Below are 72089 nucleotides of genomic sequence, written 5' to 3'. Positions count from 1 at the left end.
TCCTATATCTTTTGAGATTCATTGAACTTTCAATGGCATGTTTCAATCTCGAGTGTGCCCTTCAGGTTTTGTGATTGGGATGCCGAGGATCACAAAACAAGGTGTGAAGTAACCATGCAAATTACTCGGTACCCTTAATGTATTACCCCTCAATCGATGTGCTGGTTAACCACACGCGCTCTATCGATACTTATGATAAACATTAAGTTACCCTTTGCCTACCTTGTTAAGTCCAGCTAGTGTGCCGGTTAACCACACGCGCTCCACTAACCGACTTAAGCAAAGTGCAAAGTGTAATTTCATGGGTTAGCACCTTATTCACTTTTTCCTAAAGTAACTAAGATTGGGAATTATAAAAACATTTAGTTACTTTATATTCATCATTAATACTTTTAATGAAGGGAGAATTCTAGTCCTTGTCCTACCCGTTCGGCTAACGACCCTCCACCGATCAAGGAAGCGGTGGGTGAGAGTGGACACCCATTCAGCTGCCATTTTATAGGCAGCAACCTTATACCCCCCTTATAGACCGGCTTCGTGAATGAGGCCTACTAACGGTAAGACGAACTTGCTCTTATACACACACACACACACACACACACACATATATATATATATATATATATATATATATATATATATATATATATATATATATATATATATATATATATATTATTAACTTATAATATTATAAAGTATAAGGGTTATATTTTAACTTTTAAAATTCTAGGGGTTGGAACTAAAGTTTTTAAAGTGACTTTACATGTTCCAAAACTTCAGGGCAAGTTTTGTAACTTTCAAAACTTTTCATCTTTCATAACTTATGAGTTAATGGTTTAATAAAATGAGTGAGTTTTCATTTTATGTAACATGTGTGTTTAATAATGGACTTTAAAAGAATGACTTTTGGTAACCCATAACTTGAGGACAAATTATGGATTCCATTAAAACACATAATGATCAAGAATTAAACTAACAAGCAAGTTACAAATAATTCCTATGATCTTCTAAACTCATAAGTTCATGAACATGCATATCAACAATTTCAAGAATCATAAAATTAACCATATAAAGTTTGAAATTTTGATAATAGCTATTGAAAATGGATTAGCATAACTATTACACCATCTAAAACAAGTTTTATAAGGCCAAAACAGTTTAGGGTAATGTTTCTAGTCCATTTCCAGCAACAAAAGTCGAAAATCTGCACTCTGCCTGGCCAACTTGTCGAGTGCAAGAACTGACTCGCCGAGTTGGTTGAAGATACGCTTGGACTCGTTGAGTACCCCCATGGACTCGGTGAGTCCCTTGTGCAGACAGCAAGAATTTCGACTTTTTCAGCTATTTTGCATCAAGTATCACACAAACAAGCCGAGGCTCTGATACCATTGTTGGGTTTTGAGCATTCTAACACTCCTAAGGTGTACATGTAACCCTAGAAACCTTGGATCTATGTTTTACTATGATACATGCACAATTCATTTTCCAAGGTTCTTAACTTATCTAGCATACCATGGGGAACTTTTAAACATAAATGCTAGAAGAAGAACATACCTTTTGTAGTTTGGATTCCTTGAGAACCTTGTGAGCCTAGCACCTCAAGTGTGATGCCTCAAATGTCTCACACAACACTACAACTCTTGGAATAGACTTGAGAGAAGTTCACTTAACCTTAAAATCGGCTAGCCCTCTCACTTGTACAAGTAGTAGTGCCGATTTTTCTTCTATGGGGTTCTTTATATAGTTGTGGCACAATTAGGGTTACACCATGTAAACCCAAATTGTCATGGCTTTTCATATTCCATGATCCATGGGTTTGTAACCTCCATGGATTATCCATGGAGCACCTTATGGATTTACGCCCAATCCATACAAACCATGGATCATTAGCTCACAATATAAGAATAGATTATTTACACAATCAACCCCATATATTTAATGTGAGAATTTCATATATACCCTTCCTAAAAAGCTAAATATCGTATTTGTCCGGCCTAAACTTCAAATATCGTATTTGCCCTTCTTAATGTTTTTTAATATCAGATATACCCAAATCTATTTTTTTGGTAATTTTTATTGATTTATAATTGTTTTTCATAATATTAAATCATTATAATTAAAATACAATTTGAATGGACAATATTGCCCCTGCTTGCTACAGCCTAACATATCACGTTTTCTCCCCATCACGATCGAGCCTTCCTGCTTGATACTTCCGATCGCTGCCTACAATCACAGCTTCCAATCAGTCGCTGCTTCTGATCGTGCCCCTGCTGTCGCACACACACAAACACACATCAGGTAAGTAATATGCGATTCCATTCCCTTTACTTAATTTCGATTATGTTGTTGTTGTTTGATTGTTATTGCATCACGTTCACGCATCATATGTTTGAAGTTAATCACAATTGAGCCTGCTGCTCCCTGATACTTCCGATCGCTGCTTCCCCGGTGTCACACACACTCACGTGACTAAATTACCCCTTGGAAATAAACTACGCAGGCTCACCATTCACCAAATTTGTGGGATTACTTCGCCTTCTCCCTCTGTTCAACATTGAATTTTGGAGCTATGTTACACCCACACACTGTATAGTATTCATCTGTAGGTACAATATTCAATCATCTGTAATGCGAATTCCTTTTTCAGGTTCCTAGTTTCAATTTTTCAAATTCTTTTTACAATTAACATAGTAATGTTGTATTTAATAGATTAGTTATGTTGGATTTGAGCTACAATCAAGGTAATCCTAGAAAGATTGGGTAATCCTAGTCAATGAACATTTAGATTATACTTCAACCTTCACATGAGAAAACAAAGATTTACTCAAAAGTCAATGAAATCTTTTCTAGAAAGATTGGGTAATCCTTGTCGGCTAATGTATATATGCGTGTTATAACACATGAGAGGAATATAAAGCTACAACTTTTGAAGAAGAACCAGGTTTAGAATATGATGCGTGAACGTGATGCAATAACAGAAAGCTAAGATTGGAACTACAACAGGTTTAGAATATGATAGTCCTTTTGAGTTCTTGTTGAACAATCAAACAACAACAACATAATCGAAATTAAGGAAAAGGAATGGAAACGCATATTACTTACCTGATGTGTGTTTGTGTGTGTGCAACAACAGGGGCACGATCAGAAGCATCGACTGATTGGAAGTTGCGATTGTAGGCAGCGATAGGAAATATCAGGCAGGAAGCCTCGATCGTGATGGGGAGAAAACGTGATCTGTTAGGCTGTAGCAAGCAGGGGCAATATTGTCCATTCAAATTGTATTTTAATTATAATGATTTAATATTATGAAAAACAATTATAAATCAATAAAAATTACCAAAAAAATAGATTTGGGTATATATGATATTAAAAAACATTAGGAAGGACAAATACGATATTTGAAGTTTAGGCCGGGAAAATACGATATTTAGCTCTTTAGGAAGGGTATATACGAAATTCTCCCTTCAATTATTTTGACTAGATTATTAGTGGTTTTCACTCAAACCAAAGTGGTTTTGACTATTACATGGTGTTAATAACAACACCGGTCGTGAATCAATTTGATTGAGAAGGAACTAGAATCAATCAGAGAAGTTAAAAAAAATTAATGCTAGTTGGTCTCAATGAACATGTTGGACTATTAGATTAAAGAATACGGGCCAAAAAAAATTCGATGAACAATAAAGTGAATCATATATTTGGTCTTGATTTTGGATCAAAATAATAAACATACTGGGCTGAATAGAATAAAATGTATTATATCACAAAGCAATCGAATGATTTTGAACAAAACTTCCGGCTTAAAATGAAATAGATTCAATCGGAAATCCTGATAAACATTAACTTCAACATAATTTAAGAATTTGAGAGACTCGTCAAAAAATATCAAATCTTGAATAGAATATGCATAAATGTTGTTAAATCATGAACATTCCATGAACTAAGCTTAAATCTTCATGGTTAGGCTCTGATACTACTTGTTAGGACGTGAAACCGAAATTTGATATGCAGAATATCTAGAAGTGCATAATCGACAAGAACAAATTAACATTTAAGCAAAGTTGTATAAAATATATGGAGTGGAACAAAACTTACAGGAACATATGTTTACTCATCTACAATATTCAAACTAACCAATCTACTCTCTAAACAATGAAACTACACAAAATTGGAGTTCTACTCTATAATGAACATAACTCTACTATTCATAGAGGAGTTACAACTAATAAGTCATAAGGCTTGAATTCACACACATTTAATAAAAATATTGAAATGGGTGAAGCGTACAAGTCATCACCATATGAAGAGGTTTCCATGCCAACACCGTTTTTGTTAAAATAATAAAAAATTAATAAATTACGTAAATGGTTCATGCGGTATGGCATAATAAGCATCTTTGGTCCAACTTTTTTTTTGTTACATGAGTGTCTTTGTGGGTTTAGTATATTACAATGACCATCATTTTGGCTAATGCAGTTAGAAATTTTTTATTAAGTCATTATAAAATGACTTTTCTACATTTGGACGAATTCATAAATACAATGTACTATTCATAAATACAATGTACTACTCGTCAGTAATTGTAATTCATATTAAAAATAGAAACAATTAGTTTTTCTTACTTTGTTTGTAATAACTATTTGATATGTTATGATTATTAAAAAACTATATTAATCATATCATCTCTCTCATCGCTCCCGCTCCTATACAACCGATTCTAATACACCCACTTCGACAACCACCACTAGGGATGAAAGTGGGTCCAAACCCGGACTGGATCGACCCGGATCCATAAAACCTAGAACCGGTTAACGGAATTTCATAGAACCAGAAACCGGAGCGGTATATAGGAACCGGTTCCGGTTCGGTTCCGGGTACGGTACCGGGTAAAGTGGGTCTAGAACCGGAAAACTCGGAAACATCAAAGTGGGTAGGTTATAACCGGATAAAGTGCGTTTAGAACCGAAAAACCCAAAAAAAAAACGAAATTTTTTGGTAATTACTTACTATTTAGTGGGTTGAGCTTTAAAAAATTTCATATTGATATTGCGACTTTGGGAGACTGTAAGTCATTGAATATAAAACCAAAATTGACAAAATTATAGTCTAAAATCATGTACAAACTCTAAACTACATTCTGAAAAAAAAACAGCATGTCAATCCGACTTTAAACAATTGAGATATGCATGTGTTAACGTTTTCACAAAATTCAAAGTATAAAAACACATAGCTGAAAAGTTCAAAATTCTCAACTTTGATATCTCGACTTCGGCGGACTATAAGTCATTGAATTTAAACAAAAAATGAAAAAAAATTATAGTCGATAATCATGTACAAACTCTAAAATACAAGACGGAAAAAAATCGTATGTCAATCTGACTTCAAATGAATTATATATACATGTTTTAAAACTTTGACAGAATACAAAAAACCTGAAACACTAAAATCTTACAGCTTCGATATCTCGACTTTGGGGGACTGTAAGACAATAAATATAAAACTAAAAATGACAAATTTACAATTTAAAATCATGTCCAAACTTTAAACTACATGTTGGAAAAAACCGCATATCAATCCAACTTGAAAGGAAAGAGATATGCATGTTTTAAACGTTTCACAGAAACCGGTTCCGGCGCCTAAAAGTGGTTCTGGTTCCTAACACCAGTTCCGGTTCTTAGACCCGGCCAAAACTGGATTACATGTGACCCGGATAAAGCCAACTTTTAAACCTGGAACCAAAATTGGTTCTATATATTTTGGTTCTAACGGTTTCGGTTCCGGTCCGATTCCGGTTCCAGTCGAGTTTTTCGGTTTTAAATCTCATCCCTAACCACAATCGTCGCCTACTCTGATGGCCACCATTTATCGCCCACTCCAATGACCACCACCGCTACCTACTCTAACGACCGCCATTGTTGCCCAATCCAATGACCACAACTACTTTTCCCTACCCTCTTGTCACCCTTCCTTCCTAAGAAAATTATAAAAGAAAAACTCAGGGACAGATGAAAAATAACCTATTAATTAAAAATGAAAACAAACCACAAATATATTTTTTTTTAATGTATCATAATTGACAAAGCTTTTTTAGATTCATTGTATGTGTATGATTAGAGTGTAAGTTTAGACGATATATCCACCTCAAATTGCGTGTTTGGCATTTATAACTCAAGCATGTGCCATGGACATAATTGAAGTGAATAAGTGTAGATCATATAGCCACCTCAAATTATGTGTTTGGCATCTTACTCAATCACATGTCATTAGTATAATTGAATTGAAATGACAATCTTGGTTACAAATCATATAATAACTATGTCATGGTTGTTGATAGACCCAAAAATTGGTATTTGTTTGTTGTGTATACGAATCATATATGAATTTACATGACACAAACTTTTAAAACACAAGCACTACATAAATTATAAAACATGTATTAGGTATCAAATACAAACACAACACATAAGTAACCCGTGTGACATGTGACACACGGATAGACTTAATCAAGCTACATGGAAACACAAATAACACACATATTTACATGAATAGACACATTTTTAATACTAGAAGCCTTGAAAGAATACTTTGATTCTACCGAGGTTCGATTTGAGAAGGTCAGAAGGTGAAGCAAAGAACTAACCAGTGATTGATGTCGTGAAGCAAAGCGTGACTCTTGAAGTTGAAGCCGATTGATTTGAGGTGCGGATGCAGAATTTTAGGGTTAAATTTTCAATTAGTGAAACTATGAAAGGGACAAAGGGTTTATGTCTTACGTCCGCTTGGGGTAGAAGAAAAAAAAGAGATTTTGCGGTTATAGTCGCTATATTATGCCTTTAATTACCTTATAGTATATATATGAATATATGTGTCACATGTTACACAAATTAAAATCGTATTTTGTATGTATTTAAACATGTAAATTTGTGTATGGCCTGACAAGAAACAAAAAAATAAATAAATAAATAAATCGTGTCGACACGCATAAACACAAATAATGAATTTCCAAAATCCATATAGAAAAAACTCATGTCTTGTTTGTGTTGTGTCGGTCGTGTCATATATCAAGTTTTCAGGTCTAGCTGCTAACAAAATATATAAAATTAGAGAGGTTAAATTCACAAAAACTATTCTCTAACAAGCCACTATCATATTCGTTCACAACTAATGAGATATAAGTTAGGTTCTTCTTACAGTTTAGTTCATGGAAGGGTAAAGAGAGGCTTCAATTAAGTAGATTCCTGGAACTTACATCCGTTTAGAGAATCTATTAACTACCAGATCATGGGTTGGGAGGTGTTCGAAGTATTTAATAGATACAAAGGATCAAGTTTTTATTTTAAAATTTTGGTGGGGGTGGGGGTGGGGGAGGGGGGAGTGTGACCGGAGGGGAAGGGAGAGTATCGGTGGTTATTGGAGTGAACGGTAGTGGAGTTACCAGAGTGGGTGTTTGAGGAGTGGCGTTTAGGTATTGCTATAGATGAGGGAGGCAATATGATTAATACAATTTTTTTAATAATAATAAAATATAAAATAATTTTTATAAAAATGAAGCAAGAGAAAATAATCCGTGTTTACTTTTTAAGGTGAATTAGTCTATGGTACATTGAATTGATGAATTAGTGCAAGGGTAAAAGAGTCTTCTTACAAGAATTAAACAAAAAATTTCTGGCAACATTGGCTATAAATATGGGCATTGCAATATACTAAAATCATAGGTACGAAAGTGAAAAAAGGGTCAAACCAAAGACACAGATAGTGAAAAAAGAAGGGGTCGGGCCAAAGACACATATTATGCCATGTTATAAGGACCATTTATGCAATTTTGTCTAAAATTATTACAAATTTATGGGTTTTTCTATAATTATTCGACATGAAGATTCACTAAAACAAGAACATATGTTCCAATAAATGGTTATTTGATAAGGTTTATTCAAGTTTTTTAGGAATCCTTTTTTGGGTTAAAGCCGTTAGGAAATCCTATAAATTTGTAACATCACTATGACTCTTCATAGTGTGACCCTTTAGTTCACAATTTTTACAAAATCGATTTTGATTTTTTTTTTCGAAACCTTTTTTATCAGACTATTTCCATACAAAAGTTGATGCACTCTCCTTTGATTGAAAAAAGGTGTCACCGTAATGAAAAATTCCACAAACTCATGTTTTCGGTTTTAAATGGACTAAGTTGCCCAAATGGTCTCTGTGGTTTGCTCAAAATTGTCACTTTGGTCCAAACAAGTTTGGACTAACACCACAGGTCTAAAGTTTTCATTTTATTGCGAGTTTGGTCCAATTTGCATTTAACTTTTTTCTAATGATGATTTTACCCTTACTTTTTTCTTTTTGAGTTTTTTTTATTTATTTAAAACCTTTTCTAATTAAAATAAAAATAAAAACGAAATTACTTCTCTCTCTCTCTCTCTCTCTCTCTCTCTCGCTCGCTCTCTCTCGATTTATACCAACCTTCTATGAAATTAATACCACTGCAAGCACAAACAATATGAAGCTTACAACCTCAAAAATCCACAATTTTCTAAACTTTATAACCAAAAGAAGTCCTATAAAACCAATGAAAACTGGTACTTCAAGAACACCGTTCATTTTCTTCACTTTCTTTGCTCGTGCTACAGTTTGAAGCATTATCGTGTCTGTTGAAACTGTCTACTCCATCACCAAATCGATTTGAAGCTTCTGGTTTCAAATGACAGAAAGATCATGATGAAGAAAAAGATGTTTTCGTTGATAACAAAAGGAAGGAATCAGAGCAGGGTTTGTTGTGGATCTTCACAGCAGCGAGGGTTTTTGCAATGGATCTTCATAGGAACGACGGTGAGGGATTTCAGATTGACGGTGAGAGAGATAGATATGAAGCGGAGGCGAAGCCCTAATTGGATCTTCATAGAAGCGACGACAAAACCCTAATCGGAGCTAGGGTTCGTTGTGGGTTTGTTGTGGCTTCGGCGACCTCGATCTTCATATCTAGCCTTTTTCGACTTTTCTAGGACTATTGTTACCATACCGACTAGTTAATCCGATGAAGGCTCTAAAAAGCGACATCTTTCTCTTCAACGATGACGCCTTCGCCAACGCCTTTGACGACGAAGATGAAACCCATAAATTGAGAAGATGAAACCCAGAAATTGGGTTGGAGAAGATGAAACCCATAAATTGATTTCTCCCAAAAAAAATGATTCACAACAAATACTTTGAACACAAAAAATCGATTTTGGAAGACGATAGCCACTGGAGAAAGACATAGGAAGGTTGTTGGTGGGTTTGGGTTGCAGGGAGGAAGAACAAGGGGAAGGGGAGTGTGTTTTTGATTGTATATGTTCTTGAACGATTGTCCAGGGGTGTAGAGAGAGTGAGAGAGAGGAGGGTGGGACCCTTTGTAATTAAATAATAAAAAAATAGTAAAGGAAAAAAGAAAAGGAAAATACAAATAGTGAGGGGAAAATCCATCATTTGAAGAATTTTAAAGTGTTTTGGACCAAACTCGCAATAAAATAAAGTCTTTGGACCTGTGGTGCTAGTCCAAACTTTTTTGGACCAAAGTGGCAATTTTGAGCAAACCACAGGGACCGTTTGTGCAGTTTAGTCTTTTAAATGGTTCCTAAACTATTTTGTGTACATATTAACCCATTAAAAATGAAATTATCTAATAATAAAAGGAATTGATTTTGTTAAGAGGTAAATCCCAAGCATTGCTTTAATGATGTGGCCTATTTTTATGTTCACGTATCCTCCAAGTGTTAAGTTACATCCATATAGGCATTGTTTTGAATATGAGTTATTGAAGATGGAAACATATATCAATGAAAATTTCTCAGAATTGAAGTTCTTCGATCTATTGATCTCTATCACCAACCACTTCATTTTTTGTCGTCGCCCCATTGCCGCTCTTCGATCTTCTAATCTACATCACTGACCCCCTCAAATCCCGATGAGTTTTATTCTCTTTGCATGCTCATCTTATCGGATTCTACCACTGGCTTTTGCTTCTAAATACACTAACAAAGGATTTTAGATTCTCCGATCGGCTTGTAGAAATCTTCCTTATTTTTCTCTTCATCGTTGTTTTTAACAACTTGATATTTGAAAAAAATAACCAATTTGTTATTTCTAAGTTCATTAGGTGCTTCAATTTTCATCGATACATTATTTTACAAACTTTTTTGCAAAAATCTAAAGAATCCAAGGTGATTTTGTTTAGATATATTCGCTATCTTCATATTAATTGTTCTTCTTTCGTATGGGTGAAGGCAGTCAAAGATGATGCTCTTAGAGAAATTATAAGGATTTGATCATTTCTTGGAAAATAGGGTAATACATGGAAATATCTACATCAGCCTAAACTTTGACCTTCTCGTGGTTAAAGTCCACATCACCTCAAACTATCGGATGACCCCTTCACCTTTGACAAAAAGTTTTTTTTATATAAAATTTAAGACTTCAATGGCTTAAAGTGCAGAAAATTTGTTCAGTGGCCATTTAAAACTAGAAAGATTATTTTGTGGGGGATTTTGATGACAATAAACCAAAAAAACAGAATTATCAGTTCTAATATATTAATATGAAATCATATTATTTAATTAGTATTGGTCAAGAATTAGTTTGGAATTAATTTTGTGATCAAAAGAGACTAATTAAATATATGGGGATTGATTATGTAAATCATTCATTCTTATAATGTGGGCTTGTGATCCATAGTTCCTTATGTTGGGCTAAACCCATGTGGTGACCCATGGAGGTTTAAACCCATGGAGCATGTGGAATATGGAAAGTCATGCACATTAGGGTTTGCATGGTGTAACCCTAATCAAGCCACACTATATAAGAACCCCTCTAGCTCATGAAATTGGCACTAGTGGAAACACAAGAGGGCTAGCCAATTTTATTAGTGCAAGTGACCTCCTCTCAAGTTCCTCCATTGTTGGTGGTGTTGTGTGATTCCATTTGAGGTGCAACACTTGGGGCACTAAGTTCTTAAATGTCCAAGGCTTCAAACTACAGCAAAAGGTATGTCATCTAACTTGTTTTATCACCCAAATATCAAAGTTTTGTATGGTAGTTAGGGTAATACCTTGGATAGATCAAGTTTGCATGTATAATAGAGAAAACATAGATCCAAGGTATTTAGGGTTGCATGTACACCTTAGGAGTGTTAGAATGCTCAAAACCCAGCAATTTCTTCCTGATTTTATTATGTTCCCAGACGGAGGGAGTCCTGGTATCATTTTGCAGTTGTTTATGGGTCATGGATGTGGATCCTAGGGGTCGTTGGGCAGCTAGCTAGTTAGTGTCATGGTCCAAGACTCGGCTCCGTAATTTTTTTATGTTCCCAGCTGGGGGCGCCCTGGTATCATTGTGCATTTGTTTTTAGGTCATGGATGTGGATCCTTAGGGGTATCAACCAACTATCTAGCTAGTATCTTGGTCCGAGACACTGCTCCCAAACTTTCATATGTTTTCAGCGGGGGCGCCCTGGTATCAGTGTGCTGCAATTTGTGGGTCATATATGTGGATCCTTGGGGGTATCGACAAGCTAGCTAGCTAGTATCATGGTCTGAGACACTGCATCCTAATTTTCTTATGTTCTCAGCCAGGGAGCGCCCTGGTATCAGTGTGCGACTGTTTGTGGGTCAAGGATTTCAACCTTTAGCGGTATCAGCCATATATCACGCTAGTATCACGGTCCGAGACAATGCTCCCTAATTTTCTTGTGTTCCCATCGGGGGTGGGGGGGATGGTATTAGTGTGCGGCAGGTCAAATTAAAAGATAGTGAAGTTTAAGAATATAAATGTTTTATTTGTTTATTTAACTATTTACTTTTGTAACCGTATGGATATAGATGTTTTATTTTGTTATTTAATTATTTTGATTTATATATGGAAAAAGATAGTGAAGTTGTTAAGAAAAATCTTTTTTTTGGCACAATCTTTTTAAGGTACTCGTGGCAGGTAAAATTAAAAGTTTTCAAAAGTCAAAATATGTCTTTCATTGAAATGGAACTCCTTCAAACATGTTTCTATGGTCAAATATGCATTAAATGAATGACAGAAAACATAAAAGACATGTATACCCTAAAATATGGGGAAAAATAATATAAACACGGTTAATTTTGTATTTTCAATATGTAGGTGATATTTCCTCTTACCCTTTACAATAATCCACTAAAAATATAAATTTGTTTTGACCTTTATACTAGCATTATGATTTCATATCTTCAATTGAAAGGATGGATACAAAAGTCAAATCACATATTTTTATTTGTTGTTGATTAGATAACAAGTATAGTGGAAACATGATGAACCTATTCAAGCCCCCACACCACCTTTCCTAGGACTTTCACTATTGCTCAACATGGGGAAATGGTTGACAGTTGTAAAGCTGAAATTCCTATTGTACGTAGTCGCATGAAACTCAATTTCATTTCGATTATAGTGTTTTTATCATGTTAAATATAAAGTGTAAATCAATATATAACTTAAATATCATGACATCTACAAAATATAAATTAAAATATGAAATAAACTTTAAAAAATTTCAAAGTTGTTATTAGAAAGTTTTACATGATTGCTGAGAGTCAATGAATAAGAACTTTTAAATTATTACTTTAAAAATACTATTACAGTTAAACCATATTACTTAAGTGTCCTCTTAGAAAATAGTATAGAACTAACACACTTATATACATAAAATAATATTTTAATGTGAATTGTATTTATGGTGATTAATTTAATATCCTAAAGACTAATTAAACAACAATATCAACTCAGAAGACTTTGTTAATTAAGTTATAACACTCAATGATAATTTGGTAATAAGAGTCACCACAAACAAAAAAAAATATTGTTTTAGTTAATTAAATGTAGAAATAAATAAACAGAGAAAAAATATGATTGGTTGTGGTCATTTGTGGTGGTGATCACATTTCACCAGAAGATATTGGCGTGGTTTTCAAATTCCACCACATTGTCACATCAACCACATTTGTGGTCAGCGGCGACTTTCATTTATGAAATATTTATATACTAATTTCTAATGATAATCTTAATTTAAAATATTTCATATTAAAGTATAATATGTTAACTATATGATGAGGCATTATGGAACATTTTAGATAATTAAGGATCAATAAGTTAAATTCATAAAAGAATCTATTAAAAAGGTATAACCATTGTAGGGGTCATAGAGGTCAAAATTATGACAAAGCAATTTTCTAAAAAAGGTTGATTGTTGTTTCGTGCAAAATCAAACTTGGACGATATACTGAGGAATGAAAAGAGAAATTTGTCGTTAAGGGATTGTTGCATGTTGTATTGTTGAAATGGGTATGCCAGGGTAATTTAGTCTTTTCAATACCCACCCTGGTAGTTCTAACTTCACGGCCGTCGGTAATTAATGACATGTAATCATTTCAGTTATTAGCCGTATTAACTTTCTTCCACAACGTAAACCCTACAGAAAAACCTTTTGAATTTCTTAATCTTCGTATTGCAATCATCCAAAAAAATGTCGGTTTACGTTCGACGTCTGAAGAGCATTAATCCAGCTTCCAAGAGAATTATGGTTTGAGATTCTAGCACGTGTAGGATCAGCTTCTATATTTGATCTTGCTAAATCCCAACTTCTATATGTTTTATCTACGTTTAATGGTGTAATCGAGATTATATCCATGAATCGTTACCAGAAAAATCCACTTGAAATCATGATTTTTTTATGTAGTTGATCAATGTTTTTTTTTACTTTGTAGTTGCAGGGTTTTTCGAGACGCAATATCCGATGATCTTGTGCATAAATGTGTTTCACTAGAGATTTTGCAATCAACTTGATGGAGAGAAAGTGTAGAGAGTCAATACTTTAACTCATCTGTGCAGAGATGTTTGGCGATTCGAAATCTTAACGTCATATTTTGGGATAGAATGGTATGATCAAACATGTATATATATATATATATATATATATATATATATATATATATATATATATATATAGTATTTTGATAACTTGATTTTTATTTCTCTAAATCTCAATGTATTACTCTCTTAACAGAGACAATATTTCACTTTAGAAGTATTGGGTTTTGGATTCGACTGCTTGGAGTTTGCATCCCAAAGGGGAAATCTAGAGGCCACTTTTGTTGTAGGGATGATTTTCATTGCAACAACATATTCTTATCCCAAGAAAAAGGTTTAGAACTTTTGAATGCAACTCATTAGCCTGACATTCTTTATTATAGAAGAAAAGTTTTTACTTGGTTTGGTAAAAGCTTCATCGATTTTAGATTCCAAGGTTATTTCAGATTTGTTTTTGATTGCCCAAAAATAGGCCATAATGTAGGTCGTTTAATAAATATGGATTACAATCATAATGATCCTGAAATTGAAAGTACCCCATCATGTAGGTGGTGTAGACACTTTATATTGTTTTGTAGAGTTGTAAATGTATGAAATGGGAACTTTTTACCAATTAAATCATATATATGGCTACTGCTTTGTTATAGATATTTCCAGAGTTTCATGGATTGCCACATCATTTTTTCTACATTCCATGCATACAATGAACTTTTTCCTACAATGCATCAAACTCTCTAAAGTTCAATAGAACCTCAAATCCATTAAATGATAAGTAGACTTGCCTCATCTTTCAACTCTCCCAGTGAACTCACCATTATAGATGTTGTGTAAATCTAGAAATGGTGTCTTAATTAATCTATCATTTCCATGTACTCGTAAAACTCATTATTGTAAATTAACGAAAAATGTGTTTGAAAAGATAAAAGGAACATTGAGAGTATGTATGAGGTTCATTAATAAAAGATACTATGGTCTTTTGTTATTTTAGAAAACCATTAAGAGTTTCAAGAATTTAATTAGGATATATATCATATGTAATTGGAAATATTAGAATATAATCTCCTTAATGAACCTCATATACTCTTTAAATATCATACGTAAATGGAATTTATTAGTTTTTGTAAATGGTGTGAGAATTGTAATTAAACTAATTTTAATGATCATTTAATTTACATAATTGAGTTTTGATTTATTTAAATATTTATACTGAATTTACAAAATTCCAAAATGATATTAATTAGATTATATTTTTTTTCTTGGAGTCTTTTATTTTAACTTATTAAAATTTTTATATTGAATTAATTTATATTATATTAAGCAAAACAAAGGAAAATAAAATCATAAATAGCATAATTTAAAAGTTAAAACTCAAACATGACAACATAAAAACAAAAAGTCTATATGTTTCCTACACACTCATCTTAACTCAAGGTCTGGTCATCGATGGTTTTCATGGCCTTCTCAATCCTCTTAACCAATTCCTTCTTCCTCTCGATTTTTTTCATGCAGATAAAACAAAGAAGCATTACATGCTCCAAAAGGTGGAATATGCTCCAACGACTCTCTGTGCTTGTCCAGGTCTTCTTGTTGTTCATTGAAAACTAGTTGCTCGATTTTTAATCCCCATTTCCTTTATTTCCCACGATCATTATGGTGTTTTATCATTCAATTACTTTTGCTACATAGTTTTCCACTATGACTTTTTTTTGCTACTTCATCTTTGATGTGCTTGAAGAAGAGGACATCATGATGAAGAAAAACAAATTATGGATGGACAATGGGTGAATCATTCTCATCGAATCATTTATTTTTGTCGCAAAAGCTTCCATCGTACTGGCGGAAATGAGAAATGAATACACGTGTGTTTTTCAACAAATCATGTTTCCTTAAACTATGGTAATCATTACCTTAATATATACCAAAACATAGTTTTTTTTTCGTTTTTTTGAATTTTTAAGGAGCTATTTTTATCGAATTTTTTTTAATATATCAAAATTCATAATTTTTTATTTTCTGTAAATAGACATCCATATTGATATAGTTTTAAGATAAAATAATTTTTTTATAGTTTCAGCTCTTTTTGTTCACAAGTGAATAAAAATGCATCATCTTTTTATTATTTTAGATTCGTTATTCACTTATGAATAAAAAATATGCTTAATTTTTTTTACAATTTAAGTATCATTCATATATGAATATAACATATAATAAACTCTTTACAGTTTACATCAACTCTCGTCACATGTTATATTCACATATAAATAAAACATGTATTAGTCTTCCTCACAAGTTATATTCATATATCAATAACACATTTATCATAATTTTTTTTACAGTTCATTTGTTATTAATATATGAATAAGTAGTTCAAATTTTCAAAACACTTCGTCTTTTATTAACATACTACTTAGTCATATATGAATAACAAATGAACTATAACAAAAATCTAATAAATGTTTTATTCGTATATGAATATAATATATGAGTACAACTAATACACGTTTTATTCATATATAATATAAGATGGGACGAAAGATGATCTAAAATAATATATTTTAGGTAGAAAAAACTTTATTACGTGTTATATTCATATATGAATGAAATTTAAACTGGAAAAAAAGTTAAACATATGTTTTATTCATAAGTGAATAGCGAATATACTGTAATAAAACTCTGATGCATTTTTATTAACTTAAGAATAAAGGGAGTTGAAACTCGAAAAAAACTTATTTTACCTTAAAACTATATCAATATGAATGTCTGTTTATAGAGAATAAAAAATTATGAATTTTGATATATTTTTAAAATAATTTTTCGATAAAAATAACTTCTTAAAAATAAAAAAATAAAAACAAAAAATTATGTTTTTGCGTATATTAAGGTAATGATTAGCATAGTTTAAGGAAACATGTTTGGTTGGAAAACATACATTTATCCGTTACCCATTTTCGTCGGTTTACCCAAGTGTTTTGCGACAAAATAAATGTGTGGCTGAGAATGATTCCCTCATTCTCAACATTTTTTTCTCAATTGAACCCTCTTCTTTCTCTCTTTCTCTCTTTCTCTCTCTCTCTCTCTATATATATATATATATATATATATATATATATATATATATATATATATATATATATATATATATATATATATATATAATATCAATCTATCCTTTTCATTATGAACTCTCATATTGTTTTATATAACTCTATTTTGGAAGTGTGATCATCACATATCCAGGTAATCAAGAAATCAAACGGTGTGGCTGCCAAACCAAACACTCTAGACAAAGAAGCTCTTCTCAAAGTCATTGAGAACGACATCAAGAATGATCTCGAATTGAAAGCTCATATACGCTCCATGATCGTTGTGACTTGCAATGAATACGAAGTGAATGACGAGATGGTTCAATGCGTCACTACCATCAAATCATCTCTCAAACAAATGCATGCAACATTTTTCTTGATAAGTGATAAAAGAAAGGATGTATGTGTTGATGGAAAAGTTGGTCAAAGTCGTCAACTTGATTGACAAGAGGAATGAAGAGAGGCAGGGGTGACTGGAGAGGTTGAAGTAGGAATAAATGGGGTTTGCTTTGATTTTTTTGGTTTGTTTCTTTGATTTTTGTATGGCTTTAATTTATGTTAGTTAGAGTGTGTTTTGGAATGCATGTTTAATTTGGTACGGAATGACTAATGAGAGGGTTAGGTAGACATTGGGCTAACCAGTAAAATAGATACAACAAGTAAAGTCCATATATAAAAGTCACTTCTAACAAAATATTATGAATTAAAAAAAATAAACAAATTAAGAAAACGTAAAAAAAATCAATAAAAAAGAATTATTTTTTTAAACAGTCAAGCTGGGAATTAAATGTGTAATATGGTTATGTGTTTGTACACCTTTAGTCCCACAATGAATCAAGACATTCTCGTTTGTCTTAATAGCAAAATTGCAATGTACTTTCTTACAACCATTTGTCTTAACCAACATATCAAAAAATTTAGCCATTTGTCATTCCTCTTTATCTCAAAATAGCAATGAACTTACTTACAAAACATTTCAGCGAAAAGATATTTACTTATCTAGACCAAAAATTTGTGTTTTAATATATTGTATTGTAGAACTTTATAAAGCATAAATTGTTGTGTATGAAGGAAAATTGTTTTGTACAAATCACTTTCCATCATAATTCATTATTAGTTTATATTAATACTTATGGAATTGTTTAAATATCATTTAACAGGTAATTAACTGCCATCATCATTGCCCCTAATAAATTAAAGTTGTTCTTTCATTTTCCCCATAAACAAAAGATCATTTTTCAAAAACCTTGTAAAATATCTTCTTCTAATCTTAAAAATAACCACAGTTATTGAAAAAGTTTGTGTTTTAAGATCTTTCATCTTTCTCGTAAACATCAGGTATGGTTTCTCCCCCTCTTTCTTGAAATTACTGTGCATTTACCATGTTTCTTGAAATTACTGTTGCCCTTGTTTCCTCCTAAGCTTTTTGATAAAAACCACATGATTTTGGAACTTTATAATGATACTAGGATGTCTCGTATTTGCAAATACAATACAGTTGAAGATCTTCCTAACCAGATCCTAGTTAATATTATGGAAAAAGTCACATCATCATCTGCAAAAGAGTTATGTATTGTAAGAACTTGGTAATTTTCTATAATATCCCAAAATCACACTAGAACTTTTCTTTTTAAATTAAAGAGAAATCATTGATATCAAGAAAAACCAAGGAATAAAAACCCAAGATCAAGTACAATTATTCAAAAATCAATGTATCATAACATCTCCGAAACATATGACCAAAGGATGTGTACGATCACACCTTTGCTTTCCCCCGATCATCTGAAGGACCTGAAACATAAAACATAAACGGTAAGCCAAAGCTTAGTGAACTTCCACAAAATACCACCACACAAACATATAACAGCATGCATATTGGGTTCACAACCATTAAGCTAGATTACGCTTGATCCTACAACATGAGTCTGGCTTGCCTTACTGGTCCACAACTCATGACTGGATTCCTCTTGAGCCCACAACATAATTTTGGCTTGTCTTTCTGGCCCACAACGGATGTCTGACTTGCTCCTGAGTTTGTTGGCTTCCACACAGAGCAGTATTGCCTCAATCCAACCGCACTATATCGACATATGCAACAGATAAACATATAGCCAACAAATAGATAATCATACAAACCTAACAGGTGACTATTGCATAGCAACATCCTAAATCAGGATACATAATCTACTGGGTCGTCATTGCTGCCTTCGACCCCCAAGTATAGTGAGGAAACTCACCTCACTCTCTGAAAAGATAGTAGGAAAGAACGGTGCTCCGAAATTCAACTCTACAGGTCACCTATATAACAAACAGTGACCTAAACTCAAACTACAGCTCAAAATACCTAAAATACCCTTAGGTCAAACTTGTTCAAAATCTTAGTCAAAGGTCAAAATTCAAAAAGTGAACGATTCAATTTAGACTGAGTACGATCGGCGTACTCAACTATTACGCCCCAAATAGTGCATTCTCTTAGCCAGATTACAAGGTCTTGACCAGGTACGTGAAACGTACCCTCAAGTACGGACAACATACTCGGTTTCCATATCTTCCTTTCTATTAAGTGCTTAATCTATTAATACACCACATTCAAAACACAGATCTAGTTCCAAATAACGTTCTAAGTCATCTCCAAATTTATGACTTTCCAAGGCTAGAAAGGGTCCAATAACTAAAACCTAACATAATACGCAAACCAAAGCCTCATATCTCATGCATAAAGAAAGGAAAGGGACCAAGATCACAATTTTATAATGTTAAACACTCCAAAACGTCCAAGAGGACAACTCATTTGGTCTAGAGTAGTCCATACTCACTTAGACCAAGAATATGAGACTAAAAGCACATAACTTCTAAAATTAGTAAGATCTGGAGATATAATTCTAGATTAATTCTTTGATCAATACTAATTAAATAATATTATTAATATATTAGAACTTATAATATATTAATAATCCTTAAGTGTCCTTTCTCTCATTTAGTCTATCCAAGTGTTGCAATGCCCTGCAACCCAAATGGACCATGCCAACCGGGTCAAGTACATCCCAGAAATAGTTATGAACTTAGACACCTAATCCAACAGTCACCATGACTTCCAGATTCTCCTCGGCACCAGACTTTTGAATGCATAACCTGTCATAGAACATGATAGGTTTCTCCACCTTCAAAAGAAGACTATGAATGAGACCAACAACCAATGATCTTCTTAGCTCCAGATCAGTTTCATGGTCCGAGTGTATCAATCCAACCAATTATGTATGTCGTTCATTGGCACCATACACTAGAAAAACATCACGTGCTCCCTTCAAGTGTCTCAAGATCTACTTGACCACTTCTTAATGAGATTTTCCCTGATTGCCTCGAAAAACCAAAGGAGTACCAATAAGTTTGTACTAATGACAATAGAACGAACACAAGACTTTCTCAATGCAGGAAGAAATTTATAACCATCGTGCTCTTCTATCACTCTAAATATCCATCTTTGTTATCATCTTTTCAGCTCCTAAATCATTAATCACAAACTTATTGTACAGAAGCTTCTTCAAGTTGTCTTTCCTGGCATCAACATCACCATACACTTCTTTCGTGGGTTTGTAACACCCCATTTTTACTATAGCTACAAACTATAATAAAATACAAAATAAAGATATATTATTCTTAAGACAAAATAATCATCATAGACACATAGGAAATGTCGATATGATTTCCGTAGATATATAGAACAGGTAAATCCGATTTCATATGAAGAAGTTGTACTTCTTCGCAGTTTCACGATTGAACCAACACGACACTGCATATTGTAAAAAGTAAAATTTGGATAAATTACTTGTTAGCCTAAGCGATCTAAACGAAAGTCATAGTAGTCATTAAACCGAGATTGTACATATAGAGAACGTCTAAATCTGACTTTAGTAGAAGAAGTTATGATTTTTCTAAGATTCGACATAAAAATCTACAACTCAAAAATTGAATTTTAGATCGGTCGGTTATTAGCCGACACAATCTAAATAAGAATTGAAGATCTCGTTCATAGGAGTTCAACAATATAGATACAGTCGAAAATGGACTCCGGATAAGAAAGTTATGCATTTTATACGGGCTTTAATAGTGTAGGCATGTGTGAAAAAAATAAAGTCAAAATTAGTCGATGGGGTCTAAGGGAAAGTTGTAGATCTCGTCGGAAACTTTTCGTGGATATGAAGAACATCAAAAATCGAGCTCGTGTGAAGAACTTATGTAATTTTAAAATGCTAAAAATCTACATGCATGAATGTCGCACGTAACTTGCGCCCGAAGTCAGCCACGCAAACCCACCCAACTCGTGCCACATGTCAGCAACCCTTCGGAGCCATGACACCCATGTGTGCGGCACGTATGTCCCCAAATCAGTTATAAATACCTTGCAAGAGCTCATTTCTTCTACACACTTCTCCTAATCTCACTCTCAGCTTAAATGTTCGATTTCTGAGTATTTCCTTTGGGATTTCGAAGTTTTTTAACATTAGGGAGGTTTTGGGCATCTAGACTCGGCCAGTAGAAGCCCCCCGATATCAAAGTTCAGCCAATGTAGATCCCAATTTATGCTAGAAACTCTATGTAAGTTAAGCTACGCTTACTAGGCTCTTAAGTGTAACTTATATTTCTATTCATAGTCATTATTATGAATGTGTAAATTAGATTTATCAATAATCCCTTTCATAATACTGATTGATCTACTTACGGGAGAGGTAACTAGAATGGTCATGTTGTCTTGGTTGTTGGATTTCAGAAAGGCCATATGCCAAAATGCTCCTTCATCCCAACTGTCCTGCATGATTGATTCATATTTGATAGTACTATTGGTATTCATTGGGATTAGTGATAGGTCTGTCCTACATTTCCAAATTACCATAGGAGCTAATAAACTATAGTAAAATAGGTTAATCATTGGAGTCTTGCTTGTTAGTTGAAGTGTTCGGTTGACTATTTATCCCCTGAGAAACTGTCCAAGTGAGTTCTTCTCACTATATTGTATACTCTAGTATGTATCCTCTATATGTTAGGATCTAGTTACCCTTTAGTATGTGCTTAAGCAATTGGACTATGATAGTTAGTTGCCTATTATGTGAGTTGTTACTATATGTATGTTGTTATATATATATATATATATATATATATATATATATATATACATATATATATATATATATATATATATATATATATATGTGTAGTAGAGGGTGGACTAGCCATGTGCTGAAGGCTAATAGACTCAAGAGGGCTAGCACTATGCTAAAGGCCAAGAGAAAGCGGACCAGCCACGTGCTGAAATTTATATAAGGCAGACCAGCTATATGCTAAAGTCCAAAGTGCGGACCAGCTAAAAGCTGAAGGACATTATTTGTGTCTATTGTATATGTGTTTTGGTATGGAATATTATGAGAGAATTCACTAAGCTTTGGCTTAGAATGGTTGAATAACTGCTTTTTAGGTTGTTCATCTAACCATGAAAAAGCTCACACATAATTGTATCTGCATCGAAGCATCAATAAAGTTTTATAGACTTCTGCTAAGATACTCTTCTAAATTATAATGAATTGTAATGTTTTGTAAGATATATAAATAAAAATGAAAATTCTGGTTATAAAATAGGGATGTTACAAATTGTAACAGAGCCCTGGTTTGAGCCAACTGGATTAACACTCGTATGATTTCAGACTCAAACTAAGGATCTGAATATTTTAAATAAAAGTTTTATAAAAGAAATGATATAAAAAGTATAAATATGTGATGTGTACAGTCAGGCGAAGCTCAGAAAGGAAAGTGATTCTCAGAATATCCATGTTGTTTTATCTGATCTATTAGAAATGAATGCTGGTGTAAGGCTAAGGATCTTTTCAAGAATTATTAGTTAGAATTGCCTCATAATTGGGATGCCTGTAACCTTAAGAAGTGCTTTTATTTTCTACTTAAAGCCAATACTTATATTGAATAATTCCTAAGTGTATGCTTTAGAGTTATACATAACTAGGATTCCATTGCCTTAGAATGCTTAATTCAACCATACTTCTTGTTCCTCGTTTAGTTGTGGGATTAGGGTAGAATTAATTATTCGACTGATTATCCAGTCCTGGATTATGTACGACTTGCATGCACGAGGCAACTATTGATATTAGGAAGTTCTTACTACAGTACAATAATTATGATAGGAGGAACCCTAGAAGAAATTCTAGGAAAACTTAGTAATCAGGTCCTAGTAACATTAGGTGTGTGAAAAGACCTACCGATAAAATAGAGTAGTATCTTAGGAACCTTGAGACAATTATTGTATCTAGTATGGATACGTGTGGAAAGTAGTATGGGCCCATACTACCGAGGAAGTATGGGATCCAGATAGGAGTCAGGAAGAGTCTTAAAGTTACTAAGGAACTGGAAAGTGTTGAGTGTTATCTCTAGATAACTCAAATAAACCTATATTAAATCATTCCTATTTTCCATCCTCAACATGGTGATGATCAAGAGAGCAAACGGTTGTAGTTCAACAATAGAAGGGTCGGGACCAATCGTAGTGGACATACATGATTGGATAAAGACAACAGTAGCAGCAGTTGTAAGAGAGATGATCCTAGAATTTTGTAGAACTATCAAAACCTAACTAATCACTCTGTTTGACGAAGGGTATGCTACCGTTGCCAGTATAGTTGTTGCTACCGCCACTAATGTTGTTACTGCTACAACCTCATCTAGAGGTACGAAAATGCCTTATAGAGAGTTCAATAACACCAAGCCCCCAGAGTTTGACAGTGTTGTCAGATTAGGTGTCTAAGCCAATAACTAAATTGGTATATACTTAAATTATTAGCAAAGTCCTTTTGGGTTACCCTAAACATGGTAATTGAATATGATGACTTTTAGAGAGAGAGTGATTTATTGATTTATTATATGATTAATAAATAGTAATAAAAGAAATATTACTATATTATGAGAATAAAATATTAATTAAAAATGGTATTATTTAATTAAGAATTAATCAAAAATTAATTAGTAATAATTTTGGGATTAACTGGTTTAATAAAAAGTGCAAGGACTAAACGTGTATTTGTTTAATATTTGAACAAAAGGTATTCCAGAACCTACCAAGGTGGTAAACGGTTTTAAGGACCTAAACTAGGGCTCCAGGGAGTATTCCATATAGATAATACAGATAATTAGAAAACCAGATAATTACATGATTTGAAATAATATTATTTTAATCAAGTAATGCTTATCTAGGCTTTTCCTATCAACTATAAACAGGGTCCTTAGGCTACCCGTTTTTGGCCATCACTTCTACCAAGAGGATAACCAAAAATTTACCTCCCCTTTCCTCTTTCTTTAAGTTTCCTTAGTTGCTAGGGTTTGGGTGTGAACCATCAGAGCCACGAGATTTCTAGTGCTTGCTTCCAATAGCATTTGAAGAAGGATTTTGTTGATAATTTACAAGAATAGTTAAAAGGTATGTAAACCCTAACATATTTATTATTTTCAAAAATATTAGGATTTCCATAGGGTTCTTTTATGTTCATAGATTATAACATTCAATAGTGAAAACATAGATCCAATTAGGTTGCATGTGAACTTAAGAGTTATGCTATTTTCCACCACATGATATTTTGGTATCCTATAAAACCTATCCCTAGTATCAGAGTCGAATGTTTTCAATTGAATATGCATAATAGTTGAATAGATCAAATTAGGGTTTATGGAAATTAAACCCTAAGGCAAGGGATTTCGACTTGGGCTAGGGTTCTTGAAACCCTAGCCTCCTCCCTAACTTTCGAAAATATGGTAGGGATATTAGGTTTTATTTATTTGATAATTATTGTTTTAATTGGTTAAAATAGAATAATTAAAATTAGATAATCCCTATACCCTTAATTTTAGAAAATCTAGTACGGTAAGGATTAGGATGAAATTCAAATTATTTAATTAATAGTTTAATAGTAAATAATTATTTAATTTGCATATGATTTAAATTAATTTAATTAATAGTTAATTAAAGGATGACGATTAAATCATAATTGGTTTATTTTTTAATTAAATTAATTTTTATATTAATTTTGAAAAATTTAAAATTAAACCTAGTATTTTAGAAAAGTTTCAAAAAAACACCTTATACTTATATTATTAAAAGTTTAATATATTATATGTATAAGAAAAGTTAGTCAAATCGCTAGTACCCCTCATTCACGAAACCAATGCCATAAAGAGGGTATAAGGAAGCAGCCTATAAAATGGCCATTAAATGGGTGTCCACTCTCACCCACCGCTCTCCTGTGTTGTGGAGGGTTGTTAGTTGAACGGATTTGATAAGGCGTAATCTCATTAATAAGTATAATGATGTAAAGTAACTAAACTATTTTCTAAAAAAAATCTCACTCTTAGTTACTTTAGGAAAAAATATGAAAAGTATGTTAATCCATGAAATAGCACATTATGCTTTATATGTGGTTAGTGGAGCGTGTGTGTAACGTGCCAAAAATTTAGAGTAAAATTTTCAATTTAATAACACTTAAAACCATAAAATAAGTTGTTCAAAAACAATCAAAGTGATTATATTATTTAAACATCAGAGTAAAACCAGAAATAGCTACTGCGGAATAAAACTCCAAGGGATATTGTGCAGTCACGTCGGGCCCTTCCCTTTCAAACTAGAAGTACCTGAAACCATAACCATTAAACTGTAAGCACAAAGTTTAGTGAGTTCCCCAAAATACCACGTACCATACATCATATATACATATCATACATAACATACACCGGTTCTATTTCACCCCTTAGTCCCTTCTGACTCCTTCGATACCATTCAACCGGTACGAGTCTATTTCACCCCTACATCTAAACATACATTCATACTAGCCTGCTTCACAAACATAGCAAGCACATGCATACATATCAATGAGTGTCACAAAGATGAGTACCATCCTACAACATAATCCAATGAGTCGGCATTGGTGACTTCGAACCACAAATATAGTGAGGAAACTCACCTCAATCCGAAGATAATCGAAACACACACATTCTACTGCTACCGTCTCCTCACATTGAACATATCCAAAATGAATTCTAATCATTAATTAGGGTAGTAACCTGTGATCAATAGTCCAATCCTTTTCTATCATATTAAGAGGGTAAAAGACCATTTTAGTCTTCCCATATTTGAACTAACCATCCATGGCCCAAAACCCAAATGAACCACGCCCCAAAAATGGCCCATAACCACTTCCTGGTGAGTACGGCCCATGTACCACCCTACTACACCTGGCGTACTACGAGATGAAGCCCAAACCACATTCTAAGGTCTTAATTTCTTAAGACAAAACGTCTACCTTCCAGATCTGATTCCAAGGGACATCTTAAGCCATAAAGTTCCTGAATTTATGACTTTGTATGGTTAATATGATAGGTTTTGTGTACTATAACACTCCTATGGTGCACATACAACCCTAATAGCTTTGGATCTAAGTTTTCTCTAGTTATACATGTAACAAAAATTTCCAAACCATGAAGCCTACAACTAGCATACAATTAGACATATGAATCATAAAAGTAAGTTAGAAGATTACCTCCTTGTTGTAGCTTGTAGGAATTGGTCTTTCAAGAGCCTAGCACCTCAAGTGTGATGCCTTAAATGACTTATAACAAACCAAGAATAAGAGGAGGAATTTGAAAGAGAGGTTTGGAGACACAAAAATCGTCTAGGCTTCTTGGAACACATAGTGCACGATTTTTGGCTTTAGAGGAATACATATATAGTGTAGAATTTCAAGAGTCATAAGCAAACCCTAATTCTTACGCTTAGGCTTATGATCCATTTTCATATGGACTAATATTTCATGGACTTTCACATAAGCTTAGTCCATCATGGATCAATAGCCCAAACCATATGTATCACTGATTTACATAATCAGTCCATGTTAATTTAATTAGTCTCTTTTGATCACTAAATTAATTCCAAAATAATTCTTGATCAATACTAATTAAATAATATGATTTCTCAATTAATATATTATACTTATAATATATTAATAAATCATAATTAACCTCTTTTTGAAATATCCATCCTATCAAATGGTTGCAGAGTGTTACAACCCTAATGGACCATGCTGTACCGGGTCAAGTACATACCAATTATAGTTATGGGCTTAGACACATAATCCAACAGTCTCCCACTTGGATAAGTCTAATAACTATAATTGCAAGTATGACTTCAAACTCCGATTGGCAATCGTAGCTCTCAAAAAGTCCATTGTCGAACTCTGATCTTATTAGTAACGCGTCCATAAGATAAGGGATCATATATTCCTCCATTCTAGATATCGTATGAACTGAGACATGGATTATAATCATTCTCTTTGTTCATGTTTTGTTTCCCGATTTCCGATTTATGACAACCAACTAATTGAACAAATCAAATCAGTCCAGGCTTGTCCAAGCGCTTAAGGTTGTCATCACTAAATCATCGAGGTACCCACAAATATCACTTTTATCCACATTGGGTAAAAGGAACAGATAAACTTCGACTCATGTGCTTGCTCTATTTACTCATCAAATCACACACAATGATATGTTTTATAACACCAAGTTACTGGTGCATTTTCACATCATCAATGTGCAACCGACTTGTAAACTACAAGTCACATGTCTTGGTTTCAAGAATATAAGATATTATCGTCTCATGATCACTCGTGATAAAATTCGTGAAGTGATTCAAATGAGCGTGGGTTTAGTCTATTACTCAAATCTTATTACAGAAGTACTCATGAATATTGTAGCAAACTTGTGATATGTCTAAACACCTTTAGACAATCTACAGGCCCATTCATAACAGTCTAGCTTCAATACCTACTTCCAAAGTATGATCGACTGTGGATTGTTTGAATAACCTAGTTATTCGGGAATTCAAAACATGCAAAGTGAAAAACAAGAATAATCAAATCCAATATGGTCTCAAAACTTTTGAATAAAAATAAAACACCTTTTATTTAATCACCATATTGATTACACGTTATTCATTGTATAATGTTTCGATTTATCAACTTAATACTTGAATTTAAACAATAGTTATCCCATGCTCCAAGCATGCACACTATGTTTATCTATGGTCCTTACTATGTGAAATAGATCACTCGAAAACATTTCAATGATGCTCATTTCAAAATTTCAAATCCTTATTGCAAGTGTAAGAGTACCAAATTCTTGTCACTGCTAGAATGTTTCAGATTCAAAACTAGCAAGCAATATAACCTTTTGTAATGTCATGGTGCTCAAGTCACAGAGACTTTGCCAACAATATTACAAAGTATTCATTTGGAGATTGTTACAAAACAATTCCATGGAAGCGAAGTCTCAATTTCAAAGTACATTCCTTTGAACATTATTCTTGCATAAAAGTTTCTAACTTCCACATAGATTCCTAATATCCAACTCCCAATATGGAAACATTTCCATATTTGCCATACGACAACTCATTATTAATATAATCTTGTCTATTAATAATAATGTCAATATGGTCAATTCATTACTATACTTCCAGCTTTAAGCGATCAATCCTTAACAAACCTTAGATTGTCTTTGACAGTTGTTTAACTACTTTAGTCATATTTGGTTCTGATCCTATTTCTCTCTTAATACTCTTGGCATTCGGAAAATTCAGAACACATGAATATTATAGCATATGCAATCGATCCTATACCTAAAGCATATGGGATACGATTCATAATGTCTTACATAAAGACATGATACATGACCATTCTTTTGCTATAATATTTCCATATATAGAATTTCCTTGTGTTGAACTATTCCAACATAACATTCATACATATCCTTGACTAAATTTGATTAAAATCTCAGTCTAAGCTTTTAGATTTAAAATGAAGTATGAGTTCCTCTCCCTTAATTATAGCGAAAAAACTTTTCAAAATTTGCAACTTTGCGAATTGAAACTTTTGTTTTCTATAATTAACATTCCTAACTTGCAATACTTAACGCAATAATTGTGCTCCCACTAGCATAATAATTACATCCTTACCCACATAACATTTATGCTCCCACTAGCTGTGACATTTACCCAGAAATCAACTGAACTTTTAGAAATCAATACTTATTAACTTTCTTACCAAAGTTCAGATTTCTGAGATAAGATGCTTCGATAAGACTTTATCTAGGATTCTCAAACTCATACACCTTTCCTTAGATACCTCACATGTCTGTCTAACCAATTTTAGAACTTACAACAATAAGTATTAAATCTTTAGACCTTTTTCCATTTCTCACAATTCGAACTATGAAGAGGGATGTTGTAATCATAATCGAACTTGAGAATGCAAATATCACAATTTCTAACTATTTAAAATCTACTTAGTGAAAGCGTTTCCTCACAATCATTTTCATGAATTGGGGAGAAACATTATGACACTTAGATTTTATGGTGTATGTGTTCCTATCCATGTGAATTTGTCATAACCATAATCAAAAGACAAGTTTAGTGACAAATCCAAACTCATATGGACTATACTTGTTCAATCTTAATTTCTTGCCACCTGGAAGCACAAGGGTCTACCATGTCTTCCAAGTTGTTGAGCAAATCACCCTTACTAATCAATGAACTTTCACCGATCAAGGTGCTTTGCCTTATGAAAACAATTTAGAACTCACAGAACTCACATGTATAGTCAACTTTAACTGGAATGGGCACAAAAACAAGAATATGTCAACACGATAGGTTACAAACCTCAAGTTGTGTGCGAGTGATAAACAATAGGTTTATTCTTGATTAGTTCTTGAAACTTTTTTCAAGATCTTTAAGACTCCCACTGACCTCTTGACATATAAGATTCTTTATTTAAGAAACATTCCTTGACAAACAAATATTCATGAGTTAATGTGGATTCTTATCAAGAATGACACTTCATATAATCGGTCTTAGTTGGTCTTTGTCTTATCCAAGACATCACAACTACCAACTACAAATGTGTTATAAACCTACTTAAGATATGTCACTCAAGTTACAATCTTGGAGAATAACTCTAAGATTCATTTTTGAACAAAGTATGACTCCCCTTAATTGATTTATCCATTTCAACAATTCCCGATTCCTCTTCTTAGTCATACAAGTGCACTAAGGTGTCCTTAGAGGATCAATTGTGATATGGTTTTCATAATCATTAAGATGATCATAAAACATGATACTAAAGTACTCTACCTTCCTTTTAGATTGGAGAAACTTTAATCTTTCTGCCTAATTTGATTCTTCTTATTCGTTCTGCTATACATTGAAACTTTTTCAATGATTCAGAATTATACTTAATCTTGTAAGCATAACCATATTTACCAAACTTTTAGTAAATCATAACGAATAGTCTTATTGTTCTTTGTGGTGGACCTGACCAGTGCACAATGATGTGTACTAGATTACTTAGTCCTTCACTTGACTCACATATACATGTGAACAAGAAATTAGTCTTAATTAAAAAAGATGAAGGTTCTCATTCATCATATAATACAAGTTGCATGATTCCAAGTTTCTATCCAACTAAAACTTGGGTGATGAGAATCTTTCCTTATTTGGTAAATCTTGACACTACCACAAACGAAAGAATCAAATCCATTTTCTAATATTGCTAACAATAGAAATATACAAACTGTCGGATTAGTTTCTAAGTCCATAACTATAATTGGTATGTACTTGACCCGAGAGTAGCATGATCCATTTGGGTTGCATGGCACCGGAACAATCTGAAGGATGGATAATTGAGAAGAGGTTATTTATGGTTTATTAATATATTATAAGTTCTAATATATTAATATGAAATCATATTATTTAATTAGTATTGATCAAGAATTAATTTGGAATTAATTTTGTGATCAAAAGAGACTAATTAAATATACGGCGATTGATTATGTAAATCATTCATTCTTATAATGTGGCATTGTGATCCATAGTTCCTAATGTTCGGCTAAACCTATGTGGTCACCCATGGATGATCCATGGAGGTTTAAACCCATGGAGCATAAGGAATAGTGAAAGTCACGCACATTAGGGTTTGCATTGTGTAACCCTAATCAAGCCACACTATATAAGAACCCCTCTAGCTCATGAAATTGGCATTAGTGGAAACACAAGAGGGAAAGCCGATTTTATGAGTGCAAGTGACAACTTCTCAAGTTCCTCCATTTGTTGTTGGTGTTGTGTGATTCCATTTGAGGTGCAACACTTGGGGCACTAAGTTCTTAAAGGTCCAATGTTTCAACTACACTAAAAGGTATGTCATCTAACTTGTATTTCATGTTGTTTATACTCCATTGTATGCTAGTTAGTATGATGCTTTGGAATATTGAATGTATGCATGTATAATAGAGAAAACATAGATCCAAAGCATCTAGGGTTGCATGTACACCATAGGAGTGTTAGAATGCTCAAAACCCAACAATGGTATCACTCAGAACCCAACAGTGGTATCTGAGCCAGGTTGTTTTCAATTATACTTGATGCTACTTGTTGTTTAAGCTTGAAAAATCGATTTTCTGTTGTTCTGGACAGTGGACTCGCCGAGCCCACTGGGGGACTCATCGCGTCCAAGCACAATTCTGACCAACTCGTCGAGTTTGTTCTTGAAATCGACGAGTTGATGCTCCAGAATGCAGATTTTCGAGTTTTTTTGCTAGAATTGGACTAAGATCATTACCTTAAGCTATTTTTATAAACCTGTTTTTGATGTGGTAATGATCGTGCTTATCCAATTTATAACATAATTGTCAAAGTTTCATATTTTGTATTAGTTTATATGGTTAAATTACATGAAATTTGATGGATGTGAATTGTCTTGTTCTTATGAGTTTAATTTAGATCATAGACAAAATTGTTTGATTTTTGTAGGTTACAATAGTTGATCTAAATGTTTTGATAAATTCCATAACTTGTCCTCAAGTTATGGAAAATGAAAAGTTTTCTTTTAAAGAGATCATTAAACTTATAGGTTATGAACTTGAAGTGTCTTTTTCCATAAATGTTTTTATGAACTCCATAACTTGTCCTCAAGTTATGGATTTTCAAGAGTCTTTTCATTAAAACATATATTAAACTCATAAGTTATGGATTCCAAATGGTTTTTGATTAGTTCAAAATTTGCCCTCAAGTTTTGGAATTTGTAAATGTAAAAGTCTAACTTTTGAAACATTTAATTCCAAACCCTAGAATTTTAAAGTTTAAAATTCTACCCTTATACTATTATAATATTATAGGTTTAGTATATATATATATATATATATATATATATATATATATATATATATATATATATATATATATTTATATATTTATATACATAAGAACAATGTCAGTCTTACCGATAGTAGGTCTCATTCACGAAGCCGGTCTATAAGGGGTTATAAGGTTACAGCCTATAAAATGATAGTTTAATTGGTGTCCACTCTCACCCACCGCTTCCTTGACTTGTGGAGGGTCGTTAGCCGAACGGGTAGGATAGGACTCTAATTCTCCATTCATTAAAGGTATAATGATAAATATAAAGTAACTAAACGCTTACAAATTCCTAAATCTTGGTTACTTAGGAAAATGTGAATATGGTGCTAACCCATGAAATTGCACTTTGCACCTTGTTAAGTCATTAGTGGAGCGTGTGTGGTTAACCGGCACACTAATCTGGACTGACAGTGCGTGGCAAAGGGTAGCCTGATGTTAATCATAGATCAATGGAATGTGTGTTGTTAACCAGCACATTGATTAGGTGGTTGTAACATTGGCTGTACCAAGCTAATTTGCATGGTTATTCACACTTTGTTTGTGATCCTCGGCATCCCAGTCACAAACTTGAAGGGCCCAATTGAGATTTAAACATGCCATTGAAAGTTTCAATGAATCTCAAAGGATCTACGAATTTTAATTCACTTAAAACCTAAAATTCTTTTTCGTTTTTCATGATGGAAATTGGTAAATCGTTATTTACCAACCTTTAAATATTTTGCAATTGGATTACGACATCCCTCTTCCAAATTGTAAAATATTGTGTTGGGTCCTAGCCTTGATATTTCATTTCGGTGTTATATTAAGGACTTAAATCAACTATCATGAATTTTTCCCATTGTAGATGTTTAGTTCAGACAACTATGGTCTTCCCAAATCTTTTGGAACAAGCTTTCCTCTTGAAGATGATGTCCCACGGTTGGATCGTGGAAGTCATACTTCACTTCCTCCACCTCCTTCAATAATTCTCCCTAACCGAAAAGTTCAAAGACTTGAAAAATTCGAGGTCACTCAAGCCCTACTTACAATGAAACATCAAGATGGAAGGCATGTGTGTACTCACGTCTTGGAGATGAAGTCACATATTGACAGGCTGAGAGTATTGGGTATCGTTGTCTCGAGGAAGTTGGCGGTTTACTGGATTCTTCAAACACTTCTCGAGTCATATAGTGAGTTCATTAATGACTACTATATGACAGACCACGACATGACCGTTATTGATCTTACCTATTTGCTTGTTGTTGCTGAATCAACAATGATTTGGCTCACTGGAAAAACAAATTTGATTGGAAGATCTACTCCCCAAACTTCCATGGACATTGACAATGGAAACAATGGAAGTCCAGAAAAGATTTCTCTTTCCAAGGGAAAGAGAAAGGCTAAGTCTGAGATTGTCCCGTCTACCATTCCCAAAGAGTCTATATGTTTCTATTGCCAAGAGAATGGGCATTGGTTGCGAAGCTGCCCTGACTACCTGAAAGATCTGAGAAAAGGCAGAATCGAAAAGTTTGACTCTGCTTCAGGTAAGTCTACTGTCTAACTCTCTTAAGTTCCTAATTGTTGATTCTTAATACATTATGTGACAAGGTTGCATTTTGATGTTTTGTAGGATCATGCAAAGGGAAGGAAGCTAAAAGGAAGAGTATGATGAATCTAATCGCGAAGATGGATTTCAATCGCATGGTTCGAAGATCGGATTTTTGAGCTGCTGCTTAGGAATTATAATAGATTGCTAGGAAATATGTAATAATATAGTTTTCATTTGTAATTGCATTGTAAGGAAAAGTTTTTTCCGCATTTTATAAATAAATAAAATTTTGTTTTTATTTTTATTATATCTCCTTGCAATGGCTTTTGTGAAAACTGATGTTTGTATGTTTCTATGTTAGCAATATGAATTTGATTCTTTTGTTTGTGGTATTGTCGAGTATTTACCAAATAAGGAAAGATTCTCATCACCCAAGTTTCAATTGGCCAGAAACTTGGAATCATGCAAGTTGTATTGTATGATGAATGAGAATTTTCATCTTTGGTAAAATAGGATTAATTCCTTGTTCACATGAATATGTGAGTCAAGTTAAGGACTAGGGGATCAGGTACACTGCGTGTGCGCTAGTCAAGATCCACAACAAAGATCGATAAGACTGTTCGTCATGATTTACTAAAGTTTAGTAAACATGGTTATGCTTACAAGTTTAAGAATAATTTTGAAACATTGGAAAAGGTTCAATGCATGGCAGAACGAATGAGAAGAATCAAATTAGGCAGAAAGATAAAAGTTTCTCCAATCTAAAAATATGGGAGAGTACTTTAGTATCGTCTTTTATGATCATCTTAAAGTTTTTGGAAAAAACCATATCACAATTGATCCTCTAAAGACATCTTAGTGCATTTGTATGGCTGTGAAGAGGAATCGTCAATTGTAGAAATAGTTTAAATCAAGAAGATGAGTCATACTTTGTTCCCAAAACAAGTCTCAGAGTAATACTCCAAGATTGTAACTCCGAGTGACATGCTCTTAAGAAAGGTTTAAAACACTTATCAAATGTAGAGTAAAAGTTTTCTACTCTTGTACATTTGAAATTGGTAAGTTGTGATGTTTTGGATAAAACAAAGACCAACTAAGGTCATTTGTGTGAAGTGTTTGTCTTAATTAGAATCCGCACTAACTCCTGAATATTGGTTTGTCAAGTAATGTTCCTTGACAAAGTGAATCATATATCTCAAGAGGTCAGTGGGAGTCTTAAAGATCTTGACAAGTTTAAGAACTAATCAAGAATAATCCTATTGTTAAACACTAGCACATGACTTGAGGTTTGTGACCTATCGTGTTGACATATTCTTATTTCTGTGCCTATTCCAGTTAAATTTGACTATGCATGTGAGTTCTGAGAGTTCTCAATTGGTTGCATAACAACCTGGAAGCAATGGTAGGCCCTTGTGCTGCCAGGTGGCAAGAAATTAAGATTGAACAAGTTCAGTCAATATGAGTTTGGATTTGTCACTAATCATGTCTTGTGATTATGGTGATGACAAATTCACATGGATAGGAACACATATACCATAAAATCTAAGTGTCATAAGGTTTCTCTCCGACTCATGAAAATTATTGTGAGGAAACACTTTCACTAAGTAGATTTTAATGAGATAGAAATTGTGAGAATTGCATTCTCAAATTCAATTATGATTACGACATCCCTCTTCATAATTCGAATTGTGAGAAATGGCAAAGGTCTAAACATTTCAGACTTATGGCTATAAGTTCTAAAATTGTTAAGACACACATATGAGCTATCTAAGGAAAGGTTTATGATTTTGAGAAGCCTTGATAAAGTCTGATCGAAGCATCTCGTATCAGAAATATTAACTTTGGTAATAAATGTCAATAAGTATTGATTTCTGAATACATGTCAAAGCTAGTGGGAGCATAAGTGTTATAATAATAATAATTATTATGCTAGTGGGAGCATAATTATTATGGTAAGTGTTGCAAGTTAGCAATGTTAGTTATAGAAAACAAAGGTTTCAATTCGCAAAGTTACAGGGTTTGAAAAGTTGTTTTGCTATAATTAAGGGAGAGAAATTTATACTTCATTTCAAATCTAAAAGATTAGATTGTGAGATTTTAATCAAATTTAGTCAAATATATATGAATGTTATGTTGGTTCAACATAAGGAAATTCTATATATGGAAATGTTAATTGCGTTCTCAAATTTGATTATGATTACGACATCCCTCTTCATAATCAAAATTATGAGAACATGGCAAATAAAAATATTATAGCAAAAGACTAATTAAGCATCATCTCTTTATGTTACACATTATGAATCGTGTCCCATATGCTTCGGGTATAGGATCAATTCATATGCTATAATATTTTCGTGTTCTAATTTTGTGAATGCCTAGGGCGTTTAGACGGAAAAAGGAATAGAACCGGATATGACTAAAGTGGTTAAACAACTGTTAAGGACAATCTAAGGTTCGCCAAAGATTGGTCGCTTAAGGACAGTTGGAAGTATAGTAATGGAAGGACCATATTGAGATTATTATGAATAGAGAGGAGTCTATTAATAATGAGTTGTCGTATGGCAAATATGGAATGTTTCCATATTGGGAGTTGAAGAATAGATGAAAATGTTAGAAACTTTTATGCAAGAAGGATGTTCAAAGGAATGTACTTTGAATTTGAGACCTCATTTCCATGGAATTGTCTTGTAACAATCTCCAAAGGAATATTTTGTAATATCATTGGTCAAGTCTCTGTGCCTTTTGTGTAACATCCCGTTATTTTCATTATAGTAAAAGTCAAACTTCTCATTTTAATCTATCTTATATTAAGTAGATTTGGCTTAAAAACCTTTAATTCTAAAGAGTTGTGTGTTTATGAAGGAAAACTTTTAGAACCAAGAAACTTTGCATCATCTTTCCTTCTTTCTTCCCTTCGGACCGCAACCCACCTCGGACCGCACACACACTTCGGGCCGCAAATGGTTCACGACCGTGAGCCCTTCGCAGACCGTGAATCCTTCGCGACTGTCAACCCTCGCAAACCGCCTTCGGGTCGTGAACCTTCAGCCGTGAACCCGTCGGCAGTGAACCTTCGGCCTATATATGTGTTTGATAGATTTTGTCATCATTTCTTCATTCCTGGTCGTGAACTCAACCATTAGAAGGACCTTCCTTCTTGTGATTCATATGGAATTCTCTTGATTTCAACCTTGATTCTTCATCATTTGGGCCTTGAACTCAAGATCTTCAAGATCTTTGGGCCGTGAACACTCGTATCATCATCATTTCACCAAGAACACACACTAGAGTGTGGGCCGTGAACCCCTTCCAACCTTCCCTTTTCGACTCTAGCACCATCTTTTGACTTGTTTTACTACGGTAATTCACTCGTGGAAGTAACATCCTAAATCAAATCTTCAATCAAATCACTCACGAAAGGTGAGTTCATAACCCTACATTTTTATGATTTTTAACTATTTTAGAGGGGAATACAAGTGAAACACAATAAAATTATGTTAATATCTCAAAAGATTTTTAAATGTTTTAGTATATTTTAAATTGTTAAAAATTACATATTTATATCTTCGTAAATTATATAATTTGGATTATGAAGATTTAGAATATGTAATTTGACCCCATTTCCTGTTCCTTGTTTGGTTGTGGGCTTGGGGTAAAGTTATTTAATCGAAGATCTAATTAATCACAATTATATAAATATTACATTTATATAAATATAAAATGGTTTTCAAACTGTTTGATACTACATGGGTACAAACAGAGATTTTTCATGGAATGACAGTATTACAGATTCTTACAGTAAAACAAACAACTAAACTATAATAGGTATAGTTTAGAGGACTCATTCGTTGGTTTCAAATTTCAAAGTACATAACAGGAAAACAAACATAGTACACAACGAAAAACAAATAGAGGATAACTATTAGAAAACAAACAGATTACTTTACAGAAAACAAAATTATGAACCATATTCTATACAGTTTATGAAACTTACTTACAGTGTATTTATTACAAAGTAACCTTTCAATGTTCTACGTGTAATCATCAATATAGCATTTGTGAGACAACCTTCATGTACTTTTCTAAGTACCAACCAAGTCCTGACATTATAGCCAGAGTCTCCTAGAGGGAGAGCGCCACACTTGTATATAGATCTATATGGGACTGACAATCCCACACCTTAACTGCTAGCTACAGTTAGGCAGGCATGCCTGGGGTAACAAATGTCTTACATATTACGACACCTGAAGAAAGTCGTGTTTAGGCGATCATAGGTCATCCAGTATCGTTATAATAACTCACACTTTGATATTGAATAAAATGATTAATGTATGAATAAGTAACACTTCACCTAGTTTTATTTAATTATATGACTATAATACAACGTTTTACAAGTATAAACACATATTACTATTTCAATGCAGAGAAAACATACTTTTCATGGTTTTATGTGATCTAAACTACATTTTACAAATTCATAGTACAAAAAGTATCACACATTTTGCTTACAGAATAACATAGCAGAAAATATAGGATTTTCTGGGAAAATAATGTTTACCTTATCAATGAACAAGAAAAAAGATTTTCAGTTACAAACATACTTATGAAATCACCAACTTAATTGTTGACACCTTTTCAAAATCTACTTGTATTCTCAGGGAAACAGTAATACAGGTACAGCCACAGCTTTTGTGAAGACGGAGATCTATAAACTCATGTCTTTTAAACTTGTACTTTTGATTTCATATACATTATGTTTTGATTACATTTGTAAAACTTATAAATTTGTAAATACAATTGTTGTTGTTGTACTTTGATCACTATTATGCATTGTTGTGATACTATACATAAAGTCCTCCACCTCCGAATGTTTCCGTCGTTCTGATTTGGGGGTGTGACAGATTGGCATCAGAGCATTGTTTATAGTGAACTAAGTATATCAACCTATAAAAGATATACAAACTATAAATGCTATGGGGCTGAAGCGCTCTGACTACAAGTATACTTTTAAAATTTAAATATTTTATAAGAAGTATACTAACAAACATATATTCAGGAAACTATGTCACTGTAAGAACAATACAAAAGTATTTGGATGTTGGACACTACAGTTATAGTGGTGTTGCAACAAGTCTAAAACTTACCTAAGTACGAGTGGTGTTGCAACGAGTCTAAAACTTACCTAAGTACCAGAAGAACTCTAGAATCAAACATAAAAGGTAAAATACTAGAGGAGTATTTTATGACACAATAACATAAAGACGACAAGATACAAGAGAGTCATCCTTACTAGAAACAAACATGTGAAAACAAAGAATCATTTTGGTAGAGCTATAAATATTAAGTATATATTTCAGTTATATATAATTAAGGTTTTATAGACTTAGAATCTGTGAGCTATCTTTATTTCCTGTTCCTTGTTTGGTTGTCGACTTAGAGTAGGATCATTTATTCGAAGGTCTATTCTACCCAAGTTATATATAAGTAGTATACACTTTATAGTGAAAGAAGTAACCAGTATGAGTCATGCCATACATAATATATTAATTTTTAACTATAAGTTTCTTATATGGAAACTTGAAATTGTTATTTGAACTTATAAAATCTATTGGATGTCTCCTATCTCGCTATTCTCGCATAGATAACATGGTTGGATTTCATCTACCGGGAGTTCCGTACTTTCCCAATAAAGGGAATGGAGGATGGCTCAATGTTGAACTAGAGGATGATCCTGTAGACCCAATAGAAGGAGATTTTCCTGAAGATTCTGATTCGGAATCAGGAGCCTATAATCCAGCACAAGTTGCCCAAAATCCCAATCCTTGAAAAAAAATTCATGGTCCGACACATCAGTAGGAAATGAATTCAGACAGGTGGAGTCTTGAGCAGGGTCAGGACCGTCCTTATAATGGAGACCGAAGCTTTTACAATCTTGACGAAGGAGGCTCAGCAGACAGAGCCCTTCCCGTATTAGTTTGTCAGGTTGCGCGTAACGATGAACAAGGAAGATCTGCTATCGACGGAGTCGTACAAATTAATGCTACCACAAGAGCTAACACAATCCATCTCCACCACCTGATTAGAAACCATGAGACAACAAGGAATATTACCGAAACTTTACGAAGGGAACTAGCGGCAAGCCGAACTGAAGTTAGAGAACTTCGAGAACATCAAGCCATACTAGAAAGGCGTATGTATGCCATAGAACGCCACTTGGCTAGGTTCAGGGCTGAATCTAGTAGGAAACCGAACCATACTCCTTGCGAGTAGAGCATACTCTACTCACTCTTTTGGGATGTAGTCTAAATTCTTGTATATACACTAGTGATGTTTTCATCTACATAGTACGACCTCGAAATTTTATTTTCAACTGGTCAGTATGCTGTCAAGTTTTCAGTTAAGTTGGTATATTGTAGACCTACTTCAATGTCAAATTTTCCGAATTCTATGTATCTGATATACCAATATATGACAGGCATATTATATCCTTTGAAAAATCACTATCCAATTTCACATTATCAATTTACAAGTTATTCCTTGTAATGAACTACTATGTAACTTTTTTCTGAATACCTGTAGAACTAATGTAATTTGTTCAATGTCATTTGATTTTATTATCACTATTGATGTCTTACTACCTTTCCATTTTTATATCTTGAAGCTAAAGATGTCTCCCAGAAAGAATCTGAGACATGTCAATGCCAATGAAGCACCGACACCGCCTCCACCGCCACCACCTCCTCCACAATTTGACGCTGCTGTCTTTCAGGCAGCAGTATCTGCTGCCATGGCACAAATCAACTTCGGTGGTAATAGTGGAGCAGGCAGTGGTGCTCCAGTTTCTGTTCATGGCGAAGGTCTTGGACACCCTTGTGAGTGTTCATATAAAGACTTTATTAATGCAAAGCCCAGAACTTTTGATGGCACCGGAGGTGTCATTACTCTGAAGCGATGGTTCGAGAACATATACTTAGTGTTTGAAATCTGTGCATGCCCTGAAGCAGGCAAAGTTAAGTTCGCAGCGTGTACCTTCCTGGACAGAGCCCTTTCCTGGTGGAATGGCTATGTCAAAGCCTTATCCCTTCCAGTCGCCAATGCTATGGGCTGGGATGATCTAAAAACCCTGATGCTAGCAGAATATTGTCCCCGCGGTGAAATTCAAAAGCTAGAGGAAGAAGTTTTGAGTCTGACGATGAAAGACTCCGATATAATTGTATATACTGCCAGGTTCAGTGATCTGGTTATTCTGTGTCCAGGGATGGTTCCCACCGAGAGCAAGAAATTTGAGAGGTATATCTGGGGACTCTCTCCTCATATACAAGGAAATGTTATAGCTGCTAACCCTCTCACCTTTGACAGTGCCAAGCGTTTGGCATAGACACTAGTAGACCATGGAGTTCGTCATGGTTCTATGGTACCTATCCCGGAGAAACCCAAGGAAGGGAGTGGTAAGAAGAAGAAATTCTGGAACAAGCAAAAAGAGCAATCGTATCAAGAGCCCTCGAAAAAGCAACAAACAGTGACAGCACACGCTGTTATTGTTCCTGCTGCTGTTCCAACTCATGTTCCTACCACTTTGTCTATCACTCCAGCAACCCCAAGTAAATACACTGGATCTTTGCCAAAGTGCAATAAATGCAACTTCCATCATACTGGAGCTTGCAGAGAAATGCACTGCAAGAATTATAACAGAAAGGGGCATACTGCCTGTTTCTGTAGGGCACCAGCGCAACCTATTTCTCAAGTCCCTGCTGCAAGAGTGAGCCAAGCATGCTATGAATGTGGGGATGCAAGGCATTTCAAGAAAAATTGTCCTAAGTTAAAGGACGCTGGTGGTACTGGAAGAGTCTTGGCGATTGGATATGAAGAAGCAGTAGCGGATCCTAATGTGGTGACCGGTACGTTCCTTCTCAACGATTCTTACGCATGCATTCTTTTCAATACAAGTGGAGAGAAAAGTTCCGTAATCCATAAGTTCAAACATCTTCTAAAACAAAATCCCAAAGCACTAAAAGATACATTCACCGTTGAGATGGCCAACGGAAAAACCAAAAGTACCAATGACATATACATAGGATGCACACTTACTCTAAATAACCATTCATTCCAAATTGACCTTATGTTGGTCTCGATTAAAAGTTTTGACATCATAATCGGCATGGATTGTTTAAGTCTTCACCGTGATGTTATCCTGTGTTACGAGAAATCCATATGTCTTAATCTGCCAAGTAACAGATCTCTCGTTATTTATGGTGACAAATCTAGGCTCAGAAGTATTTTCGTAAAGATTACTACGCCTTCTTAGATCACATTGTTGATAAGACACAAGAAGTGAGAAGCATCAAGGATATCCCTGAAGTCTGTGATTTCCCTGATGTGTTCCCTGAATATATCTTAGGAGTCCCTCCTGAACGCTAAGTCGAATTCCGAATCGACTTGATTCACGAAGCTATCCCTGTAGCTAAACCCTCGTATCATCTTGCACCTTCAGAAATGAAAGAACTGTCCAGCCAGCTGAACGAACTACTCAGCAAAGGCATCATTAGACCAAGCTTCTCACCCTGGGGAGCGCTGGTCTTGTTCGTGAAAAAGAAGGACGGATCATTTCGTATGAGCATAGACAACCAGAATTAAACAAACTTACCGTTAAAAATCGATACCCTTTGCCATGGATAGATGACCACTTTGATCAACTCTAAGGAGCTAGTTTCTTCTCCAAGATTGACCTGAGATCAGGATACCACCAACTGCGAGTCTAGGAGTCAGACATTCCAAAAACTGCTTTCAGAACTCGCTACTGTCACTACGAATCCGTAGTGATGCCCTTTGGTCTAACGAATGCACCTATAGTATTCATGGACCTTATGAATCGAGTGTGTCGACCTTACGTGGACAAGTTCGTCATAGTCTTCATTGACGATATACTAGTCTATTCTCAGAGTAAGGAAGAACACTGCCAACAGTTGAGACAAGTTTTGGAAACTTTGAGGGCAGAGAAATTGTATTAGAAGTTCTCCAAATGTGAATTCTGGATTTGAAAGGTGGAGTTTCTAGGTCATGTAGTCAGCTAGGATGGAATACATTTTGATCCTTCCAAGATCAAGGCTATCGAAAGTTGGGCGACCCCACGAACCCCAACAGAAATTCAACAGTTTTTAGGTCTCGCTGGCTACTATAGGAGATTCATTCAGAACTTCTCAAAGATTCTGAAGTCACTCACCACCTTGACTAAAAAAGGTGTGTCATTCGAATGGGAGGAGAACACAAGAAACTGCTTTCCAGACCTTAAAAGAAGCCCTCTGCAGTGCACTGATCTTGTCCCTCCCAGAAGGGACAAAAGATTTTGTAGTATACTGTGACACGTCTAATCAAGGGCTAGGTGGTGTTCTTATGCAACAAGGAAAGGTTATATCATATGCCTCAAGACAGCTTAAGAACCACGAAGTCAATTATACTACGCACGATCTCGAACTGGGAGCAGTGGTTTTTGCGTTGAAGATCTGGGGACATTATCTATATGGTACAAAGTGCACAGACTTTACCGATCATAAAAGCCTTCAGCACATCTTTGACCAAAAAGAACTCAACATGAGGCAACGACGATGGGTAGAGCTACTAAATGATTACGAATGTGAGATTCGTTATCACCCCGGCAAGGCCAATGTGATAGCAGATTCCCTTAGTCGGAAAGTGTACTCGGGCCGCCGAGTAAAGTCTCTGACTATGACTATCCATTCCCACTTATCCTCACAAATCAAGGAGGCTCAGTTGGAAGCCTTGAAACATGAGAACATGACAGGTGAAGCCTTGAGGGGAATGGAAAAGAATTTGGAAATCAAGGGTGATGGAGTTCGTTATTTCATGATTCGAATCTGGACACCGAAGTTCGATGGTTACAGAGATGTTATGATGAATGAAGCCCATAAAACTCGATACTCTGTTCACCCGGTTTCAGACAATATGTATCTGGACCTAAAGAAACTCTATTGGTGGCCAAACATGAAAGCCGAAATAGCTACTTTTGTGGGCAAGTGTCTAACTTGTGCCAAAGTCAAAGTAGAAAATCAAAAGCCCTCAGGTTTACTTCAAAAACCAGAAATACCTGAGTGGAAGTGGGAGCGAATTACAATGGATTTCATAACCAAGTTACCCAGAACAACGGGTGGTCATGATACCATTTGGGTTATTGTCGATAGATTAACCAAATCCGCCCACTTCCTTCCAATAAAAGAAACATATAAAATGGAGAAGTTAACAAGGACGTACATAAAATAAATAGTACGGTTCCATGATGTGCCAATATCTATTATCTCTGACCGAGATAGTATATTTACCTCGCGGTTTTGGCAATCATTGCAAAAATCCTTGGGAACAAATCTTGACATGAGTACAGCGTACCATCCTCAAACTGATGGGCAAAGTGAGAGAACAATTCAAATGTATGAAGACATGTTAAGGGCTTGTGTGATTGATTTCGGTAAAGCTTGGGATACCCATTTACCACTTGTTGAATTCTCTTACAACAACAGCTATCACACTAGTATTAAAGTTGCATCCTTTGAAGCTCTCTATGGCCGTAAGTGCATATCTCCTCTGTGTTGGGCCGAAGTGGGCGATATGCAACTAGCAAAGAACCAAATACCTGATAGTACTCTAACCGGTCCCAAGATCATTCGTGAAACCACATAAAAGATAGTCCAAATTCGGGAACGGTTGAAAGCTTCTCGAGATAGACAGAAACGTTATGCGGTTAAACGACGAAAACCCTTGGAATTCCAGGTTGGTGATCACGTTCTATTGATGGTATCACCCTGGAAAGGATTGATAGGTTTTGGTAAACGTGGCAAGCTAAATCCAAGGTACATTTGACCATTCCAGATCATTGCTACAATTGGTCATGTTGCTTACAAACTCAATCTACTGCATAAACTCAGTAACATTCATACCGTATTTCATGTCTCAAATCTCAAGAAGTGTTTGTCCGACGAGACTCTTGTTATCCCACTTGACGAAATCGAATTAAATGAGAGTCTCAACTTCGTAGAACAACCAATAGAAATCCTAGATAGGGAAGTCAAGAGAAATAAACAAAGCTGTATCCCGATAGTGAAGGTTCGTTGGAATGCAAAACGAGGTCTTGAATTCACTTGTGAGCGAGAAGATCAAATGAAACAGAAATATCACATCTCTTTCCCTAGTTTTAGTGTATCTGTATAATTGTAAATTTCGGGACGAAATTCCTTCTAACGGGGGGATAATGTAACATCCCATTATTTTCATTATAGTTAAAGTCAAACTTATCATTTTAATCTATCTTATATTAAGTAGATTTGGCTTAAAAACCTTTAATTCTAAAGAGTTGTGTGTTTAAGAAGGAAAAGTTTTAGAACCAAGAAATTTTGCATCCTCTTTCCTTCTTTCTTCCCTTCGGACCGCAAACCACATCGGACCGCACACACACTTCGGGCCGCAAACGGTTCATGACCGTGAACCCTTCGTAGACCGTGAACCCTTCGCGACTGTCAACCCTCGCAAACCGCCTTTGGGCCATGAACCTTCGGTCGTGAACCTTCGGCCGTGAACCCCTCGGCAGTGAACCTTCGGACTATATATATATATATATATATATATATATATATATATATATATATATATATATATATATATATATATATATATATATATATATATATATATATATATATATATATATATATATATATATATATATATATATATGTGTGTGTGTGTGTGTGTGTGTGTGTGTTTGATAGATTTTGTCATCATTTCTTCATTCATGGCCATGAACTTGTTGGATTAGATGTCTAAGCCCATAACCATTATTGGTATGTATTCGAATACTTATGGTTTGTTAATATGTTATAAGTTCTAATATTAATATGATTATTTAATTAGTATTGATCAAGAATTAATTTGAAATTAATTTTGTGATAAAAAAGAGACTAATTAAATATATGGGGATTGATTGTGTAAATCTTTCATTCTTATATAGTGGGCTTGTGATCCATGATTCACAAGATTGGGCTAGGACCCATTGGGTGCTCCATGGATGCTCCATGGAGGTTGAAACCCATGGATCATGGCGAAAATGAAAAGCCATGCACATTAGGGTTTACATGATGTAACCCTACATGTGGCACACTATATAAAGACCCCATAGGCTAGCAAAAGCGACACATAGACAAGAACAAGGAGGGCTAGCCGATTTTGTGGTGAAGTATTCTTTTCTCAAGTTATTCCAAGGGTTTTTGGTGTTGTGTGAACTATTTGAGGTGCAACACTTGGGGCACTAAGCTCTTAAAGGTTCAAGACTTGAAGCTCCATCAAAAGGTATGTCATCTAACTAGACTTTTGTAGTATAGTTGCTACATTGTATGTTAGATAGAAGGAGAACCTTGGAATCATTTTTGCATGTATATTAGAGAAAACATAGATCCAAGGTGTTGGGTTTTTGGTATAATACAACATCCTATGGTGCACATAAAACCCTAAATACCTTGGATCTATGTTTTCACTAATTATACATGCAAATGGTTTCCAAGGCATTAAACCTATAACTAGCATACATTTGACATAAACCATATAAGATACTAGTTAGGATAACATACCTTTTGATGGAGCTTGAAGTCTTGTGTATTTGGCCTTAAATAGCTTAGCCCCAATAGTGCGGAATCCTCAAATGAAGTCACAACACATCATGGACAAAGGTAGAACTTGAGAGAGAATTCCATGCACCCAAAAACACCCATGAACTCCAAGAATGACTCAAGTGGCGTTTTTGAGGCTAAGAGCGTGTATTTATATGTGTGGATTCCAAGGGTCATGGGTATAACCCAAATCCATACCCATGGGTTTTATGATCCATGGTTCATATGGCCCAACTCTTTATGTATCCATACATAAACTTGGTCCAACATGGATCATAACCCCAACACATATAAATATAACTAATTATCATAATTAGTCCCCATAGATTTAATTAGTCTATTTTGATCACTAAATTAATTCAAATTAATTCTTGATCAATACTAATTAAAACATATGATTTCATATTAATATATTATAACTTATGGACCATGCTACACTCGGGTCGAGTACATACCAATAATAGTTATGGGCTTTGACATCTAATCCAACACAAGGTTTCTAGGGTTGTATGTACACCATATGAGTGTTAGAATGCTCAAAACCCACCAGTGGTATCAGAGACTAGGCTTGTTTTCTATATACTTGATGCAAAATGCTTGAAAAAGTCGAAAATCTGTTCACTGTTCAGTGGACTCGCCGAGTGCAATGGGGGACTCGACGAGTCCTAGTGTATCTTCATCCTACTTGTCGAGTAGGTTCGTGCACTCGACGAGTAGGAGGCCCAGAGTGCAGTTTTTCGAGTTTTTAAGCTGAAATTGGACTAGAATCATTGCACTAAACTGTTATTGAACTTATAAACCTGTTTTTGATGTGGTAATGATCATTCTAATACAATTCCAAAGATAATTGTCAATAGATTCATGTTTTGTATTAGTTTAATGGTTAGGCTAATTACATGAAAATTGTTTGACTTGAATTGCCTTGTTCATATGAGTTTAATCTAGATCAGAGTTTTTCTTGACATGGTTGTTAGTTGAATTGATGATCTTAATGTTTTTGTAATGGATTCCATAACTTGTCCTCAAGTTATGGAAAACCAAAAGTTTTTGTGATAAATCTTCATTAAAGCTATAGGTTGCATAATTGAAGAGTCTTTTCTCATAAATAGTTTTATGGACTCCATAACTTGTCCTCAAGTTATGGATGTTCAAGAGTCTCTTCATTAAAGTCTTTAAAACTTATATTAAACTCATATGTTATGGATTCCAAAAGTTGTTTTTGAATTGTTCAAAACTTGCCCTTAAGTTTTGGAATTTGTAAAGTCGCATACACACTTCAATTCCAAACCCTAGAGTTAAAATTCAACCCTTATACTTTATAGTATTATAAGTTAATTATATATATATATATGTATATATATATATATATATATATATATATATATATATATAGATGTATGTATGTATGTATGTATAAGAGCAAGTCAGTCTTACCGTTAGTAGGCCTCATTCACGAAGCCAGTCTATAAGGGGGTATAAGGTTGTTGCCTATAAAAGTACAGCTTAATGGGTGTCCACTCTCACCCACCGCGTCCTTGACTGGTCGAGGGTCGTTAGCTAAACGTGTAGGACAAGGACTATAATTCTCATTATAAGTATAATGATATATATAAAGTAACTAAACCTATTATAAATTCCCAATCTTAGTTACTTTAGTAAAATGTGAATTTGGTGCTAACCCATGAAATTACACTTTGTACCTTACCAAGTCGTTGGTGGAGCGTGTGTGGGTAACCGGCACACTAACATGAACTAGTAAGAGTGGCAAATGGTGACTAAATGTTTATCATAGATCGATGGAGCACGTGTGGGTAACCGGCACATCGATTAGGTGATAAAAATTAAGGGTACCAAGTTAATTTGCATGGTTATTCACACATTGTTTGTGATGCTCAGCATCCCAGTCACAAACTTGAGAGGGCACAATCGAGATTTAAACATGCCATTGAAAAGTTCAATGAATCTCAAAAGATCTAGGAGTTTCAATCTAGATAAAACCTAATACCTATTTTGTTTTTCATGGTGGAAATTGGTGAATCGTCATTCGCCTACCTTCAAATATTTTGTAGCTTGGATTACGGCATCCCTCTTCCAAGTTATAAAATATTGTGTTGGGTCCTAGCCTTAATATTTAATATTGGGTGTTCTATTAAGGAATTAAATCAACTAACTTCAATTTCTCCCATTGTAGATGTCTGGTTCAGACAACTATGATCTTCCCAAATCTCTTGGAACAAGCTTTCCTAATGAAGATGATGTCCCGCGATTGGATCATGGAAATCATACTTCTATTCCTCCACCTCCTCCAATTATGCTCCCTGACCCACAAGCTCGAAGACTTGAAAAGTTCAAGATCACTCAAGCCCTACTTGCAATGAAACATAAAGATAGAAGACATGTTTGTACTCATGTCTTATAGATGAAGTCACACATTGACAGGTTGAGAATGTTGGGTGTCGTTATCCCAAGGAAGTTGGCTATTGATTGGGTTCTTCAGTCCCTTCCTGAGTCGTAGAGTGAGTTCATTAAGGACTACTATGTGATAGATCATGACATGACCCTTATTGATCTTTCTTATTTGCTTGTTTCTACTGAATCAGAAATGTTTTGGCACACTGGAAAAGTAAATTTCGGTGGAAGGTCTATTTCTCAAACTTCCATGGACATTGACAATGGTAACATTGGAAGTCCAGAAAAGCTTTCTCTTCCAAATGGAAAGGGATCGGCCTTGGTCAACTCGATTGACCAAAAGGTAAAGGGAAAGGCTAAGTCTGTGATAGTCCCGTGTACCATTCCCAAAGAGTCTATATGTTTTTATTGTCAAGAGAAGGGGCATTGTTGCGAAGCTGCCCTAACTAATTGAAAGATCTGAGAGAAGGAAGAATCAAAAAGTTTGACTCTGATTCAGGTAATTCCACTATCTAACGCTGTTAAGTTCCTAATTGTTGATTCTTAATGCATGATGTGACTAGGTTGCATTTTGATGTTTGGCAAGATCAAGCAAAGGGAAGGAAGCTTAAAAGAAGAGTATGTTGAATCTGATCGCGAAGATGTATTTTAATCGCATGGTTCGAAGATCGGATTTTTGAGCTACTACTTAGGGGTTATGATAGATTGCTAGGAAATATGTAATAGCATGTTTTTCATTTAACGTTGCATTGTAAGGGAAAAGTTTTTTCCGTATTTTATAAATAAATAAACTTTTGTTTTTGTTTTATTTTACATCTCCTTGCAATGGCATTTATGAAAAATTGATGTTTGTATGTTTCTAGCAATATTGGAAATATGAATTTGATTTTTCTTTTGTGGCAGTGTATAAATTTACCCAATAAGGAAAGATTCTCATCACCCAAGTTTCAGTTGGAACCGAAACTTGGAATCATGCAAGTTGTATTGTACGATGAATGCGAATTTTCATCTTTTGAAAATTAAGACTAATTCCTTGTTCACATGTATATGTGAGTCAAGTGAAGGACAAAGGGATCGGGTACACTTGGTTGTGCGCTGGTCAGGTCAACCACAAAGATCGATAAGGCTATTTGTCATAATTTACTAAAAGTTAGTAAATATGGTTACACTTACAAGTTTAAGTGTAATTCTGAAACATTGGAAAACGTTCAGTGTATAGCAGGACGGATGAGAAGAATCAAATTAGGTAGAAAGATCAAAGTTTCTCCAATCTGAAAAGATAGGAGAGTACTTTAGTATTATGTTTTATGATCATCTTAATGATTATGAAACCATATCACAATTCATCCTCTAAGAACATCTTAGTGCATTTATTTGACTAAGAAGAGGAATCGTGAATTGTTGAAATGGTTAAAATCAAAAAGGATGAATCGTACTTCATTCCAAAACAAATCTTAGAGTCATACTCCAAGATTGTACATTTGAAATTGGTAAGTTGTGATATTTTGGATAAAACAAAGACCAACTAAGTCAATTGTGCGAAGTGTTTATCTTGATAAGAATCTGCACTATCTCTTGAATATGTGTTTGTCAAGGAATGGTTATTGGCAAGAGAGTCTTATATGTCAAGAGGACAGTGGGAGTCTTAAAGATTCTGAAAGAGTTTCAAGAACTAATCAAGAATAAAACCTGCAGTTTATCACTAGCACACGAGTTAGGTTTATAACCTATCGTACTGACATAATTCTTGTTTCTATGCCCATTCTGGTTAAAGTTGACTATGCATGTGAGTTCTATGAGTTCTCAGTTTCTTGCATAACAACTTGGAAGACATGGTAGGCCCTTGTGCTGCCAGGTGGCAAGAAATTAAGATTGAACAAGTTCAGTCCATATAAGCTTGAATTTGTCACTAACCTTGTCTTGTGATTATGGTTTTGACAAATTCACATGGATAGGAACACATACACCATAAAATCTAAGTGTCATAATGTTTCTCTCCGATTCATGAAAATGATGGTGAGGAAACGCTTTCGCTAAATAGATTTTAAGTAGATAGCAATTGTGATATTTGCATTCTCAAAGTCGTTAGTGGAGCGTGTGTGGTTAACCGGCACACTAACATGGACTTGTGAGAAACGGCAAAGGTCTAACAATTGAGACTATGATTATGACATCCCTTTTCGTAGTTCTAAAATTGTTTAGAAACACATGTGAGCTATCTAAGGAAAGGTGTATGATTTTGATAAAGTCTTATCAGAGCATCTCGTATCAGAAATCTGTACTTTGGTAAGAAAGTCAGTAAAGTATTGATTTCTAGAACTCCAGCTGATTTCTGGATACATGTCAAAGCTAGTGGGAGCATAAGTGTTTTGCTAATAATTATCATGCTAGTGGGAGCATGATTATTATGTTAAGTGTTAATTATAGAAAATAAAAGTCTTGATTCGTGACTCTGCATGGTTTGAAAAGTTGTTTTGCTATAATTAAGGGAGAGTAAATTATACTTCATTTCAATTCTAAAAACTTAGATTGAGATTTTAATCATCTTTAGTCAAGGATATATATATATATATATATATATATATATATATATATATATATATATATATATATATATATATGAAATTTATGTTGGAATGGTTCAACATAAGGAAATTCTATATATATATATATATATATATATATATATATATATATATATATATATATATATATATATTGCGTTCTCAAAATTCGATTATGATTACGACATCCCTCTTCATAGTCGAATTATCAAAATTCGATTATGATCACATGTGTCATAATATTTATCCTTTCTAAATTTTCCAAATGCCTAGGGCATAAGAGGGGGAAAGGTCTAGAATTGAATATGACTAAAATGATTAAGCAATTGTCGAGGACAATTTGAGGTTTACCAAAGATTGGTTGCTCATGGACAGTTGGAAGTATGGTGTAAATTTTTGGAAGGACCATATTGACATATTCTGAAAAGAGGAAACTCTTGTTCAGAAGTGATAGTCAAAATGAGAATATGGAAATGTCTCCATAGTGGAAGTTATTCAATCTGTGTAAGATTAGAAAAACATAATGCAAGAAGGATGCTCAAAGGAATGTACTTTGAATTTGAGACTTCGTTTCCATGGAATTGATCTCCATTGGAGTACTCTGTAATGTCTGTTCACAAGTCTTTGTGACTTTGTGCATAGTCATTACAAGAGGATCAATGCATATAAGTTTAGAATCTAACAAATTTCGGTAAATGGCAGGAATTTGGAATTCTTACACCTATGATAAGGATTTGGGATTGTGAAATGAGAATCATTGGAATTATGTTCAATTGATCTATTCCACAAAGTAAGGATCATAGACAAACATAGTGTGCATACTTGGTGTATGGCATAGCTATTGTTTGTACAACCATAGCGTGCATGCTTGGAGCATGGGACAACTATTGTTTTAATTCAAGTATTAAGTTGATTATTTTTGTAAGTCCCTAATCTGCTTGTGTATCAATCAGATCCGTTTGATGGTGCGGAATCCCAATCAAACGGATGATGTCAGATCAAATAGAAGAGAAGGAGAAGAAGAAGATGATGAATCTTGTATGTATTGATATGATTGAAGATCTGGATACAAGATTCACACACACTTACACACACTCTCTTTTCTCTCTAGTTTCTCTCTCTAGAACACCTTCAAATGCACACACTTAAGCTCCTCTATTCTATGTGTTCATCCCTGTACTACTCACCCCTTACACCTATATTTATACATAAGAAACATGGGCTTGGTGAACATGGGCCGTAAATGGGTTTACGGCCGTAAATAGGTTTACGGCCGTAAACACCCATTGGGCCGTAAACAGGGTTTACGGTCATAAACCTGTTTACGGCCGTAAACACTGAGCTGTTTACGGTCCTAGACATAAAATTACGGCCGTAAATAGGTTTACGGCCGTAAACACCCATTGGGCCGTAAACAGGGTTTACGGTCATAAACCTGTTTACGGCCGTAAACACTGAGCTGTTTACGGTCCTAGACATAAAATTACATTTTTCTAGAAAAGCAAAGTATAAACCACATTGGGTGAGGAGGCTTGACGTACTGATTCTTGAAAGATAGCGCTTTCAGCTTGAGAATCTTCAGAGAGAACGTCAGAGAGAACAAATCTTTTGGATCACTTTAGCAGGTTCAAGATAGCAGCAGACTGATTGAGGAGGCTTCAATGCAATCTGTCACATAATCTTCAAATCAGCTTGACCTTTCTTCTGGGGTTGAAGGATTGAATGTTGAAAGAATAATCTTCATTTCGTGCTCCTTCGAATGAAAATTCTTCGATAATCACGGATGACGCCTTGGCTCAGAAATCTTCGACACAAACTACATGAGTTTCATCTTCACCTGAATTCACTTTTCAAGACAAAACAAAACTAAAAGAAAACTTAGAACACAATTTTTTTGGATTTTTCATATTTTCTGAAAAAGAAATAAAACAGAAATAACACTATTTTTGGATTTTTTTTTTAATTTTCTGATTTTTTTGTTTGGTTTTTAAAATTTTTAATTCTCCCCTGATATTTAAATTAGAAGAAAACTATGAACAAATTTAACAAAAATAAAAATGATATCTAACTTTAAGAGTGATTTGGGATCAAAGTTTTTAAACAGCCTTTATCCGTTTATCAATACCTCTCCCTTCATGAATAGATCTGGTCAATCGCCGGTATTGTGGTCCACTTAAACACGAAAGATTGTGACAAAATTAGGACATACTATAAGTGACAAGACAATGTGATCCTATGTTCCTAGATAATATTCCTTAAGGACCATTCAGCTGACGATGACCAAAGATATTGTTGTCCACCTAAATTGAGCAGCGAGATCTACAGACAACCTAGTGATTGTTCAATTTCAAATGTACTAGAACATGTTTCCCGCTTCCTGACATACCCTAATAATCAGGAACTTTCAAAGTACTCCTTACTTTAGGTGAGCAGACAATTATTATGAGAGAAGTCAGATTTAGAATGCATATGTTATACACCCAGGTCGGATCTCTTCCAATCTCGTAGAGGGTGAAACATATGACTAACCAGATTTAGAGGGATTGAGAAGTAGAATGGTGCATATACTGTGTACCAGGTCGGATTGTAAGTCACGCAAAGGAGACAATATATGGCTAACAGATAGAAAGAATTGCATAGATAGAAGATGCATAGAAATAGAGTTGCATATGTTGCAGTCCAGGTCGGATGTATTTCAATCACGCAGAGGAGGCAACATATGACTAACAGAAAGAAAGAAAGAATATAACCTTCTACAGACCTAATTTATCAGAATTCACCAGTCACCCCATCAATACCGGGATTAAGGATATAATCCGCACATCGAGGAAAAGTTAATCACAGTTCTAGATACGGATAACTTTAATGTGACCGGTGGATTATCATGTATATCTCCCTGCTCAACCTATCTGAGCGTCGTATTGTCAGGCTAAATGGATCTATCTAGGTCAAGATTTTTCAAGTCTCTAGATTCCTTAAGTTCACCAAGCCTAGTCAAGTCCATTTTAATCTCTCGTGCCTACCAGCACATCGAACACAGAGCCTAGACAATTCAGATTCAGTCCCTTACATAGATTCAGATTGCCTGTTATCACATGATTATATCACTTCCCAAAACATCTCCCTCAAGCACATTCCATAACCAACATATTTGTTTTTTGATTTTTTGATTTTCTAATGTTTTTGGATTTTTTAAAATTTTCTAATTTTTGTTTTGTTTTTATTTCTCCCCCTAAATTTGTGCATAGGAGAGAAACGAAAGTAAATGCACAAATTTAAACTATCCAAAAACAAAAATTAGTCTTTAAAGCGAATCAGCTTAAGAAAAACTCAGGAGTATAGAGAGGAAAACTCAAACCGAAAGTCACCGATTGAATTTGCATCCAGTAGGTCTGAGAACAGCACGCGTAATCTCAGAACAGATCCGAAAATTCTTCATGTCATTAAGCACTAACCCCGTTTGTGATCTCTTCCTTTCTTTCTTTCCCGAAAAGGACACATACTCCCAAACAATGTTCTGAGTGTTGTACAGTTGAGAGATGTCTCCTATCATGTGCCAGGAACAGCCACTACCAACAAACCGAAGTCTGATGATATGCCTCCATAGCTGCTCCGACACAGAGCGGGATCAGTTGGTCTTTGGAACCCAGTCCATTTTGAAACTGGGTCGACCTTTGTCATCCTTGCACGATAGTCTCTCCCATGACATATACTGTTTATAACAAACGGAAGATGTAGAAATATTAGAATCGTTAGAAGATTTGGGAGAGTGAGCCTTTGTGTGATAACTGTCAATTCAGGTCATTCTCGGACTCCAGGTGAAACTTTACATGGTTTGGAAGTGAGATTTGAAACCAAACCTGATGGAGTTCGTTATTTTAAGGACAGGGTCTGGATTCCAAGGGTTAACGATCTGAGAGACATGGTACTAGAGGAGTCTCATCGATCTAAATACTCAATCCACCCTGGAGCGGATAAAATGTACAAGGATCTTAAAGAGTACTATTGGTGGCCTGGAATGAAAAGGGATATTGCCTTATATGTTGGGAAGTGTTTAACTTGCTCAATAGTCAAAGATGAACATCAAAAACCATCCGGCTTATTGCAACAACCTGAAATTCCCCAATGGAAATGGGAGCAGATATCCATGGATTTCGTTACCAAACTTCCTAGAACTGCTAAAGGTCATGACTCAATTTGGGTCATAGTGGATCGACTGACGAAATCTGCTCACTTTCTCCCCATTCGGGAAGATTTCAAGATGGAAAAATTGGCCCAAATCTACATCGACAAAATTGTTTCTCTACATGGTGTACCCCTATCTATCATTTCTGATAGAGATAGTCGTTTTACATCGCGATTTTGGTGGATGTTACAGAAGGCACTAGGAACCAAGATAGATTTGAGCACAGCTTACCACCCTCAGACAGATGGGCAAACAGAGAGAACAATACAAACATTAGAAGACATGCTACGAGCGTGTGTCATTGAGTTCAAAGGAAATTGGGATACTCATTTGCCTCTGGTTGAGTTCTCCTACAATAACAGTTACCACACGAGTATCCAATGTGCTCCATATGAAGCATTGTATGGACGCAAGTGTCGTTTGCCCTTATGCTGGACAGAAATCGGAGACAGACAATTGACTAGACTCGAACTTATCCAGGAAACATCTGACAAGATTGCTATCATCAAAGATAGGCTTAAAGCTGCCAGAGATCGTCAGAAAAGTTATGCGGATAATCGTCGAAAACCATTAGAATTCCAAGTAGGAGACAAGGTACTTTTAAAAGTGTCGCCTTGGAAAGGGCTTGTACGTTTTGGTAAGAAAGGAAAACTAAGCCCGAGATATGTTGGACCCTTTGAAATCATTGAAAGGATTGGTCCGGTGGCTTATAAACTCCAATTGCCCCAAGAGTTAAACGTCATTCACGCCACATTCCACGTCTCCAATCTTAAGAAATGTCTAGCCGACGAAGCATTGATAGTACCCCTGGAGGAAATTAAGATCAATGATAAGGTAAACTTTGTTGAGGAACCGATAGAAATCCTTGACAGGGAGGTAAAACAACTCAAGCGGAGTAAGATTCCGATTGTGAAAGTTCGATGGAACTCAAAACGCGGGCCGGAGTACACCTGGGAGCGTGAGGACTTCATGAAGGAAAAGTATCCACAACTTTTCCCATGCAATGACAACCGATGACATAGAATGAGTTTCGGGACGAAATTCTTTTTAAGTGGGGGATACTGTGACAACTGTCAATTCAGGTCATTCTTGGACTCATGCATCTTTATAAAAACCATTCATGCACAACATGCCATGGCCTAGTAGTATAAATTAGGTCAAAATCTTGCATAAACTAGGATCCAACTAAGATCTAGGACTAATATACTTGACTCTTACGATTCTAGTAAGTTGCTTAACTACAATAGGAAATGCCAATACCATAATTAGAATGAAACTTCAAACTTTGTTACAATTGAAAAAGGGTATAAAACCCTAAAAATAAATTAAAATATTCTAATTACATTCCAATATGATAGTGAATATCAAACAATATTCCAAAAACCCTAAAGTGCCAAAAATCCAAATTTATAAACCTTAAAGCTTAAAAACTTTATAAAATTGGCTATAAACTTCCTAATATCAAATTTTTATTAATCAAAATTATGGATTATAATCAATGAAATAGAAAGTTAAATTATCATACATTAATCATAATTTATTAGTTAAAAACAAGATTTTTAAATAAATCAAGAATTGCTTTAATAAACACTTTTATAAAAATTAGGGTTTTATAAAAATTAAGGAGGGAGTTTTATAAAGTTTGAATTTAGGAGAGAGGAGGCTTAAATGCTCTCAAAAATCCGGCCATCCCCTCTCCCCATGCTCTCTCTCTTCCCAAAACTCAATCATTAAAACTTATTCCCCACTCTTCCACTTCTCTCTTCACTCTCTCTCACACTCCACCCTTTCAACTCTCAAACTCTCTTCCTCTCTCTCTAAACTCACGAAAAGTTTCAGTCAAGAACACCTCTCCACACTCAAATCTTCATCTTCCAAGGCTATTCTTCAAGGTATACACGAAAATCTTTCACCCTCCCTTACTTTTCCTTCTTGTTTTTAAAGAGTTTTTTTGTATTTCTCTTCCTTCTACACCATTCTTTATGAACATTCATGAACATTTTCATGAATGTCGAGTTTCATGATGATGGTGGTAGGGTTTCACCCAAGAACAACATGCATGTTGTTTAATGGTGAAATCCAAGGACCAAAACCTATGTCAAACACTAAAGTTCGGATTTTTACAAGTTTTAAAGGTTCATACACCTTATGCATTCAAGTATTTCCTTTAAAAACATCACTATGACAAACATATGTCCATGCATGGTCTTCAAACCGTGATGCATGTGATGAACACCAAGCTAAAGAGCTTGGTGATCAAAGTACATTGTTAATAGTGCATGTAAATGATTTTGTCTATAAAAAAATATCTAAAAGTTCTTTTCTGTTCAAATCAAAATTTTTCCAGATTCCCATTAAGGTAATATGAACATCTGGAAAATTTCAAGAGTTTTTATCATTTCCTTGATTTATTAAAATTGTTACAAGAAAACAAGGGCATAAATCACATAAAATACTTCCAGAGGTCTATAAATCCGAAATAAATTCAGGGATGACCCCTATGGTGAATAATGACCTCTCATTAAATTTCATCAATTTATGTTGTTGTTTAGTATGATTTTCGATTTTCTTTTTGTTTGGGTACAATAAATCACAAAACCACTTTAGAAAGTGTGAAAATTGTATCTAACAATTGTCGCAGCTCTTACCTGTGGTGGGAGACTTAGAAAAATAATTTCAGATTTTTTCATCACGCCTTTCTATTTTTCCCAATTTTTGGTAATTATAATGGCCTAAAAATAGGAAAACTAGTTCTGATTATCCAAAATTCATGAAAATTTACCAGAACATCATGTTGTACATTAGGAGGTTACATAAAACTTTTGATGATTTTTCTCTACTGTATACTATTTTTCTCCTATTTGCTAAGGTTAAATACACTTAAATACACTTAAATACACATAAATACCCAAAACCGGATTATACAACATCAAAACCACTTTTGGTATTTTTCCCAGATTACTTACACTGTAAATGATGTTACAAAAGTTTTTGGTAATTTATTTTAACTGTTTATTATTTATTCTTCAATTAATGATTATTTAAGGGGATAAAACAAGGAAAAATAGAAATACACACTGAAAAATATCTTTTATATTTTTCCCAGCCTAGCTATGTATAATAACAGTTAAATAAAAAGTTTGGGTAATTTTGGAAAGTGTTTTCTATTTATTTTAATTTTTATTTGAATAAATGCTCAAAAATCGTAAAATATAATTAAACAGCTTGGAAATCCATTTTTATATTTTTCCCAGCTTAGTAATGTATAATAACAGTTAAATAAAAAGTTTGGGTAATTTTGCAAACTGTTTTCTATTTATTTCAATTTTTATTGGAATAAATGCTCAAAAATCGTAAAATATAATTAAACAGCTTGGAAATCCATTTTTATATTTTTCCCAGCTTAGTAATGTGTAATAACAGTAAAATAAAAAGTTTGAGAATTTTTATCCTTTGAATGCTATTTTTCGTGAATTTATGTTGTTATGAAGGCTTAAAAATTTGGAAAATAGTTAACCATATCAAAAATTCAAGGAAAATTTTCTGGAAAACCTCTATTGTATTTAGAATGAAAAATATGAGGTTTGAAAATTTTTGGAAACTATTTGATAATATTTTACATTTTTAGGAATTTAAAACACCTTTAAATGTGTTGAAACACCCTTAAATTTATATTACTAAATCTGGAAAATTAATATCCCAAAGTTGTATTTATCGCATGACTTGTAGAATTTCATCATTTCAGAAAAAGTGTAACCAATTAATATAAAATCCAATATTAGAACATAAATTGGCATTTCACTATATGTAGAGTTTAGTATATTAGCATTAGATTTCGACATGGAAACTCACTAGTGTGTGTTTGATGTCGTAGGATCCCGGCATTAAGACGTTGGTGTATTCCAAGGCACCACTTTTATCTACTCGAAACATTGTGAGTATTCACGCACTCCCCTATTTTCAGTTTTTATGTTTTGGGGTGGAAAAGCATGTCCCGAAAAACTATTATTTGCATGTTGTATTTAAATCGATTTATATCAAACATGATTGCTATTGTATTGCTATATCTCTCTATGTATGTCTATGCAACACGGAACATGAGAACTTATCGTACTAAGGCCCTTCCCTTATCTCTAACCATTAACTCTTTGAGCCAATGGTCATTATGGATAGCGCTATTAGGAATTGACAACTCCTCACTCGCCCTATTGCTGGAGTGCATGATACCATATTCATCTATGGAACGATAAGCATAGATCTTGATAGGGCTTCAGTCATAGGTTTGGTTGAGACTCATTGTTTGCTCATACACATACAAACTCGTTTCTCATTATAGCAATAAACTTGTTATCAATAATGGCAATCAACTTTGTTTCTCATTAAAGCAATGTACTTGTATTTATGAAAAGCCTTATTCCAAATCTTGATTTTATAAACTTGTGAACTCACCAACTATTTTCATAGTTGACGCTCGTTTTACATGCTTTTTCAGGAAATAATTAGTAAGTGGATATAAAGATTCATCATCATAGAGCATGCTGCATCGTGTTGAAGTTATTTATGAAGTTATATTTTGAACAATGTTATTTTGGAAAAACTTGTACTTGTTTCTTTTAAGCTATGGGTTGTAAACTTTTGAATGTTGCTATGGTGATGTATTCTTTATCTTTTGCAATGAAACCATTATCGCTGTCATACCTTGCGTTTCCGCTTTAGCGGGGTGTGACAGAAGTGGTATCAGAGCTAAAGTTATAGAGAACATCAGTTTTCCTTTAAGAAAACACAACCTATAACCAAAACTTATAAAAATTCTTTTTACATCAAACATATTACTAATATAATTAGGTCGGGAATTGTATCGTTGGACCTCAATTAAACATAGCCTGATCACCTATGTTTAATTAAGGAAAGATTTATACAAAGCTTGAGCTAATTATAATGGGAATATGTTCAACAAAATTTTTGAGAAAACTTTATTTCAAAAATTCAAAAAGGTTAATTTTGGTGTGTGTAAGCATTGCATATTATAGGCATGCATTGTCATTTATTTCATATCTCATTGAATCTATGTCTCAGTCCACTATGTCGACATCGTCATCTTCTCACGCTACCGCCTCAGCTGATGAGTCCGGCTACGTCACTGTTATTCCTCGACGTGATCCCCCGGCCTCGGTGGAGGAAGACCCCTCGGAAGACACAGAAGATACAGGAAACTTGGTGGAGATCAACAATGATAACGCCCCGAGTCAGCAACGTGAGGCATCGCCTGCATCGGTGTTGCCACAACCACCACTTTATGGGCTTCGTATTCGGAGGACAGCAAGGAAGAGTGTCCCTATCCCGGGAAGGATAGCAACCAGTACAGCAGGACTTGGCACGGAAGGAACCATTCGGGTAGGACCCAGCATGGCAGGACCGAGAGCACCCCCACCTCAGCGAGTTATAGGGATACCTGTCAGGCGGTCAGGTATGACCCCGGAGGAGTCCCGGAGGATGCATTCGATGGCAGCGGGCCTACATCACAGTCTTGCTGTGATAGCTGAGCATCGGGAAGTTTTGGATGAAGTGTTGACAAGGATGGAAATCCTGTTTCAGCATTCGATGGAGACTGCTGACACTGCTAGTGCTGCTAGACGAGTGGCAGGTCGTGCGATGACCGCATGTTATGTGTTTGGAGGGCTGTTACTAATTGTGGTGTGGATGTTTCTTGTTGGGATAGCGATTCGTACTTGGTTCTGATTTTAATATTTTATTGTGTCATGAAATGAAAACCCATGTTGGGTATCTTTTGGGGAAAGACATTAAAACTTTATTTTGGGATAGATGTATTGTTTTGGTTTTAAGACTATTTCAAATGGTAATGAAGAAGTTTATTTTATGTTTGAAAATTTTTACTATGAGGTCAAACCCTAGAACTTATTTAGTCAATAGTTGAATAAAAAGATTTTTCTTTTTCTTTCCTTTCTCAAATCTATGTGCATAGTATTAATGCAAACCATTAATTTGACAACACTTATGGTTTTCAAAATAGTAGTGAACTAAAAAAAAATTATACATTATTTTATGTATTCATACGTATTTCTTCTCTTGTGTCTTAGAACCATGTCAGGAAGGCCTAATCGCGGGCGCCCACAGAACGAAACACCCGATGTTGCTCAAGTGGTAGCACAACAACTCATGGCAGCAATCCCAAACATTGTCACTCAAGTAACTGCGGGACTTAATGCTAACCAAGGAAGTAGTGGAGGAAACCGGGGAAACAATGAAAGAGAATGCAACTACAAGTCCTTTATGGCCTGTAAACCTAAGCAGTTCCATGGAAAGGAAGGTGCGGTCGGGTTGCTGAAATGGATTGACAGCATGGAGTCGGTCCTTCACATTAGCAAATGCCTCGAGCGCAACAAAGTTGAGTATGCAACTTGTCTACTCCAAGATAGGGCATTGACCTGGTGGAATACTCTAGTGCAAACCCGAGGTCGTGCAGCGGCATATCAGCTAACTTGGGAAGACCTGAAGAAGCTACTGATAGAGGAGTATTGTCCCAAGGATGAAATTCAGAAGCTTGAATCTGAGTTCTGGAACCATTCTATGGTTGGAACACAAATAGAGAAGTACACAGTCCGATTTCATGAACTAGCAAAACTGGTACCTCACATGGTTACTCCTGAGGAGAAATGGATAGATCGTTACATCTGGGGTCTGGCACCAGAGATTCGGGGAATGGTTACTTCAGCAAACCCAACTACCATTCAAAGTGCAGTAAGTCTAGCAAATCGACTAACCAATGATGTGATAAGGATGGGAGCATCAATAAAGGAAACCTCTAGTAGCAAGAGGAAGCCAGCAGATCAGGGAGAGAAGAAGTATGGAGGCAAGTCAGGGAGGAAGCAGAAAGTCTCAAGAAACTTTATGGTAAGAGCCCAGGAGCAAGAACCAGTGAAAACTCAGGAACCGGAAGTCATGGAAGTGCAGGAGCGAAAGCAGTACTCAGGACCGCTTCCGAAGTGCAATAAGTGTAACTTCCATCACAAGGGAGCTTGCCCAGTGTGCCAAAACTGTAAACAAACAGGCCATTACTCGAAGTATTGTAAGCTGAATAAGGATGGAAAAAGGGTATGTTACGAGTGCGGGAGTGCTGATCATCTCCGTAGAGCATGTCCCAAATTGAACAAGGGGCCTGGTAACAATGGACAAGGCCAAGCCAGGCAAAACTTCCAAGGAAATCAAGGTGGGCGGCCAAGGGGTGTAGCCTTTGTGATTGGTGCAGAAGAAGCTCGTCAGAACCCTGAGGTGATAACAGGTACGTTTCTCCTGAACAACCATTTTGCATCAGTAATATTCGATGCGGGAGCAGAAAGGAGTTTTGTTTCTTTAGCATTTAGACCATTAATTGACTTGAAATCAAGAAAGATGAGGAATACTCATACTATTGAACTTGCTGATGGGTATGAAATTAGGGCTAATGAAATAATTCCTGGCTGTACTTTGAATTTAGCTGATAAACTCTTTAGCATTGACCTAATTCCTATCGAGCTAGGTAGTTTTGATGTAATAGTAGGAATGGATTGGATATCCAAGAATAGAGCGGACATTGGTTGTTACGAGAAAGTCATTAGGATACCTCTCCCTAATGGAGAAACCCTTATCATACACGGTGAGAAGCCAGGAAGAAGTTTAAACATTGTATCGAGCATAAAGATTCATAAGTACCTGAAAAAGGATTGTATCGCATTCATGGCCCACGTGATAGAAAGAGAACCTGAAGCTAAGCAACTCAAGGAGATCCCGGTGGTTCAAAACTATCCCGAAGTGTTTCCGGAGGAATTACCCGGTCTACCCCCTCACAGACAGGTCGAATTTCGGATAGACTTAATTCCCGGAGCGGCACCGGTAGCAAAAGCACCATATCGCCTCGCGCCATCCGAGATGCAAGAACTGTCCGGACAACTTCAAGAACTTCTAGACAAAGGGTTTATACGACCAAGTTCTTCACCTTGGGGAGCCCCCGTGTTATTCGTCAAAAAGAAAGACGGGTCATTCCGAATGTGTATTGATTACAGAGAATTCAACAAGTTGACAATCAAGAATCGATATCCTCTTCCTCGAATTGATGACTTGTTCGATCAGTTGCAGGGCGCTTCATACTTCTCAAAGATCGACCTCCGATCAGGATACCATCAACTAAGAGTTCACGAAGAAGACATTCACAAAACAGCATTTAGAACCCGTTATGGACATTATGAGTTCTTAGTCATGCCTTTTGGACTAACGAACGCACCCGCTGTTTTCATGGATTTGATGAATAGGGTCTGTAGACCATACCTAGACAAGTTTGTAATTGTATTTATCGATGACATACTTGTTTACTCACAAACCAAAGAAGATCATGAGAGACATCTGAAGCTAATGTTGGAGCTGTTGAAGGAGCAGAAATTGTATGCCAAGTTCACTAAGTGTGAATTTTGGATTCGGGAAGTACATTTCCTTGGTCATGTGATCGGCAAAAGAGGAATTCATGTAGATACAGCTAAGATCGAGGCAATCAAGAAATGGGAAGCCCCCAAAACCCCGACAGAAATACGACAGTTCCTAGGATTAGCTGGGTACTACAGACGCTTCATTGAGAATTTCTCTAGGATTGCTCAACCATTAACATCTTTGACCCAAAAGGACAGAAAATTTCTCTGGGAAGAGAAACACGAAGAAGCGTTTCGAATCCTGAAAAACAAGCTGTGCAATGCACCAATTCTGGCCTTACCAGAGGGATCAGAGAACTTTGTAGTGTATTGTGATGCATCTCATCAAGGATTAGGATGTGTGTTAATGCACAAAGATAAGGTCATTGCGTATGCTTCCAGACAACTCAAACCGCATGAGAAGAATTATACAACCCATGATCTAGAACTAGGAGCAATAGTTTTTGCTCTTAAAATATGGAGGCATTATTTGTACGGAACCAAGTGCACCATATATACCGATCACAAAAGCCTTCAGCACATCCTAGATCAGAAAATGTTAAACATGCGGCAGAGGAGATGGGTAGAGTTGTTTAGTGATTATGACTGTGAGATACGATATCACCCAGGGAAGGCTAACGTAGTAGCCGACGCTCTTAGTAGAAAAGAAAGAGTGAAACCTTCCCGTGTGAGAGCTTTGGGAATGGTAATTCAGACAAACTTGAAATCTCAAATCATTGATGCCCAGGAGAAAGCTTCATTCAAGGAAAATCTTCCAGGTGAAACTTTACATGGTTTGGAAGTGAGATTTGAAACCAAACCTGATGGAGTTCGTTATTTTAAGGACAGGGTCTGGATTCCAAGGGTTAACGATCTGAGAGACATGGTACTAGAGGAGTCTCATCGATCTAAATACTCAATCCACCCTGGAGCGGATAAAATGTACAAGGATCTTAAAGAGTACTATTGGTGGCCTGGAATGAAAAGGGATATTGCCTTATATGTTGGGAAGTGTTTAACTTGCTCAATAGTCAAAGCTGAACATCAAAAACCATCCGGCTTATTGCAACAACCTGAAATTCCCCAATGGAAATGGGAGCAGATATCCATGGATTTCGTTACCAAACTTCCTAGAACTACTAAAGGTCATGACTCAATTTGGGTCATAGTGGATCGACTGACGAAATCTGCTCACTTTCTCCCCATTCAGGAAGATTTCAAGATGGAAAAATTGGCCCAAATCTACATCGACAAAATTGTTTCTCTACATGGTGTACCCCTATCTATCATTTCTGATAGAGATAGTCGTTTTACATCGCGATTTTGGTGGATGTTACAGAAGGCACTAGGAACCAAGATAGATTTGAGCACAGCTTACCACCCTCAGACAGATGGGCAAACAGAGAGAACAATACAAACATTAGAAGACATGCTACGAGCGTGTGTCATTGAGTTCAAAGGAAATTGGGATACTCATTTGCCTCTGGTTGAGTTCTCCTACAATAACAGTTACCACACGAGTATCCAATGTGCTCCATATGAAGCATTGTATGGACGCAAGTGTCGTTCGCCCTTATGCTGGACAGAAATCGGAGACAGACAATTGACTAGACTCGAACTTATCCAGGAAACATCTGACAAGATTGCTATCATCAAAGATAGGCTTAAAGCTGCCAGAGATCGTCAGAAAAGTTATGCGGATAATCGTCGAAAACCATTAGAATTCCAAGTAGGAGACAAGGTACTTTTAAAAGTGTCGCCTTGGAAAGGGCTTGTACGTTTTGGTAAGAAAGAAAAACTAAGCCCGAGATATGTTGGACCCTTTGAAATCATTGAAAGGATTGGTCCGGTGGCTTATAAACTCCAATTGCCCCAAGAGTTAAGCGCCATTCACGCCACATTCCACGTCTCCAATCTTAAGAAATGTCTAGCCGACGAAGCATTGATAGTACCCCTGGAGGAAATTAAGATCAATGATAAGGTAAACTTTGTTGAGGAACCGATAGAAATCCTTGACAGGGAGGTAAAACAACTCAAGCGGAGTAAGATTCCGATTGTGAAAGTTCGATGGAACTCAAAACGCGGGCCGGAGTACACCTGGGAGCGTGAGGACTTCATGAAGGAAAAGTATCCACAACTTTTACCATGCAATGACAAACGATGACATAGAATGAATTTCGGGACGAAATTCTTTTTAAGTGGGGGATACTATGACAACTGTCAATTCAGGTCATTCTCGGACTCATGCATCTTTATAAAAACCATTCATGCACAACATGCCATGGCCTAGTAGTATAAATTAGGTCAAAATCTTGCATAAACTAGGATCCAACTAAGATCTAGGACTAATATACTTGACTCTTACGATTCTAGTAAGTTGCTTAACTACAATAGGAAATGCCAATACCATAATTAGAATGAAACTTCAAACTTTGTTACAATTGAAAAAAGGGTATAAAACCCTAAAAATAAATTAAAATATTCTAATTACATTCCAATATGATAGTGAATATCAAACAATATTCCAAAAACCCTAAAGAGCCAAAAATCCAAATTTATAAACCTTAAAGCTTAAAAACTTTATAAAATTGGCTATAAACTTCCTAATATCAAATTTTTATTAATCAAAATTATGGATTATAATCAATGAAATAGAAAGTTAAATTATCATACATTACTCATAATTTATTAGTTAAAAACAAGTTTTTTAAATAAATCAAGAATTGCTTTAATAAACACTTTTATAAAAATTAGGGTTTTATAAAAATTAAGGAGGGAGTTTTATAAAGTTTGAATTTAGGAGAGAGGAGGCTTAAATGCTCTCAAAAATCCGGCCATCCCCTCTCCCCATGCTCTCTCTCTTCCCAAAACTCAATCATTAAAACTTATTCCCCACTCTTCCACTTCTCTCTTCACTCTCTCTCACACTCCACCCTTTCAACTCTCAAACTCTCTTCCTCTCTCTCTAAACTCACGAAAAGTTTCAGTCAAGAACACCTCTCCACACTCAAATCTTCATCTTCCAAGGCTATTCTTCAAGGTATACACGAAAATCTTTCACCCTCCCTTACTTTTCCTTCTTGTTTTTAAAGAGTTTTTTTGTATTTCTCTTCCTTCTACACCATTCTTTATGAACATTCATGAACATGTTCATGAATGTCGAGTTTGATGATGATGGTGGTAGGGTTTCACCCAAGAACAACATGCATGTTGTTTAATGGTGAAATCCAAGGACCAAAACCTATGTCAAACACTAAAGTTCGGATTTTTACAAGTTTTAAAGGTTCATACACCTTATGCATTCAAGTATTTCCTTTAAAAACATCACTATGACAAACATATGTCCATGCATGGTCTTCAAACCGTGATGCATGTGATGAACACCAAGCTAAAGAGCTTGGTGATCAAAGTACATTGTTAATAGTGCATGTAAATGATTTTGTCTATAAAAATATCTAAAAGTTCTTTTCTGTTCAAATCAAAATTTTTCCAGATTCCCATTAAGGTAATATGAACATCTGGAAAATTTCAAGAGTGTTTATCATTTCCTTGATTTATTAAAATTGTTACAAGAAAACAAGGGCATAAATCACATAAAATACTTCCAGAGGTCTATAAATCCGGAATAAATTCAGGGATGACCCCTATGGTGGATAATGACCTCTCATTAAATTTCATCGATTTATGTTGCTGTTTAGTATGATTTTCGATTTTCTTTTTGTTTGGGTACAATAAATCACAAAACCACTTTAGAAAGTGTGAAAATTGTATCTAACAATTTTCGCAGCTCTTACCTGTGGTGGGAGACTTAGAAAAATAATTTCAGAATTTTTTATCATGCGTTTCTATTTTTCCCAATTTTTGGTAATTATAATGGCCTAAAAATAGGAAAAATAGTTCTGATTATCCAAAATTCATGAAAATTTACCAGAACATCATGTTGTACATTAGGAGGTTACATAAAACTTTTGATGATTTTTCTCTACTGTATACTATTTTTCTCCTATTTGCTAAGGTTAAATACACTTAAATACACTTAAATACACATAAATACCCAAAACTGGATTATACAACATGAAAACCACTTTTGGTATTTTTCCCAGATTACTTACACTGTAAATGATGTTACAAAAGTTTTTGGTAATTTATTTTAACTGTTTATTATTTATTCTTCAATTAATGATTATTTAAGGGGATAAAACAAGGAAAAATAGAAATACCCACTGAAAAATATATTTTATATTTTTCCCAGCCTATTTATGTATAATAACAGTTAAATAAAAAGTTTGGGTATTTTTGGAAACTGTTTTCTATTTATTTCAATTTTTATTCGAATAAATGCTCAAAAATCGTAAAATATAATTAAACAGCTTGGAAATCCATTTTTATATTTTTCCCAGCTTAGTAATGTATAATAACAGTTAAATAAAAAGTTTGGGTAATTTTGGAAACTGTTTTCTATTTATTTCAATTTTTATTGGAATAAATGCTCAAAAATCGTAAAATATAATTAAACAGCTTGGAAATCCATTTTTATATTTTTCCCAGCTTAGTAATGTGTAATAACAGTAAAATAAAAAGTTTGAGAATTTTTATCCTTTGAATGCTATTTTTCGTGAATTTATGTTGTTATGAAGGCTTAAAAATTTGGAAAATAGTTAACCATATCAAAAATTCAAGGAAAATTTTCTGGAAAACCTCTATTGTATTTAGAACGAAAAATACGAGGTTTGACAATTTTTGGAAACTATTTGATAATATTTTACATTTTTAGGAATTTAAAACACCTTTAAATGTGTTGAAACACCCTTAAATTTATATTACTAAATCTGGAAAATTAATATCCCAAAGTTGTATTTATCGCATGACTTGTAGAATTTCATCATTTCAGAAAAAGTGTAACCATTTAATATAAAATCCAGTATTAGAACATAAATTGGCATTTCACTATATGTAGAGTTTAGTATATTAGCATTAGATTTCGACATGAAAACTCACTAGTGTGTGTTTGATGTCGTAGGATCCCGGCATTAAGACGTTGGTGTATTCCAAGGCACCACTTGTATCTACTCGAAACATTGTGAGTATTCACGCACTCCCCTATTTTCAGTTTTTATGTTTTGGGGTGGAAAAGCATGTCCCGAAAAACTATTATTTGCATGTTATATTTAAATCGATTTATATCAAACATGATTGCTATTGTATTGCTATATCTCTCTATGTATGTCTATGCAACACGGAACATGAGAACTTATCGTACTAAGGCCCTTCCCTTATCTCTAACCATTAACTCTTTGAGCCAATGGTCATTATGGATAGCGCTATTAGGAATTGACAACTCCTCACTCGCCCTATTGCTGGAGTGCATGATACCATATTCATCTATGGAACGATAAGCATAGATCTTGATAGGGCTTCAGTCATAGGTTTGGTTGAGACTCATTGTTTGCTCATACACATACAAACTCGTTTCTCGTTATAGCAATAAACTTGTTATCAATAATGGCAATCAACTTTGTTTCTCATTAAAGCAATGTACTTGTATTTATGAAAAGCCTTATTCCAAATCTTGATTTTATAAACTTGTGAACTCACCAACTATTTTCATAGTTGACGCTCGTTTTACATGCTTTTTCAGGAAATAATTAGTAAGTGGATATAAAGATTCATCATCATAGAGCATGCTGCATCGTGTTGAAGTTATTTATGGAGTTATATTTTGAACAATGTTATTTTGGAAAAACTTGTACTTGTTTCTTTTAAGCTATGGGTTGTAAACTTTTGAATGTTGCTATGGTGATGTATTCTTTATCTTTTGCAATGAAATCATTATCGCTGTCATACCTTGCGTTTCCGCTTTAGTGGGGTGTGACACTTTGGAACCCATCTGTAGTTGGGTTTAACCCATTTCTTTTTCGATCTGATGGGTGGCTCAGTACTTGCTTTTGATCTTGATGTCGGCCGTTGAGATGACTTTGATTTTGGCTTCACGGGAGCATCTCTTGGATTGGGCTTCTTGGCCAACATTCCCTTCTTGTCCTTGGGATTCGGATTCTTGGCCTTGTGGGTTTGATTCTTGACCTTCTGCGCGTTCCAGTCACCATGGTCTGAACGTGACCTTGAGGGGTTTCTTTTGAAGTATCTCCCTCTTGGCGCGTTCTGCCACCCTTGTGTATAGTAGGGAACGTATGCACGATTAGGACAATTTCTGGCAATGTGTCCAGGTGTCCCACAGTGAAAACATGTCTTTTTCTTCACTGTGAAGTTGTTTCTTACTGCCCCTGGTGGCGTATCCTTGCCTTGTCTCTTATTGTTCCCACAAGCACAATTACAACAGGCACTCTGTTTCACTGGAACTGGTGGCCTGTATTTCTGAACAGCAGGTTGATCAGAAGCAGCTGAGTTTGAAGCAACCGATTCAGAGTTCAATGGTGGTCTCCTTGTTCTCATCCTCTGCTACTTTACATGCACATGAAGTAGATGTGCTAGAAACAGGAACATCAGTATTTTCAAACAAATAATCAAATATGTCAAAAAAATTTAACTCAACATGATCCGATGCAAAAGCATCAAAAGCATCACAAGATGTATCATCAACTTTAATATCAGAAACAAAAGGTTGTTCATTGGAAACAGAAACATCAGGTTCAGGCTCAGTTTTGTTATCAGAAACATATCCTTCAACTTTGTGCTTTGACTGATCTAAGGATTGATCTGCAGGGGAAGTAGAAATGTTAGTATTTTCAACATTAATAAATCCTCCTAAAACAAAACCAGATGGCTTGCCATAAACCATAAATGGTTCGTTGGCAATCTCATCCTTGGATAGCGGTTGATACTGATATGTATGATTATAAGGAGGAGGTACACTATCATATCCTAGACCCTTTTGTTGGTTTCGTTTGAACTGCATGCAGTGATCAATCATGTTGGCAACTACCTCGCTTGATCCATCAAATTTTCTAAAATCAAAATTTGTAGTTTCAAATTGTCCTTTTAATGTATCAAGCTCGGTAATTAGCTCATCATTTTGTCTTTTAACATAATCATAAAGCTCACATTTTTCACTGTATTCTGTCTGAATTCTTTTAAATTCCTTAATTTTTGTTTCTAACTGGGCCTTTAGGGGTTTCTGTCCTTTTCTAAGTTGATATCCTTCATATCTCAAGTCCTCAACTTCTCTTTTTAATAAATCAAATTGTTCCCGAAGAAATTTAATCGTAGGTTCACAAGATTGAGAACATGAAATTTTATTGACTGGAACGTTTGAAGAACTCATTGTTTTTAAAAAAATATGCCCTTTGACTAAAAACTCAAAAGTCAACCTCAAAAGTCAAATTTAAAAAGTCAAACTCAAAAGTCAAACTTGAAAAGTCAAACTTAAAAGTCAAACCGAAAAGCTAAATTTGAAAATTTAAAAGTCAAACGAGAAAGTCAAAGTTTAAAGTCAAAGGTCAAACTTTAAAGTCAAAGTCAAAATTTTAAGTAAAAAGTCAAAAATAAAAGTCAAAATTTAAAAACTATAATTTTTGGTTGAAAAAGAAATTTAAAAATGAAAGAAATTGATTTTTGGGGTTAAAAGTGTTAAATTTGCGAAAGTTTGGAACCGAATGGGAGTCTTTAAGAATAAAAGACGGGAGTTAAGGAACAACACGGATGCTTAGAGGAGTTGGTAAGGCGCTGAGTTGATTAACCAGAGGTCCCGGGTTCGATCCCCGACAACCCCAAAATCCGTTTCCCTTTTTATTGAAGCGCTGATGCGAAGCTTGCTGCTGCTGAGCCGAGCCGTCCTTCAAGCTGTTCACCGAGCCGAATTCCGTGTCGAGGCCGCAAACTCCGGCGACCGTAAAGCGCCGACCGTAAACTCCGGCGACCGTAAACCTTTGTATAAATCAAGGGGGAGCTTGTTTGGTCATTTAAGAAAAGAAAAGAAAGCTATAAACCAAGGGGGAGATGGTTGGGTCAAAAATATGGTTTATACTTTGCTTTTCTAAGCATTTATTGTTTTTATTATTTGGGCCAAAAATAGTATAGGATTAATTGTAG

Source organism: Lactuca virosa, chromosome 4, assembly GCF_052849685.1.
Source record: "Lactuca virosa cultivar CGN04683 chromosome 4, Lactuca_virosa_CGN04683_v6, whole genome shotgun sequence".
In the NCBI taxonomy this organism is placed as follows: Eukaryota; Viridiplantae; Streptophyta; class Magnoliopsida; order Asterales; family Asteraceae; genus Lactuca; species Lactuca virosa.
Note: the sequence above shows the minus strand (reverse complement) of the source record.